Source organism: Nicotiana tomentosiformis, chromosome 5 (genome assembly GCF_000390325.3).
Source record: "Nicotiana tomentosiformis chromosome 5, ASM39032v3, whole genome shotgun sequence".
NCBI lineage: Eukaryota > Viridiplantae > Streptophyta > Magnoliopsida > Solanales > Solanaceae > Nicotiana > Nicotiana tomentosiformis.
Window position 1 is genome coordinate 66,067,720 of NC_090816.1, and position 72,089 is coordinate 66,139,808.

The 72,089-nt window shown below is 40.2% G+C and overlaps 5 protein-coding genes across 5 annotated transcripts; 2 read left to right on the plus strand and 3 right to left on the minus strand.

Annotated features, from left to right (window-relative positions):
• Positions 1-17,137: 17,137 nt before the first annotated feature.
• Positions 17,138-17,461, plus strand: LOC138892503 (uncharacterized). Its single transcript, XM_070176225.1, has one exon. The coding sequence runs from the start codon at positions 17,138-17,140 to the stop codon at positions 17,459-17,461; it is 324 nt and encodes a 107-aa protein (XP_070032326.1).
• A 14,790-nt stretch (positions 17,462-32,251) lies between these two features.
• On the plus strand, positions 32,252-32,737 carry LOC138892504 (uncharacterized). The gene is made up of 2 exons (XM_070176227.1): positions 32,252-32,495; positions 32,598-32,737. The coding sequence occupies exons 1-2, from the start codon at positions 32,252-32,254 to the stop codon at positions 32,735-32,737; spliced, it is 384 nt and encodes a 127-aa protein (XP_070032328.1).
• Positions 32,738-36,453: 3,716 nt separating this feature from the next.
• LOC138892505 (uncharacterized) lies at positions 36,454-37,029 on the minus strand. Its single transcript, XM_070176228.1, has one exon. It carries the CDS (start codon positions 37,027-37,029, stop codon positions 36,454-36,456), a length of 576 nt encoding a protein of 191 aa, XP_070032329.1.
• A 75-nt stretch (positions 37,030-37,104) lies between these two features.
• LOC138892506 (uncharacterized) lies at positions 37,105-37,803 on the minus strand. Its single transcript, XM_070176229.1, has one exon. It carries the CDS (start codon positions 37,801-37,803, stop codon positions 37,105-37,107), a length of 699 nt encoding a protein of 232 aa, XP_070032330.1.
• A 13,217-nt stretch (positions 37,804-51,020) lies between these two features.
• LOC104100186 (uncharacterized) lies at positions 51,021-53,183 on the minus strand. Its single transcript, XM_070176230.1, has 2 exons — positions 52,932-53,183; positions 51,021-52,571 (listed from the first exon to the last, which is right to left on the minus strand). Exons 1-2 carry the CDS (start codon positions 53,181-53,183, stop codon positions 51,021-51,023), a joined length of 1,803 nt encoding a protein of 600 aa, XP_070032331.1.
• Between the last annotated feature and the right edge of the window lie 18,906 nt (positions 53,184-72,089).

Consider the following 72,089-nt stretch of genomic DNA (forward strand, 5'->3'; position numbering starts at 1 on the left):
AAGCCTACGGGCTACAATTTCTTCGAGTTCGAAATCACCCACTCGACTATTAAGCCTACGGGCTACATTACTTCGTGTTCGAAATCACTCACTTGACTATTAAGCCTACGGGCTACAATTACTTCAAGTTCGAAATCCCTCACTCAACTATTAAGCCTACGGGCTACATTACTTCGAGTGCGAAATCACTCACTCGATTATTAAGCCTACGGGCTACAATTACTTTGAATTCAAAATTACTCACTCGACTATTAAGCCTACGAGCTATAATTTCTTCGAGTTCGAATTCACTCACTCGACTATTAAGCCTACGGGCTACATTACTTTGAGTTCGAAACCACTCACTCGACAATTAAGCCTAAGGGCTACAATTTCTTCGAGTTCGAATTCACTCACTCGACTATTAAGCCTACGGGCTACATTACTTTGAGTTCGAAACCACTCACTCGACGATTAAGCCTAAGGGCTACAATTTCTTCGAGTTCGAAATCACTCACTCGACTATTAAGCCTACGGGATACATTACTTCGAGTTCGAAATCACTCACTCGACTATTAAGCCTACGGGCTACATTACTTCGAGTTCGAAATCACTCACTCGACTATTAAGCCTACGGGCTACAATTACTTCGAGTTCAAAATCACTCACTCGACTATTAAGCCTACGGGCTATGATTTCTTCGAGTTCGAAATCACTCACTCGGCTATTAAGCCTACGGGCTATGATTTCTTCGAGTTCGAAATCACTCACTCGGCTATTAAACCTACGGGCTACATTATTTCGAGTTCGAAATCACTCACTCGACTATTAAGCCTACGGGCTACAATTACTTCGAGTTCGAAATCACTCACTCGAATATTAAGCCTACGGGCTATATTACTTTGAGTTCGAAATTACTCACTCGACTACTAAGCCTACAAGCTACATTACTTCGAGTTCGAAATCACTCACAAGACTACTAAGACTACAGGCTACATTACTTCGAGTTCGAAATCACTCACTTGACTATTAAGCCTACGGGCTACAATTACTTCGAATTCGAAATCACTCACTCGACTATTAAGCCTACGGGCTACATTACTTCGAGTTCGAAATCACTCACTCGACTATTAAGCCTACGGGCTACATTACTTCGAGTTCTAAATCACTTGCTCGACTACTAAGCCTACGGGCTACAAATACTTCAAGTTCGAAATCACTAAGCCTACGGGCTACATCACTTCGAGTTCGAAAATGCTTACTCGGATATAAATGCTACAAAATCCGAATTCGATCAAATTGCCTAAAGCCTTATGAAAACGTTCAAAAGGCATGAATAAAACGAAATCTTCATAAGACAGAAAATAAAATAGAGGCAAGACGGGAAAAGAAAAGATATTTGTATATATTTACAAGATTGTTTACATGATTGTTTGCAACATCCGAAATAGAAACTAAGGGACTAAGTTTCTTAGTTATCCTCGGGGGCGATCTCTTGTCCATCGAGCTCTTCCCCGCTCTCGGACCCGCTCTTGCTCCCATCATCATCATCATCATCATCATCATCATCATCATCATCATCGTCATCATCGGAAACCAAGGCTTCAGCATCGACTTCGAGCTCCTTAGCCCTTTTTATCTCTTTAGTGATGTCGAAACCTCGAGCGTGGATCTCCTCGAGGGTCTCCCTCCGAGATCGGCACTTAGCAAGCTCAGTAACCCAATGTGATCGAGTGTTGGCGGTCTCGGCTGCCTCTCTTGCTTGTACCTGAACAGCTTCAGCATCGACCCGATAAACGACCACGAATGCATCCGCATCAGCATTTGCCTTTTCGGCGTAAGATTTGGCCTTAGCAAGTTCAGAGGCCAACCGAGCCTCGAGCTCCTCTATTCTTCTTACTTGAACTGAGCTTTTATCCTTTATACTTTGAAGCTGGTTTTCGGCCGATGACAATTGGGCCCGAGCAGCCTCTTTCTCTGCAGCAAAGCGGTCCATACCTCCTTTCCACTTCAAGGACTCCGCTTTTATCACATCAACCTCCTCACGGAGTTTCCGGATCATCTCAATTTTCTGCTGCAGTTGTGAGACCGAAAAATTAGACATCATTCCGGTATCGAGCCCATAGGCTTTTAAAAGTATTATTACCTGCTCAGACAGATCGGTCTGATCTTGATGAGCCTTGACAAACTCAGCTCGGAGGTCTTTGATTTCCTTCCCCTTTTGCCCTAAGAGGAGTTTAAGGGAGTTCCTCTCCTCCGTGACCCGTTGAAGATCGGCCTCGAACCGATGCAGCTCAGCTCGAGACCGAGAACATGCTTCTCGGTGAACCGCCATGGCCTACAAAGAAGGAAGAAAAGAAGTTAGGAAAGAATAGCAATACATGAAAAATAATATCAACAAGGGGAGTTAAGAGCTTACCCAATTCAGAACTAGCTGCACTTCACAGAGAAGGCCCGATACATCACTAGGGCCGGCAGCATCCTTGACCCCGGTAAACAGATCATGGAAAGGGTCCTCCCCTTCATGAGACCGGCTCATCTCGAGGGCCCCAAAAGCTTGGGCTTCCCGAATAGCCCCTTCGGAAAAAGCAGGAAGAGTGGGCAAATCTCTGATTACTATTGCCCCGGGCGACTCGCTTGGGGCGTTCTCAGTTCAGAGAACTTCAGGACTGGTCCCTTCCGATGTACCCACCATTTGTTGACTTCGGTAGGAAGCATCCTCGATCTCTAATGACTCGGGGACTTTGCCTGAACCTTCCTCTGATATCTTCTCAGTTCGAGGCAGAGCCTTATGAATCACCGTCGATTCAACCGCCTTTGGACATCAGTGCTTTTTCTCATTCGGGCCGCCAGCGCAGACCCGCCGTTTTCTTCTTCTTCTTCTTCTTCTTCTTCTTCTTCTTCTTCTTCTTCTTCTTCTTGTTCTTCTTGTTCTTCTTCTTCTTCTTCGTCTTCATCCCTTAGACGCAGAATGGTTTCTACAGTCAAGGGAATGGTATTCTTCTTCGGCTTACGAGCCGTCCTCTTCTTCGGTTTTGGATCTTTGAGAATGGAGGCCCTCTTCCTATTATTATCCTTCACCGGTTCTGGAACGGATGCTGAAGCCTCTTCCTCGACGGACGAGGGCCTCAAAACTGCATCTTTGCCCACACCTAAATACGGGAAAATTTATTAAAAGTATATGAAAAGGATCTCGTTCGAACTACCAAAAAATACGAGAAAGGGGCTTGCCATAATTTTTGGCCTCCCATCGGCCCTTTGACAAGTCACGCCATGAGCGCTCGGCGTATGTGGAGGTCGAAACTAGATCCCGTACCCAGTTTTTGAGATCGGGAACTGCACCGGGCATCCAGGGAACCGCTGCATCACAAAAGGGGATATCGGTGAGAAAAGAAATGAAAAGGAAAAATAGTAGGAGATAACAACAGAATTACACTTACGCTTCATGTTCCACTCCTCGGGAAAAGGCATCTTTTCAGTCGGAATCAGGTCCGAAGTCCTTACTCGGATGAACCTGCCCATCCATCCTCGATCCCTGTCCTCGTCTATGCTCGAGAATAGAGCCTTGGTAGCTCGACGCTGAAGTTTTATTAACCCTCCTTGAAAAAGGCGAGGATGGTACAATCAGATGCGATGATCGAAGGTGAAAGGCATCCCCTTGATTTTGTTCATGAAGTATCAGATCAAAATAATGATCCGCAAAAAAGAAGGATGAATCTGGCCTAGGGTTATTAGGTATTTACCACAAAAATCTATGATAACAGGGTCGAGGGGACCTAACGTGAAAAGGTAAGTGTATACACTTAAAAACCCTTTCACATGAGTAGTAATATCCTCTTCGGGAGACGGTACTACCACTTCTTTATTCCCCCAGTTATAATTTTTTTAATCTGCTCGATATACCCCCAGGTTATCAAACAAATATATCTCGATACGGGCTCACATCGGCCGGGAACCGACGAACCTTTATCGAGTTTGAAATCGGAGGTAAGCACACACTCTGCCGGAATGCACTCCTCAGGCCGTGGATCCACCGGTGTTTTGTCGGCGGCGGATTGTTAAGAAGAAGCTTTTTCTCTTTGGAGGAGTATTTTTGATGTCTTCATCATTTTTGGATTTAAAAGAAGGTGATAAAGATTTAGTGGTTTTTAAGAAGAATTTTCCAGAAAAGAATCACAGATCTACGAATGAACTCAGAAGAGACGAAAAGGAACTTAGAAGATTTGGAAGATTGAAGACGTAAAAGTGATAAATGGTGAAAGGAAGGGCTATTTATAGATTAAAGCAATGGCGGTTCAATATCAGCGGTGGCCGACCACCTTATGACACGCATTAAATGTCTTGGGAAGCTAAACCAACGGATAGCTATCACGCACGTCATGGTCGAACTCGATGCAAATGTCAGCTTATATCTAATCGAGCCGTTGTGAAATCATGTCGTTTCTCGCTACATCCTTCCCGAAAAATGAGGGGACTATCTGTATACGGTAAAAACCGGTTAGTTCTTCGTACGAACTGGTTTAAATGATAATACATTGGATCGGAGAAGCGTCTTCATAGTATCGGGTTGAGGTCCGAAATCAGGTCACCAAGCTTCGAGCCCGAAGGACCGAATCAATGTCGAGCTCGATGTTATTATCAAGCTCGAATCCAAGTCAAACTATGATGCAAAGTAAAGTTATCGAGCTTATGATTCAGAGACCAACCAACACTGATCCCGTATCAATACAGGGATCCGAGTCAGAATCGAGCTCGAGTCAAGACCGAAAACTCGAGTCGATATCGAGCTCATAGACAAGAGCCGTTGCAATCCCACTAGAGGAGAGAATCTTGGCAGGAATTATGAAAAAGCTGATTTATCATGGGTCTCCCACTATGTATTTTTAATTATATCTAAAAGTATGATCCTCCACTATAAAGAGGATGGCTATATTTCTGTAAAAGATAGTTCTTTGCTTACATTGTAATTCAAGCACCATATTCTCCTGTATTCAAAAGTTATTCTTTTAAGCTTCATAAATTGATTCATCTTGCTTAGTGTTAAAAATCATCTTCTTTCCAACCTTGTTTATTTTGCATTCTTTGCAATTCATATTTGATATTTCTATTTATTCTTATGATTTGTATTAAGCTATATCACATATCCTTAGAACTACGTCCAAATTCAACTCTATCCATTTTTCGGGTAAACAATCTGCTAAATATTATAGGCTGAGAGATCATTGAAACAAATATCTATCAATTATTGAGCCAAGTACATGTTTTATGTTATACACGTCATCTATCCACATTTTAGAATCTAAACATAACTTGTACCCGAATCAAACAAACCCAAAATATATTTTTGACTACTGCTAAAACACCAGCCTCAATACAGCGTGTCGTATAACTTGTATTCATGATCCAGGCATATTGGGAGCTTGATATTGATACAAAATTTTCTCAATTCACAGCAACCTTTGACAAATCAGCATGGTTGCTTTTAGCCTCAACTATGCTGCCTTATTGAAGAGTGGTTTGCATAACTGCCCAAACTCTGTAGTACAATCACAAGATGTGAATTAAGTAAACTATATATTGAGCCAAGAAATCAAATGCTCTCAACAATATAGGAAGAACCTACCTTTCACATCTTCACTTTCTAATAGCTTAATGACAAGATGGCCCCCAGGTCGTCGTAGTAAACTGTAAAGAGTGTAAACCATCATTCTTTGGGGTTGAATTTGAGCAATGTGATCGTCCCTCCCCTTGTACAATATCACCTGAATGCAATAGGGAAACCCCGCCAACAGCCAAATCAAACAGATAAAGCTGCATCTCTTGTGCTGATTCCAGAAACTAAGGGGCACATATCAGACAGTATGACAACAAATCCTTTTTGCTGCATAAGGTTTAAATATTAACATCTTCCACATAAGGGGAATACGCCATCAATATTGTTCTTGATCCATAAGGTTATAAATATTAACATCTTCCAGGTTTTAAAAAGCACCTTCTCTCTATAATCTCATCCATCATAGCAGACCAGATATAATGTAATAGATAACAAGGATGCACAACTTCTTCTAGCCGAAGTCAAACTTAATTACTCTATAAATTATAATCAGTTAGCATAGATAGGACTTTAAGCCTAAGTTGACAAACATGACTGTGATATGTGTGAGCATGTGTTTTTTTGCTCAACGAGTAATTCGAGTATTTTTATGATGTTTGTAGATTTTTATGTGATGTGTTTGCATTTTTAATTGCATTTTGTTGCATTTAGTGGCACTTTAAAATACAAAAATCACAAAAAATGCATTTATTTTTCTTTTTCTTTCATCTTTGCATTTTAGGATTTATTAATTGCATAATTAGCTTGTGGATTGAATTAAGTGGTAGTTTAATAGTTAATTACTTGTAAATTAGGTGAGTGGGCTATTGTGCAAAAGGGGTTTAATTGAAAATTGGTTCAACATATGTTTAAACAAAGTGTGGCTAAGTATGCAAAGGAAAACGGGTAGAGAGATAGGTCTTTGTTTTGTTAAAACCAACTGGACCCGTTTTACTTTGGCCCAGTCTTGCAAATCAGCTCAGCCCAATATCTCCGACCCGGTCCAGATCAGACCCGTCATTTAATGCATTGAACAACGCCGTTTTGATCAAAACGACGTCGTTTCCTCCTTTGACCTGCTTTAAACAAAACTTTCCCTTTAGACCCTCATAATTCGACCCTAACCGCCCCCCAATTCTGTCTCTCATTATCACCTACCCCCACTACCAACATCGTATATTGACGACCAATTTTGACCCCTCCCCCCTTAAAATTAACTTATTTATACTTAATAATTGGCAATGAATGCTTTAGAAATATTTTTTATATATATAATACCTATTTTTTACAAAATTAATTTAGTATTAGTAATTCTGAAATTGATAATTTAATATTATAATTATAAATACATAATTCTTACTATCTTAAGATTATTAAAATAATTTCTATACACATAGGTTTTATAATTATTTTAATGAATTACTCCTTAATTTCTAATTAATTATATTACTGTGCTAATAATTCGAACTTGTGTTATAATTTAAAAAATAAAGTATTTTATAAATAATTAATTACAATAATTAGTAGTATATTTGATGATTATGATTTCTACTACATTTTATTGAAAATAATTAAGTTTATATAAATTAATTTCAAAAGGGTTAAAGGGCTAAAAGGCTACAATTGCAAATTTTCAATCAAATACAATGTGGCTATTTGTTAAATTAATTCCAGCCCAAAGGCACTGGCCCAAAGCATTTAACCCGGTCCAGGTCCACCCCTCCCATTCCAACGTGGCAAACCATGCCACCTTCATTGAGCCAATAAGCCTGCATCATGTCACCTCTTCACATCACTCACAAAAGAAACACAATCAATCTAAGCCGTCCATCCTTCAGATCAACGACCTACATTTTATCCCAATTTACCCTTTAATTTCAACACCCCATGAGATTTAATCTCATCCATCCAAATATAAAGATCTGACGGCCCTCATATTTCCTCATAAAAAATATTTTAATCCCAAAATATTAGGACCGTTGATCTTTAGATCAACGGCCCAGATCCTATTCCCCTATCTTAAACCTAGAGACGACCACTCCTATCTCCCAAACCCTAATCATTCTAACACGATCTCGACCGCCTCCCTTTATCTTTTCTCTCCATTTTCTCTCAACCTTACATGCTCAAATCAATCAAAGACCTTGCACAAATTTGTGCAAGGTGATGAATTCATCTGGAAATCATCCCTCATGTCTCCTTTGTCCGCAATTCTCGCTGAACCTTTCCCTTTTCACCAATGAAATTTGAAATCCCCCAAATCCGAACCCTAAGACTCAAAGATGCAACTTTGAATCTCCAGATTTCCTTTGTGCTATGTTAAATCGGAGCATGCATGAGCACATTTTAGATCCTCATCATGATTATTCGAGGTCCAGATGTCAAATGCAGTGACCTCTAGATATTGGAGTTTTACCCGATGGGTTTTTCCATCAACTGTCACATTCTCTCTTCTCAAGTATACTCCCATTGATTTTCCCTCTATTTCTCTGATTTTTACTCGCCTCTACTTGCATCACCTTGTAATCGCCACTCTCCACTATCTAATTTGAATCTGCTGAAACCCTAAAAGCTTCAATGGCTACTATAAATAGTAGCCTTAATTGCACTCACCTAATAAAACCAACAACACCTAACATCTAAAGAAAATTGATATACCATATAGTATCGTTTAGAAATTTTCAATTGTAGTCTCAGTTCTTACTCAATTTCTGCTTTCCCCTCTCTCTTTCTGGTTCTGAGCTTGCCTGTTGATTTAAAAGTTTGAGTTTTTGGCTTTCTGAATGGCTATATTAAGCATTTGGTTGGTTTGTTTCCCTAAAAGAGGTCAATAAAACCTTAACTCTACTCTTCTTTTTAATCGTCTGAATTTGCAAGCATGATTTGTCCTGTTATCTTTCACTAAATGATATTATTAACAATGTGCTATTATTGACTATTTTATGTATTTGTTAAAGACATATGGCTGATAAATGAATTCTAGAATCATGAGTTCCTTAAGTTATTAAAATTAGGACTATGTATTGATCCTAATGAATATCTGATAACGTATGCCTACTGTTAAGCTTTGAAAACAACATAAAAAACTCTCAAGCTATTCTGATATTTAGTGTTTTTGGTGTTCTGTTAGTACTATCATGGTTATTCTACAAACTTGACTTAGGCATTACTAATATCTGTAGTGGCTCACTTGACAAATTAGACTCGAACAAACATGAACCTGTGTAGTTGTAAGACAAGATTGTCATACACTAGTCTAAGACCTTTAAAACAGTCTTCTCTTCCTGAAATGCCTCTGTGATTCTACTGATTCTTAGAAGTTCATCAAACTCATGATTGTTTGATCACATTACATAAATGTGTCTTAAGCTAATTCCTGCATTATCTTGGTATGTGTTTTGATGATCACCATGCCATTAACTGAAGTCGTGAGGTTTAGTTTAGATGTGTACATTCCATTTGTTGTACTAAAGTACTGACATTAAGTCTCACTATGTCTGAAATCCGACACTTGCTTTGCATGAAAAGATCCCTAATGTAATCATTCCCCTTTTCTGAAATTCATGAAGAGATGTTGTTCATTTGATTATGTTAACATCCCTATAATACTATAATCCCTGCTAAATGTATCTTGTGGGTGTTCCCTTGGGCATTCTGCACTTATTTGTTCTTCAAATGCCCCTGCTTGCCCTTCATAATCATGTACATGCCTACATTATCCTTAGAACTTCACCAATCTCTCTTAAGTGAACTAGACCTAGGTTGTGAACTTTAAGCGAACCTTCTATTGCTACTATTTGAGTATAACAACATGCTTTATTATCTAAAGAGATAAGTATGAAGTTGAAAGCTCTTAGAAAGAAGTAATCATGCCATGGTCTTTAGAGTAAAACAAGACTGTTAGCTTGAGATTCTGTGAATACCCTTTTGAAGTTTTAATTATAGTTGTTAATCTGCACCCCTTCTAATACTCCTTAGAAGTTAAACTGAAGCTGTTCACTTATATCTATGTTAACATTCGCTAGGAGTTCCTATTGAAACTGTTAACCTGTGTGTGCTAGAAGATAAGACTTAAGTTAGAACCAATCTTTGACTAATCTAATTGGAGGATGTTAAGAAAAAATAAATCCGTGTCCATGAACTTTACAAATTTGAACTATGCATTTACTCTACTCCTGAGGCATATGATCCAAGAGTTTAGGTTTCAGAAGTAATCTGCCAAATGCTATTGTTCCCGTGTGCACCTGAAGTTAATCTCTTTGAGCATGCCTAATTTGTCATGTTATTCACAGTGAATCATATACCTTTGTTAGATTGTGATTACACTAGGGTGATTGGCTATCTTATGATCCTATGGTTTTATGTATTAGTTGATGCATACTCCTATGGTCTGGTATCACTGTGGTATGAGGATTTACAGTGAGTGACTTATTGGCACTTAAACCTGTAGGGAAGAATGGGTGTGAGAGATTAGGGGTATTTGGGAATAGAGTTTAGTTCTTGGTTGGGTTTCTCTCCCTAACACAAGCACTGCCCTGGGCCTTGAGACCCTTGGGAACTTTGAAGTGTCAGGGATCCAAAGAGTGTCTTGTCCTTGAATGGAATTCTACCCTTAGCCTCTAACCTATTGACATTTATTACTTCTTTTAGGTTTAGTGTTTAATAACAACAAAAAGCTTCATTGTGAATCCCTTGGCCATTTGTGACTCTACACTAATTTTCATATTCTAGATTGCTTATTAACTGTGTAATTCGATTTAGGCCCATGATAGTTTGTTTCATGCATAACCATGTACATTGAAATAGTATATCTAATGACTTTCTTTCTTTTTTTGAACATGTATTACAATTGGGCTTGCCGAGTTCTCAAAGAACTCGGGCCCAAGTCCTGCACCTGCGCATTTGTAAACCTGAAGTCTACTGTTGTCCGTACTACTATTTTTTGGGCCTACCTCTCTTCAAGCCCAAACCAGAGTCCATCCTTTCCCTTTACTATTTTATTACATTCTACTATCCTTCTTTCTCATGTGTATATAAGACTTACCATATTTGATTGAATGTTTTATTCTATATCTTTGAATCATGTGGATAATCTAGGCAAGCCTTAAAAAGCATAGGATTAAAGAAACATTGGAAAGACAAACAAACCTGATGAGACACCTAAAGATCCAAAGCAGACACTTACCAAAACCTTTCTTTACCCATTTCAGAAATGGAAATCAACTAAAATATACCCGAGATTAATATGGTGATGGGAGCACCCCACAAGCTGAAGCAGTGGTGGAAGAATATCCGCCGAGAGCACGAAGATGCGATTTGGACACACCTGGGGGCACTGTCCACTTTGTTAAATATCCGAGTAGACCATGTGCTTACTTCCTGCTGATAGAGATTTGGGATCCGACTAAGGTGGTGTTCAAGTTTGCTGATTGTGAGTTAGTGACGACATTGAAAGAAGTTATTAGTTTCACGGAGCTACCATTTACAGTGATGAGACCAATATTGCCAGTCACCATGCTCGGTTACAGGTTCCTAGATACTCTGGGCCTGGCAAATAGTCGAAGTTTGAGAAACATCAAGAACAGATGGTGAGCCTAGATAAACTGTTCGGTAGGTTCGGACATCGTGAAAGCTATGAATAGTACTCGGGAGAATTTCAATGTGATCAAGCAACATGGGAGAGTCTCAGGCCCATCACATTCTCATTGGCGCTATTAGGATTGTTGGTCTTCCCGCAAAGAATAGGTCAGATCAACATCAACCCGTTACCTATGGTTCTAACAACATTCCACGATAATCTCCAAGCTACTCTGGAACCGATGGTGTTACTTGAGATTCTAAGGGCTTTGTCTGCATGTGCACGAGGGTATGATTTCTCTAAGGGCTTTGTTGCTTCAGATCTGGGACACAGAATATTTTTTCCAGCGAGAGGCCATAATTCACTACTTTGTGGGCATCAACAATATGATCCGCAGCCATAACGAAAGGATGAGACATTAGATCTGCTCACATGGACAAGAAGAGTGGAGAGAAATACCGACTAACCTAAGTGGAGAATTGGTCAATTGGAAGTTGTCATGGTTAGGGGGGAGGGAAATCCTAAGGACTCCTTAGAAATATTTCATTGAGCTGATAAGGCTTGAGGGCATCCATCCATACTCACCCTTGCACGTTCTCAGAAAGTCCTGGTTAATCTAGGATGTGACTCTATGGACGAGGACAACACTATATGAGGATGAGTATAACAGACATATTCCAATACCAAAGATAAGAAGGCTCCAAGAAGAGTAGAATGATCTGGTCACAACCCGCCAGGGAACAACCTCCATTGGATGACAGTGAATTGACTAAGTATTTCATCAGGGTCCAGTAAGGGATATACTTTGAAACAATGATGGGTATGATGGGACAGAAATTCCCCGAAATGGTCAAAATGGGAGATTTCTTAGAAAAAGGTATAAAATCTGACAAAGTACAACCCATGGCTGCCCTATAAGTAGCCAACAAGGCAATCCAATCATGGTCAATCTGTAGCAGAAAGAAGAAAAAAGAAGAAGTTTCAACAGTCATCCCTTACTATCAACCCAACCCACATCATGGAAACACTTCTTATTCCCCAAACAACCATTCATCACCACCCGCCTACGCTGTAGTCTACAACACAGGCAATATTCCCATCCCCAACCTCAATATAACCCTCCTCGATCCCATAATAAACTGAATCCACAACGACCATATGCTCCTGTCCAAACCACCACTCATCAAAACCGACCCACTTATGCACCACGCACTCGTCCAAATTTTGAAGAGAGGGGTCCTAGAAATTATACCCCGATTGCTGAGCCTCTAGCTCAATTGTTTGAAAGGTTGAGAAGAGCAGGATTGATACACCTAGTGGAAAGAAGGGTTCTTGAGTATCCCTCAAAGTATTTTGATGCAACCATAGGTACATGTGCCATTCAAATGTGCCCAGGCATGATACTGAAAATTATTTTTAGCTGAAAATTGAAATTGAAACACTGATCAAAAGCGGAGCCATTCAGTGCACTCCGGCTCCGCCAAATGTGAAGCACAATCTGCTGCCGAATCACTGGAATTAGGGGGTCAACATGATCACCTTAGATGAAGAATATGAATTGAAAGGAATTATTGTCATGATAGGGAATGTAGAGGCCGCAAGGATCCCGCTTCAAAGGACTCCGATGATCACAGTACAAGTGAGATGAATGGTAACGATTCAGACTTATCAGCGAAAACCTGCCGTTGCTATAGGGGGTGAAGATGGTCAGGAATACAAAACCATCCCATGGACATATCAACAAAAGGGGAAAACCAAGATGACAGACTCCGCAGCAGCCCATGGTATGACTAGGTCACAGAGATGCTACGCTCCTGAAGATGAAAATTGAGGGAATTTGGGAAGAGAGCAGATTCAAAGAAGAAATATAACAGTCCCCGAGACCGCAAAATTATGGAAGAGAATGTCGACTAAGGAATACTCCGTGGAGAAGCAATTGAAGAAAACTACAGTGCAAATATCAATCATAGACTTACTGATGAGCTTCGACAGTCATAAAGATGCCCTGATGAGAGTACTAAGTGGGGTAAGTGTGTCAAGTAACACCACCAGTGAAGCACTGGCTACAACTATTAGGAAAATGATCAAAGTAAATATGGTCACTTTTCGAAGGGATGAGCTTCCTGTCGAAGGCGTGAGTCACAACAAAGCTCTACATATCACTGTAAAATGTGGGGACAAGGTGGTGTCCCGAGTACTGGTTGGTGGAGGGTCAGGAGTAAACATCTGCCCGCTCTCCACTTTGCAAGAGTTGGGAATCCACCTGAGAGAAGTCAAGGAAAGCCATGGGAGAGTAAGGGCTTTTGATAGTTCGCAGAAGGATGTTATTGGAGAAATTTATTTGGCTTTGTACATCAGACAAGTTGAATATCCTATACTATTTCATGTAATGGATATTTCCTCTTCATACAACTTACTATTGGGAAGACCCTAGATACACATGGCAGGGGCCATCCCATCCACCCTACACCAATGTATGAAATTTGAGTGGGGTTGTTAAGAGATCGTGGTCCATGGCGAATGGGGCCAATCAGCTTATTTGAAGCACACAGTCCCGTTCGTTGAAGATCTAAATTGAGTTGCTTTTCATGCAGTAGAAATCATACAGACCACCAAAATAGAAGAGACTGAGCAAAATTGGGAATGCAGTTGTCGTATAGATCAAATATGGCCATGAGAGAGATGATGAAATATGGATACAAACCAGGAACCGGGTTGGGAGCCAAATCAGACGGGATTACAGAACTAATAAAGCCAAATGGGTAGAAAGGAAGGGCCAACATAGGATATCAGCCTCCGATGGGGAAAACTTGTACCGGTAGATCCGGGAAAAAGGTTTTTGTGCCAGAGCATGTTTTGGGTACGTGCCAGAGTTCAGCGCCATAAGATGATATCATCGATTGAATGGGAAGGTTGTTCGTGACTATGATCGAAGAATGTTGTGAAGGAACTGACATCAAGACATCAACCATTCGGAAAGCCAAACCAAGAAAGGAACTGTGGAATTGGAGTGACAGCCCGTCTTTAGTTAGCCGGGAGTCTTGGTAGTATGGAATTGTAAAAGTTGTCTTTTGAAAAGCGCACGGTCAATTGAGGGTTGCACCGTGTGTGTAGCTTTTTGTCATATGCCTCTTTTTGAACGGTTAGACGTTCCTCTTTTGATGAAATAAAAAGAATCGTTTTCTTAAAATATTGCAAATTTATTTACCGCTTCATTTATACTTAGTTTTTGTTTTCAGTAATCAAAACGATAAAAACCCGCATTCCGCGATTGTGACATGTAACGAAATCGTCCAGTGAGACGACCCAGATTACAAGGAGTATGATTCCAGACAGTCTCCCATAAGAGATCGAACAACTATACAGTCAGAAAAAGCGCAACCTTGAAGAAACGAAAATGATCAATCTCGGAAGCCAGGAAGACGTGAAAGAAACCCGAATCAACATCCATCTAGAAGCAGAGTAGAAAGAAGAACTGATTGAGCTCCTCCGACAATACATTGATGTGTTCACATGGTCATATGATGACATGCCTGGATTAAGTACTGACATCGTCTCGCATCGACTGCCTACCGATCCCGCCAGACCGCCAATCAAGCAAAAACCCAGAAATATTCAAGCCCGACTTGAGTTTGAGGATAAAGGAAAAAGTAACAAAACAAATAGAGGCAAATGTAGTAAGGGTCACCAATTATCCTAGCTGGTTAGCAAATATCATCCCAGTACCCAAGAAAGACGAGAAGATAAGGATATGCGTGGATTACCGAGATCTCAACAAAGCTAGTCATTCCCTTTACCAAATATCCACCTCCTCATCGATAATTGCATGAAGCATGAACTGCAGTCGTTCATGGATCATTTTGCTGGATACCACCCGATATTGATGCACGAGGAAGATGCAGAAAAGTCAGCCTTTACCATACCTTGGGGAGTTTACTACTATAGAGCCATGCCGTTCAGCCTCAAAAATGCTGGTGCCACTTTTATGAGGGCCATAACGACCCTCTTTCACGACATGATTCGCTAGGAGATCGAGGTATATGCGGATGACATCATCATCATGTCTCGAAAAAGTTCAGAACATTTGGACAATTTGAAGAAATGTTTCGAGCACCTACGGAGGTACAACTTGAAATTGAATCCGGCAAAATGTGCATTCAGAGTCCCTACTGGAAAATTGTTAGGCTTCATCGTAAGCAGAAAAGGGATAGAATTGGATCCATCAAAGATCAAGACCATCCAGGATTTGCCACCACCCAAGAGTAAGAAGGATGTGATGAGTTTCCTAGGTAGGCTGAATTACATCAGTCGTTTCATAGCCCAGTCCACAGTAATTTGTGAACCTATTTTCAAGGTGCTGAAAAAGAACGTTGCCACAAAGTGTATAGAAGAGTGTCAGACATCCATCAACCAGATTAAGGAGGACTTGTCAAATCCACCAGTGTTGGTATATCTGTCAGTTTTGGATAACGCCTTCGGATGTATGTTGGGATAGCACGATAAAACTGGGAGAAAAAAGCAAGCCATCTACTACTTAAGTAAGAAGTTCACACCATGCGAGGCAAAATACACTTTGATAGAGCACACTTGCTATGCTCTAACTTGGATTACCCAGAAATTGAGGCATTACATATCAGCATATACTACACATTTGATATCTCAGCTCGAGCCGCTCAAGTATATATTTCAGACGCCGATGCCTACCGTAAAGCTAGCTAAATGGCAGATTCACCTCAGAGAATTTGACATCGTGTGCATAACCCAAAAGGCTATCAAGGGACAAGGTATAGCCGACCACCTCGCAGAGAATCCAGTTGATATAGATTACAAGCCGCTCACTACGTACTTTCCGGATGAAGAGGTATTGTTCGCCGGAGAAGATATTGCAGAGTCATACCCTGGGTGGAAAATATTTTTCGATGGAGCAGCGAATTTCAAAGGAGTAGGAACTGGGGCAGTCCTAATTTTGGAATCCGGGTAGCACTATCCCGCATCAACAAAAGATTTCCTTGTACCAATAATATGGCTGAATACGAAGTATGCATCCTTCGGATCAGAATGGCAGTAGACATGAACATCAAAGAACTTTTGGTCATAGGGGATTCCGATCTATTGCTAGACCAAGTCCAAGGGGAGTGGTCCACCAAAGACGTCAAGATTCTTTTGTATCTGTGCTGTGTAAAAGAGTTATGCAAAAAGTTCACGAAGATTGGGTTTAAGCACGTTCCCAGGGTCCAGAATGAGTTCACCAATGCCCTTGCAACTCTATCGTCCATGATTCAACATCCAGATAAGAACTATATTGACCCTATCAAGGTAGAGATCAGGGATTAACATGCATATTGCTTCAATGTAGATGAAGAGTCAGATGATAAACCATGGTACCATGGCATCAAGAGATTCCTCGAAATAAGAGAGTCCCCAAAAAAATGCTATTACTAGTTAGAAGCGAGCTCTCAGGAGGCTGGAGAATCACTTTTTCCCTAACGGGGAAGTCCTACATAGGAGGACCCCAGACTTGGGTTTGTTGAGATATGTAGATGTCACCGAGGCAACGAGATTATTGGAAGAAATACATGTAGGAACGTGCAGATCCCACATGAATGGGTTCACATTAGCCAAGAAGATCTTGAGAGCTGGATTCATGGGATTTATTCGGGTTTTGCTTAATAAGTTGAGTGTGATGGGTTCGCCTTGGCCGTTTGCCACTTGGGTCATGAAAATTGGATCTATAGAGCCCGCTGCATCAAATGGGCACTTCATCTTGGTAGCCATCAATAACTTCACCAAATGGGTCAAGCATCTACCTACAAGGCCATCACAAAAAGGTAGTGGCGAATTTCGTCCGAAACAATATCGTCTGCCAATTTGGAATACCTGAGTCGATCATCACTAACAATGCCGCTAACCGCAATAGCGATCTCATGAGGGAAATCTGCAAGAAGTTCAGAATCGTCCATCGCAACTCCACAGCCTACATACCACAAATGAATGGAGCAGTTGAGGCAGCCAATAATAATATCAAGAAAATTCTACGAAAGATAGTGGATAATCACATGAAATGGCACGAGAAACTATCCTTTGCCTTACTAGGTTATCGGACCACCATGAGAACATCCATTGGGGCAACGCCGTACACGTTAGTATATGACATCAAAGCTGTGATACCCGCGGAGGTCGAGATACCATCCTTAAGGGTCATCCAAGAGGCCAAGTTGGATGATGCAGAGTGGATACGGGTCAGACAGGAGAAACTCATGCTCATTGAGGAGAAGAGAATGGATGCAGTATGCCATGGTCAACTGTATTAGAATAGGATGGCCACTGCATTTAACAAAAGGGTGAAGCCTCGCCAGTTCACACTGGGGCAATTGGTTCTGAAGAAACTTTCCCCCCACCAGGAAGAAGCCAAAGGAAAGTTCGGACCAAATTGGCAAGGACCTTACGTGGTTCACTGAGTGTTGTCAGGTGGATCTTTAATTTTGGAAGAAATGGATAGAAGAGTCAACACGAACCCCATCAACTCATATGTAATCAAGAGATATTATGTTTGAAGGCAAATAGAGTTAGGTTTTGCTATAACAGAACTACATTCAACCTGACTTCCCACAAAGGCATATGTAGGCAGCCCACGTAGGGTTCGATTTTTCTCCCTCCTTTATTTTGTAATAGAAAATCCAAATACCATTTTGTATGACTTGATTTCCTCGAGAAGGAATACGTAGGCAATCCTCATTGAAATTAGTTGTCTTTTGTAATTGAACTACGTCCTAGCCTGATTTCATTTGGATACATAGACAGTCTGAGTCAGACTTTACCATTTCATTCTTAATCTCATCATTTTGCATCTATTGTAATCGAACTACGTCTCGACCTGATTCTATTTGGATACGTAGGCTGCCTGAATCAGGCTCGATCATCTTCATCATATTTTTATCATCATTCACGAACTACGCTTAGATCTAATTCCGTTTTGGATACGTAGGCAACCCGAAAGGGTTCGTTCATGACCTTAAGGAGACCTTTGTAGTGCATTAGTTTGAATTAGGACATAGCCGCTACGACAAGCAACCGCATTGTCAGAAGCATTGTGGAAGATCGACACCAACGGGGTAGATTTTTCAAGAAGCAACACTCATGTTTGGAGAACCATTCGTAGGATGTCATAATCCGGAATGACAACATTTTCAATAAAAACAAAGATTTTCAAAAAATGTTTTCTAAAATATAGTAATTCATTCCACCTACCGAACTTCGTGGCGTAACCATATCAACGGCTGGGGAAAAACCAACACTGTGGTTGACACAAACCAACTCCTCCCTCCCTCCAAGAATTTTTCTTTGAGTACAGTGTCAACAGGACGCAAGGAAATATTGGGATTACACTGGGGAAAATGACGGATTCACCACTTTCCCAGGATTATCACCCCTTCTCCTTTATTTAAATTTTCGGGTACAACTGAAACTAATTCTTGAATCCTTTGCAGGTACCTTGGAGTCAGATCGCTATTGCGGAAAGGGCACATTGTACATAGAAAACTATCTGCTCAACCAATCAAAGCACCTGGTACAAAATAAACTACTGGCTTGACCAATTGAAGCCCTGTATATAGCAAACTGCCTACTAAACCAATCGGAGCACCTTGTACAAAACGAGCTACCATCTTTACCAATTAGAGCCCTATATATAGCAAATCGTCAGCTCAATCGATCGGAGCACCCTGTACAAAGTGAATATCGGTTTCGCCAATTGAAGCCCTGTATATAGCAAATTGTTCGCTCCGTCATAGCAGAGATCAAAATATATAATCTCAAACCTCGTCACCGTCGTTATGTCAATCGATGGCCGCAACTTAGCTTCGTAGTCAAGAGTATCTCTTGGGCATGCTTTTCTTTTCCTTTGTTATTATCTTGAATGTTTTGACGTTTTGCTCGTGCAATTTCAGGCATGATTATGTTTTTAGTCAAATCGCTCCCGAGCGGAGATTACTTTACATTTTTCAAGTGCAAAGCTCTCCCAACAAGCGGAGACGCACTCTACAAGTCAAGCTCTCCCAACAAGCGGAGACACGTTTTTAATGCAAAACTCTCCCAACAAGCGGAGATACTTTTTCAATGCAAAGCTCTCCCAATAAGCGGAGATGCATTCTACAACTACTTCCGACACGAGGAGACTCCATGCTCCTATAACTACGGAACAGTACACAACCTGGCCAACAAATCGAGTCAAGTTCAAGTACCCCATCATCCCGATCCAACATAATGTCTCACCGGCAGCCAAGCATTATCATTCCTGCATCATTTATATCACATTTTAACATATTCTGCATTGCAATATATGGGTATGTGTGTATTTCTTTTTTACAGGAACAAACATCTCAATGTGGAACTTTTTCTAAGCAGCAAACCAAGCTACAATGCTATGAGAGACAACAAACTCATTAGCGGGCCAAGGATCTGAGCTTAAACTCAAAACGATAAGTAGAACTCTAATTCTTCAAATCTTTCAAATCAAGCCGCAACTCAAAGTTATCATTGTTGCACCCTATTTTGCACTAGTCAAAATAAGATTCAACTTGTGGTTTCTATGTTGTTGATAAAAGAGAGTGGCCACCTAATAATTGAAGGTATAATAGGGTACCTATTTAATTACTAAGTAATATTCTTTATCGGTCTGTTAACAACAACAGAGAAAAGAGAGTCGCCACCTAATATTTGAAGGTATACTAGGGTACCTATTTAATTACTAAGTCACATTTATTATTGGTCTGTTAACCGGTAAGATTACGGGTAAGGGTTCTTGTTCTTCTAAGGGGAAGGTGTTAGGCACCCCTTAAAATCTACCTAAGGTAGCTCCATAGGACTTAGACTAATCTTAAGGGATCAGTTATTTATACTATGCTTAATTACTTTTAAAGAGTATGGCTTACTGTATATCTAAGGGAGAGCATGATTTTAATAAAAGGAACATGAGACCTTTAAAAGGATGTGAATTTATAAAGGAGTCTAGAGATATGTTGAAAGAGTTTTGAAACTTGTATGTAAGTGGTCTATATTTTTATAAAGCTTGTGAAAAGAGGTTAAGTTATGAAAACACTTGATTTAGGGAATGAGTGTTCATATAACTCTAAAAGGTGTTTGTGAGAAAATGAAACTACATATACCTTAGATTCTGAAATCTTAAATTTTGACTTGAGAAAAATGGTTTTGAAATTCTTGCTGGGCAGCAACACTTTGATCTTTGGAAAGAGTCGGTTTTCTAGCCTTACGATTTGGATCTGATTTCCTTTTGAAAATGGGCTGTTATTTTTACTAAATTCTGGGCTTCAAAATCTTTTAAGAAAAGGAAAGTGAGCGAGAACATAGTATGATATAAACAAATATAATTAACGAAATGGGGATTAATTACTAACTAATTCTTTTTTTTTAAATCCTATATTATTTAAGGCTTGCCTATGTTTTATATGACATTAAAGCATGAAATAAAGTATGTGATCTAATATATGAGTATTATATACATGACAACAAAGATGTGATAAAGAAACAAAGTAGTAGATAAAAGGTAATGAAGCAGTAAACTAGATTAATGAAGCAATAGACAATAATAAAGGGAATTGAGGGAAAGAGGATTGGACTCTGGTAATTAGGCCTCAAGAAAGCAGGCCCAACAGTAAAGAGATGCGGCTACAGGTGCATTAGCTTTCTACTAGTACATGCATGAATTAGTCACACTACTTGGAATTTAAAAGGTGTTAACAAAGGTTCAGGCAAATAGTTACAACTAACACTTTTTAAAACGTTATCAGAGATATCAGAAACATGATAAAAACTCTCAATATGACTATAGGTTCACAGATTTGAACATGGAATCTCTACGGGCTCAACATGATCATATTCCTAATAGTATTAACCTTAAACAAGCCATCATGTTCAGACAGTATCAACAAAGAACTTCTCATAAGATTTAGAAACCAGGTTCAGTTCAAATTTGCAATGAGGAAAGGACTGAGTACAGTTTTAAACAAAAACATAGAATCATAGAGTCAGACAGAAATACATGCAATATTCAGTCAGTTATACATAGACACTTCAAGTGGGATTGTAATCTTATACAGACAGGGGAGCTTTACATGTTATAGAATCAAGTTAGCCATGTCATGAAGAGAGGGAGTTATAGACAAAGGAAGTATTATACCAAAACAGGTTTAACTCAGGTGTATAGCTTAAATTAGTATCTAGATATGAAGTAATCACACTCAGCTTAAAATTATCATTTTTGACTATAACAAGAATGACTAGGTCCTGCTTTATGAGAGATACCTCAGTGACAACTGAATGTAAGATTCACAAAGTCAGCAATAGCATAGAAGAGGCTAGACAAGAAAATGCGATATCAAACAGGTTTCGACTTAAACGTGTAACTGAAGGCTTTAGCTAAACATGAGGCACTGTGTTTAGCTTAGCAGAAATTACCAGTCAACATGATTATGACTTGCTTTTTATGAGGAGTGACTTAATTTTAGCAGAATATATATAGCAAAGTTATTGATATTCATAAAAGTACACCTCAACAAGACTGTTTCAATAGATGCAACCAATAACTAGATAAAGTCATGAGAATGTCATAGTGTTAACCCAGAAGTTGCCTACAGAGTTAGCAAATACAGTTATAGAGAAGGAAAGTATCTAAACACTTAGATTTTTTCATGTTATAATTAAATGGTGGATGATATGAACTTATGAACATTTTAGGTTTATCTCAGTTAGGAGTATTAAATAATAAACTCGATCACAAGATAGACAGAATGTTGGGAAACACTATGTAGAGGTATAGATCACATCAGAATCATGGGTGAAAGACTATGAAGTTTAGGTAAACATGAGCAGTCATTCAAGGTACATTACAGCTTAATCATACAGACTGTTTAAACTCGAAAATGAAAGTCATCAGCAGTCACATAATAACTTGATCACCATTAATTAAAAACTTAAGAGGCATGAAAATTGATCGTAAGCAGACAACATCTTATCATGAACAAAGAATAATATTTCTATACTGGTTATAAGCATCATAAACGACTATAGTTCACAAAAGATAACAAGCATATTCATAATATCCAGATAAGATGAATAGTAGAGAAAAGTTAGAAGTATACTGACCTTTTCGAGGGCATCAGACCTAACATGGATCCTTCTTTATCGCCTAATACCCAAGATTTCAAGCTCGAAGCAGTGAAAGCACTTAGGAAACAAAAGAAAAGGAAATCAATAAGAAACCCAAGGTTCTGGATTCTCATAATTGCTCTTAGATGATTGTTCTAGTTGGTGATTCTAGGTTGTGGTAGGTGATTGTCTAGATGTTGTTAGGTGAGAACATTAAAAGCCCTTTTTAAAGTGCCATTAAGGCTCTAGGGTTTCGATCAGATTCAAAATTGTGAGTGAAAAGTGACGAAATATTGATGATGATAGCAAAATCAAGTGAAGATCTTAGAGACAGAGGGGGAAAATGAATGAAAATTTTACCTGAGTGGAGAGCAATTGACCGTTGAAGAAAACCCATCGGACAAAGCCCAAAAACCTAGAGGTCACTACGTTTGACCTCTGGGTACAGAATATTCATGATGAAGTTCTAAAGAGGCTCCTCATGTGCTTTGATTTGAAAGAACAAATAAGGTCTGAGACAATTTGAGATTTCATTCTTTGGTCTGTGATTTCGATACTACGTCTTTTGAAACTAAACGGTGAAAACGGAAAAAAAAATAACAAGATTCCTAGTACAGGGACAAGATAGATACACATGCATGTCATGGATTTAAAAGACCATAGATGATTCAAAGTTTCATTTCTGGATTAGGGTTTTTGGATTTGGGGATTTTGAATCTTAATGTTGAAAAAAGGAAGAAGACATCAGGATTCGCAGGTTTAGCTGACAATAGGAATGATTTTGTGGTTGATTTGAGACTTTGCAGGGATTTGTGCAAGCTTTTGGTTGATTTAGGTTTATGAGAGTTTGAGAGAATAGAGAGAGGAAGGGGAAAGGGGACGGCCGAGTCAAGGAGTGAATGATTAGGGTTTGGGAGGAGTAGGGGCCTGTCTCTAGGGTTAAAGTCAAGAGATAGAATCTGGGCCATTGATCTTTGAGATCAACGGTCCTTATAATTTGGTCATTAGCAATTTTTAAGGGAGATTTTTGGTGTCCGTTAGATGATGAGATTTTGGACTGTCGGGATGAGATCTCTGGGGTAGGTATTTAAAATTAAGAGAAAATCGGAGATTAAATGTGAATCGTTGATAAGATAGACCAACGGTTTAGATGTGAGTGTGTTTGTTCTGTGAGTGGTGTGGGAGGGTGATATGGTACACGGTGATTGGTTTGAAAGAGATGGCACGGATCGCCACAGTGGAAAGAGAGGAGTGTTTGGAGTGGGTATACTTCGGACTGGGCTTGATAATTGGGCTAAAATAAATTTAAGAAATGGCCATTTTACATTTGATTGAGAATTGCAACTGTAGACCTTTTGTCTTTTAATCCCCTTTTGAATTTAATTTAAATAGAAGTGGTAAAATTATAATTATTATATATATTACTAGTTATTTTAATTGATTCTTTACAAAATACTTTGTTTTTTTCTTCTAAATTGTAACACTAATTTCGAAATTTTAACATAGTAGTCTAATTAACTAGAAATTAAAGAGCAATTCATCAAATTAATTATAGAACCTATGTAATGTATATATAAAAGTTATCTTAAAATTTTTAAAATAGTAAATATATTTTTAATTACATAATATTAATACTACGTGATTAATTTTAAAACTAATATTTAATCAATTTGTAAAAATAGATATTTATTGCTAGAAAATAGTTAAAAATATTTATTGTAAATTATTAAGTATAAATAAATTAATTTAAAAGGGGATGGTCAAAATTGGTCGTCAACAGCTACCCCTCTTTGACCGGAGACGATGAAAGAGTTTTCGGGCAAAGAAATTGAACCAAAGCCTAATTTTTCCCGACTTTAGGCATGTATTGCAGGAGTGGCATGAAGATTATGAGTTGCAGGATTGAGTTAAGGAAGATTCTGGGAGGATTTTAGAAAGAATTTTGGAAATATTGGGGCCGAATTCTGGCTTTGAATTACTTACATACCTCAGGCTTAATGAGGATCAGGCATCATATAGTTCTGGAGTGAAGATTTTGAGGAAGCGACACTCGCAAGAATTGCCCCAATATCGCATTATGATGATACAGTGAGACGGAGGATTGGGCACTCGTGATAGCTTGAGTTGTGCGGCTTGATTTGAAGGATTTGAAAACTTTAAGTTTCACGGTCGTCTTGAACTTGGGTCCTTGGCCCGCTAATAGGCTTGCTGTCCCTATAGTGTTATAGTTTGATCTGCTTCTTAGAAAAGTTCCACGATGTGGTGTTTGTTCCTGCAAAACAAATAAAATATACGCATACCAATATATTAAGATGCGATTTAAATGTTGCAGGAATGATGATGCATGGTTGTCGGCGAGCCGTTATTTGGGATCGGGATGATGGAAAACTTGATCTTGACTCGATTTGTTAGCCAGGCTGTGTACCATTTCACAGCTAACAGAGCATTTGAAAATTGTCTTTGCTTGCTGGGAGAGCTTGATTGGTATAGTGCGTCTCCGCTTATTGGTAGAGCTTGATTTGTAGAGTGCGTCTCCACTTGTTAGGAGAGCTTTGCACTGAAATGTAAAGTAATATCCGCTTGGGAATGATTGACTAAAATCATAATCATGCCTAAAGCTGCATGAGCAAAATGTTAAAACATTCAAAGTAATAGCAAATTGAATAAAAGAATGCCTAAGAGATACTCTTGACTGCCAAGCTAAGTTGCGGCCATCGATTGGCAGAACATCGATGACGAGGTTTGCGACTGTCTATTCTGGCATCCATTGTGACGGAGCGACGATGCGAGTTGCTTGGTTGGCGAAGTTTGTAGTTTGCTATATACAAGGCTTCGATTGGCGAAGCCGACGTTCGATTTGTATAAGGCGCTCCGATTGATTGAGCTAACAGTTTGCTATATACAGGACATCAATTGATGAAGCCGACGTCTCGTTTGTACAGGGTGCTCCGATTAGTTGAGCAGACAATTTTCTACATACAGGGCTTCAATTGGTGAAGCTGACGACTCGTTTGTACAGGATGCTCCGATTAGTTGAGCAGGCGGTTTGCTATGTACAGGTTTTTTTGTATCAGCTATCTAATTCTGAGATGCCTACAAAGGATTCAAAGTTTAGCTTTAGCTGTACCAGAAAAATCTAAGTAAAGGAGGAAGAGAGATAATCTTAGGCAGGTGGCGGGTCTGTCATTTGCCCTAGTGCGGTCTTAGTGCTTCCTTGCTTTCTATTGACCCTGCGCTCAAAGAAATATTCTTAGTGGGGGCAAGGAAGTTGGTTTGTGTCGACCACAGTGTTGGTTTGCCCCGACCTTTGACATGATTGCGCCGCGAAGTTTGGTAGATGGAATAAATTACTGTATATATATATTTTTAGAAAACATTTTGAAAATACTTTGTTTTTAAGGCAAATGTCGTCGTTCTGGATTATGACATGTTATGAAAGATTCTCCACGCATGAGCATATCCTCTTGAAAACTTTTTCCCGTTGATATCGATCTTCCGTGATGCTTCTGACAACACGACTACTTGCTATCATGACTGCATCCTAATTTGAACTAATGCATTACAATGATTTTCCTAAGGTTATGACCGAACCCTTTCAGTTTGCCTAAGTATCCAAATGGAATCAGGTCAAAGCATAGTTCAATTATAACAGATGTAAAATGATGACATTAAGAATGAAAATGGATGAGTCTGACTCAGACATCCTACGTATCCAAATGAAATCAGGCCAGAACGTACTTCAATTACAAAAGACGATTGAATCCAATGAGGATTGCCTACGTATTCCTTTATGAGGAAATCAAGTCGGCATAGTTCCTCGGCAACATACCAAAGTGATATTTGGTTTTTCTATTACAAGAGAAAGGGAGGAAAGAAACCGAACCCTACATGGGTTGCCTACGTATCCCTCCGTGGGAAGTCAGGTTGAACGTAGTTCTGTTACAGCAAAAACCTAACTCTATTTGTCCTTAAACATAGTATCTCTTGATTGCGTCTGAGTTGATAAGCTTCGTGTTGACTCTTTCATCCATTTCTGCCATGATTAGAGCTCTACCCGATATTGCTCAGTGAACCACGTGAGGACCTTGCCAGTTTGGTGTAGGGCCCTATAAAATATTCCCCAAAAAACCGAAGTTCGGACTTTTTGGATTGAACAATGCACTGGGGAGTTGCAGAAAAATATTTTTGCAGAGTTAGGCATTTTCGCAGCCCATTATGCGGCCGCATAATCACTCTGCGGGCCGAAGAATGGCCGCAGAGTGAAGCAGCTACTTGGGCCATTTTTTATGACAATTTCGCGGCCAGTTATGCGACCGCACAACCATTTCAAGGGCCGCACTTTTGTCGCACAATCAGCCTAAGAATTTTTGTTGAGGGAGGTTCTACGGCACATTATGCGACCTAAGAAGAGGTCCGCGGGGCCGCATAACGGCCGCAAAGTGAAGCAGGACAACCCAGTTTAGAAGGCCATTTTTTGCGGACCGCAAAAAATTATGCGGTCGCATATGCGACTGCAGATCTTGTCCCAGGGCTTCATTTTTGGGTTTTTATAACCCGACCTTACTTCGATAAAACATATGCCATAGTCAAATTTGAGCAATTTTCCGATACTTTTAGAGTGAGAAAGAGTGCTTAGTGTGGGGGGAATAACCTTCAACCTATTATCCATCAATTCTTGCTCAATCATTGAGGATTAACAAAGAAAGTCTTCATCCTAAAGGTAAGAATCTATGTCATAGCTCTCAATTTCAAAAATTTACAAAAAATGGGATAATTAGAAAATAATTCTTGGGTGTGGGGGTTTCTTATCTTTCATGCATGTGTTATCAAAGAATGTGGGAAGTTTGTGAGCTAAAACTAGTAGAGAATGGATTGAGGAATGATGGAATCTTTCACAAAAGGGCCTTAAAAACATTAATGCGCACCTAGTGTTTGATAATGTGCTCAAATGAGCTAGAATCATGACCATCTTCCTAATTTTGGTCCAACTTGTTATATTTCTAAAATAGATCGAAGTTGCTAAGATTTCCGGAACGCTTTATAGTTTAAAGGAAGCTCAATTGAGGTATGTTGGCTAAACCCCCCTCTTCTTAGAATCGAATCCCATAGTGTTCATGTAATTGGTGTAAGTCCCAAATTGATCATAATAGAATTGGCTATTCCGAATGTGCTTGTGTTGAAGGATATATATGCTCAATATGTATTGTAAATTCTTCATCATATCACCTTATCATTGAGGATGTGTTCAAAATATGGAATACGTGTTAAAAATGTTAAGACTTCAAGTCAAAATCAAAATAAAGGTTGTTATGACAAATTGTATGAAAAGCTTCTATGTGCCTAAGATTCCCAAATTGCTCATATGTGAATTTAATATTAATGGGAAGCCTTATTATTGTTGATAATGATAATGATGTTTGAATGTGAAAAGGGGAATTGGAATTATGAAATACGGCCAAGTGCCAAGAATGACTTTATAATTCTAGCTAATAGTGCCAATGAATCGAAATGATATGAAAGCAGTATGATGTGATATGATTTACTAAAAAAGGTAATGTCTCGGGTGAGACAGGCTAGTCGATCGGGCCGTAATCGGATGCCATGCCGCACACATGGTGGTGACTGTGATGGAAATTATAATAAAATTGTGGTTATGGTTGATGTCTCAAATGAGACGACCTAGTTGATCGGGTTGTGATCGGACTCCGTGTAAGAATACGGTGGTATTGTGAATTATGGTATATCGGCACTAAAGATCACCCAACCTAATAACATGGAAATTGTCTTGAAAACTTATGTGATCCTTAACTTGATGTTTTAGTATTGTTTGAAGCTCTTATTGAATTCTTGATTGTTCCCCCTTGTATTATTATTTCATTCTATTGAAATGGTGTTTAGTTTTACATACTAGTACTATTCGACAGTACTAACGTCCCTTTTGCCGGGGGCGCTACATCTTTAAATGGATGCAGGTGGTTCTATAGTAGGTAGTGTTGATCAGCAATAGTGGTACATCCTCTTCCCAGCAGACTTGGTGAGACCCACTTCATCCCAGGGTCACGTATAGTATCTTTTGTTCATATTATTATCACGTCTCGAGGTATAGCCGGGGCCTTATTACCGGCACTATCATAACACTCTTTTGTATCTTTTAGAGACTTCGTAGACACTATGTGGGTTGTACATGGGTGCTAGAAAAGTCAAACAAGTTAAGTTGTGTTTTGATCACTTGTTCCACTCAAACTATAAGAATATGTATATTTTGAGAGTTAAAAGTGAAGTAACTAATGAAATGATTTAGTATTGTGCACATGATCTCCCTACTATCTAATTAATGAAATTATGTCTTCTCTTGATCATGGGTGCATTGCGTAGAAAGCATCTAATAGGCTTGCTTGATCGGGTTCACTCGATTGGGCACCGGTCGCGCTTTCCGAGTTTGGGGCGTGACAAACTTGGTATCATAGCCTAAGATTTTAAAGTGTCCTAGGATGTCTCGGAGCCGTATCTAGTAGAGTCCTCCTTATCTGTGTGTTGTCGATCACATCTATAAGTTGGAGGCTACTTGGACATTTAGGAATAATACACTTCTTTGATATTCTGGATCGTGCGATGAAACTGATTGTGAAACTGTTCGTCCTCTAACTCGTGCATTCCTTTAACTTTCAGTACATGGCACATAAGAAGAGAGCAAGAACTGGCCAAAGAGCCAATGCCGCCTCAGGAGTGGCAATTAACCCTTTATTTGGTGATGTGAGTGAATACCCGAGGGGTAGGGATAATCCCCCGACTACTACACTGCCTGATTCCACTACACCTGACCAGGCCACACCAGTTCCTGCACCTACTGAGGGTGCAGCAGTTCCTCCAACTGATATTTTGGTTCCACCTCCAGCCCCAGCTTCCGGTTCTGGTATTTCTGACGGGGATCTTAGGGGAGCTATCTAGATGCTGACACAGATAGTGGCTTTTCAAGCCCAGAGATCAAATGTTGCACCCACTTCTTCTAGCCAACAAGGGGATTCTAGTGGTTCCAGGATGAACAGGTTTCTTTAGTTGGATCCTCCAGTGTTCACAGGTGCTAATTCCGAAGAGGACCCACAGGACTTCATTGATGAGATGCATAAGACTCTCCGGGTTATGCGCACTACTGAGACGGAGGGAGTGGAGTTGGCCGCCTAACACTTGAAAGGGGTGGCCTATTCTTGGTTTGAGCTGTGGGAGGACTCTTGGGAGGATGGGAGCCATCTAACAAGGTGGAGTGAGTTTGCTAACGTTTTCATAGACCATTTCTTGCCGGCTGAGACTAGGAAAGCTCCTGTCGTAGAGTTTGAGAACCTTAAGCAAGGAAGTAAGAGTGTGTGGGGGTATCACATGGAGTTCGTGCGTCTGTCTAAATATGCCATTCTCATATTGCCCACTTTGGAGGCTAGAGTGCGTCGGTTTGTACAGGGCCTTAGCCCCTTAGTTATCAATGAGGCCGCTACAACTGCCTTGAATTCAGATATGAAATATGGGAAGATGGTAGCATTTGCTCAAGCTACAGAGAACCGTAAGTTGAAGAACAGAATGGAGCGAGAGGGTACAAGCAAGGCCCGGTCCGCGGACAACTTTGGGGAGTCATTTGGTGGGGGAAGATCAACATTTAGGGGAAGGTCATCAGGGCCATCCCAGTCTTTCGCTCAGTCTTCAGCCAGTGCACCGCCAGTAGGGGAGTCATTTCAGGCCCAATCAGGGCAGCAGAGGACCCCAGAAGCAGGGCCAATCAGGAGGGAGATTCCAGCAACAGCGGAGGCCCCCATGCCCGAGGTGTGTGAAGATGCACTTGGGGATCTTCTACATGGACCTACCTATATGTTACGGGTGCGGATTGAGGGGTCTTATTCAAAGAGAGTGTCGTTCATCCCGCTAGGGTTCGGGCAGGGGCACAACACAATACAGCTAACCAGTTCTGCAGCTGCTACATCTTCGGTACCCCCTCCAGCTCGAGGTACTCCAGCACCAGTAGGGTGTGGTGTAGATAGGGGTGGTGTGCAGAGTTCAGGAGGACCTATCCATTTCTATGTTATGAGTAGTCGCCAGAGTGCATAGGCTTCTCCAGATGTTGTCACAGGTGTATTGACTGTCCAATCTCATGATATATATGCTCTTATTGATCCCAGTTCCACCTTATCGTACGTTACCCTTTATGTTGCTATGGAATTTGGGATAGAACCAGAACAGCTTCTTGAGCCATTCTCTATATCTACTCCGGTTGGCGAGTCTATTGTGGATGCACGGGTTTATAGGGGTTGTGTTGTCATGGTGCGAGGTCGAGACACCGTGGCCTATCTTATTGAATTGGAGATGGTCGATTTTGATGTAATTATGGGAATGGATTGGCTTTATTCATGTTTTGCCAAGCTCGATTGCCGAACTAGGACTGTGAGGTTTGAATTTCCAAATGAGCTAGCTTTTGAGTGGAAGGGGGATAATGTAATGCCTAAAGGTAGGTTTATTTCTTATCTTAAGCCACGAAGATGATTAATAAGGGGTGTATCTATCATTTGGTCCGGGTTACGGACACTGATGCTGAGGCACCTACACTCGAGTGTGTGCCAGTTGTGAATGAATTTCTAGAGGTCTTTCTTGATGAGCTCCTTGGGATTCCGCTAGAAAGGGAGATTGATTTTGGGGTTGATGTGATGCCAGGCATGCAGCCTCTATCTATTCTACCCTACAGGATAGCACCAGCAGAATTGAAGGAGCTAAAGGAACAATTGAAGGATTTGTTAGAGAAGGGTTTCATCCGACCGAGTGTGCCACCATGGGGCACACCGGTTCTCTTTGTGAGGAAGAAAGATGGATCACTAAGGATGTGTATTGACTTCCGGCAGCTCAACAAAGTCACAATAAAAAACAAATACCCATTACCAAGAATAGATGATTTGTTTGATCGGTTACAGGGTGCTAGGTACTTCTCCAAAATTTATTTATGGTCCGGGTACCACCAATTGAAGATTAGGGAGCAGGATATTCTGAAAAAACCTTTCAGGACTCGGTATGGGCACTTTGAATTTCTGGTAATGTCTTTTGGGCTAACAAATGCCCCGGTGACTTTCATGGATCTTATGAATCGGGTTTTCAAGCCTTTTCTCGATTCCTTTGTGATAGTATTCATTGACGATATCCTTGTGTATTCACGAGGTCGAGAGGACCATGCCGATCATCTCAAGGCAGTTTTGCAGACTCTTCATCAGCACCAATTGTACGCGAAATTTTCAAAATGTGAATTTTGGCTCGAGTCTGTCACATTCTTGGGTCATGTTGTCTCTGGAGAAGGAATTAAGGTTGACCCTCAAAAGATTACAGCGGTGAAGAATTGGCCTAGACCCATAACGCTAACTGTGATTCACAGTTTCTTGGGCTTAGCAGGGTATTACAAGAAGTTTGTGAAGGGGTTCTCTACTTTTGCCTCTCCGTTGACTAAATTGACTCAAAAAGCGGTTAAGTTCCAATGGTCCGATGCTTGTGAAATGAGCTTCCAGGAGTTGAAATCAAGGTTGACTACAGCGCCGGTGTTGACCCTGCCAGAGGGTATAGATGGGTTTGTGGTATATTGCGATGATTCAAGGATCAGGATTGGGTTTGAGTTAATGAAACACAGCAACGTTATAGCTTATGCTTCTAGGCAACTCAAGAATCATGAGAAGAACTATCCAACACATGACTTAGAACTTGCGGCGGTGGTTTTTGCATTGACAATTTGGCGTTATAATTTGTATGGGGTCCATGTGGATGTATTCACGGACCACAAGAGTCTTCAATATATTTTCAAACAAAAGGAGTTGAATCTGAGGCAGAGAAGATGGCTTGAGTTACTCAAGGATTACAACATCGATATTCTATATCACCCGGGGAAAGCCAATGTTGTGGCGGATGCTCTTAGCCGAAAATCTATGGGTAGTTTGGCTCACTTGGAGGCAAGCCGAAGGCCGTTGGCCAGGGAGGTTCATCAGCTAGCTAGCTTGGGAGTTCGTCTTGCAGACTCTAGTGAAGGAGGGGTAATTGTGAAAAATAGGGCTGAATCATTGCTTGATGTGGATGTCAAAGAGAAGCAGTACGGCGATCCATTGTTGGTACAACTGAAGGAGGGGATTCAAAAACACAAAACTAAGGCTTGTACTCTTGGTATGGATGATGGTACACTAAGGTACCAAGGGCGACTATGTGTTCCAAATGTAGATGGTCTCCGGGAAAGAATCATGATCGAGGCTCACACTTATAGGTATTCCGTGCACCCAGGTTCTACGAAGACGTATCATGATCTCAAGGAAGTTTATTGGTGGAGTGACATGAAAATAAATATGGCGGACTTTGTGGAAAGATGTCCGAATTGTCAGCAAGTGAAGGCCGAACACCAATGGCCTGGTGGGTTGGCATAGAACATAGAAATTCCAGTGTGGAAGTGGGAAATGATTAATATGGATTTTGTGGTAGGATTACCACACTCTCCGCACAAGTTTGAATCAATTTGGGTGATTGTGGATCGGCTCACGAAATCAGCACACTTCTTTCCAATTAAATCTATCGACACAGCGGAACAGTATGCTCAGTTGTATATCAAGAAAATAGTCAGGCTACATGGCACTCTAGTTTCTATCATTTCTGATCGAGGGGCTCATTTCACGGCAAATTTTTGGAAGCAATTTCAGCAAGGTTTGGGTACTCAGGTGAATCTTAGTACAACCTTCCATCCACAGACCGACGGGCAGGCAGAGCGGACTATTCAGACACTTGAGGACATGTTGCGTGCTTGTGTTCTTGACTTTAAGGGTAGCTGGGATGATCATTTGCTACTCCTAGAGTTTGCTTATAACAACAGCTTTCATGCTAGTATTCAGATGGCACCATTTGAGGCATTATATGGTAGGAGATGTAGATCTCCCATTGGGTGGTTCGAGATTGGGGAAGCTGAGTTAATAGGACCAAACCTCGTGCATCAGGCTATAGAAAAGTTTAAAATCATTAAAGTGCGGTTGAAAAGTGCTCAGAGTCGTCAAAAATCCTATTCGGATGTTTGTCGCAGAGACTTAGAGTTCAAGGAAGATGATTGGGTATTCTTGAAGGTTTCCCCCATGAAGGGTATAATGCGGTTTGGAAGGAAAGGGAAATTGAGTGCGAGGTATGTCGGGCCGTACAAAATCATTCAGAGGATTGGTTAGGTGGTGTACAAGCTTGAGCTACTACCCGAGATGTCATTAGTGCACCCGGTATTCCATGTGTCTATGTTGAAGAAGGTAGTTGGAGATCCGTCAGCTATTGTGCCGGTTGAGACCATTGAGGTTAATGAAGAACTGTCATATGAATAAATTCTAGTTGCCATTCTTGATAGGCAAGTCTGAAAGTTGAGGATTAAAGAAATTACTTCCGTGAAGGTGTTGTGGCGAAACCAGCAGGTTGAAGAGGCTACTTGGGAGGCCGAGGAAGAGATGAAAAAGAAGTATCCTTACTTGTTTGTATAAGCTATGTAACCTTTCTATAAGAACTATTGCCTATGGATTCTTGTATCACTTGTTCAGTTAATGTAAAGGTGCTTCTTTCTAAATATATTGTATGTGAGGCCACGGTTGGTGTTGTTATGAGTTATGTTACGTCATTGGATTATACATATATATATATTGAGGATATGTTTCTGGGGCTCTCTGACATGTGGATAGGCCTAGTTACAGGGGAAACTCTGGCGAAATATTTGAAAATTTAGGGAGTTAGTCGAATTTCGGGCTGCTGGTGTGTGGTATGAAAACTGAGTTGCATAGGATGCTAATAGTGAGCCTTAATCCTCATTCGATGACGAATGATCTTAAGTGGGGGAGGATGTAAGGCCTTGTAAAATATTTCCTAAAAATTGGGGTTCATACTTTTTGGATTGAACAATGCGCTGGAGAGTTGAAGGAAAATATTTTGCAGAGTTAGGCATTTTCGCGGCCCATTATGCGGCCGCATAATAACTCTACGGGCCACAGAATGGCCGCAGAGTGAAGCAGCTACTTGGGCCATTTTTTATGACAATTTTGCGGCCAGTTATGCGACCGCACAACTATTTCGCAAGCTGCACTTTTGTCGCACAATCAGCCTTAGAAGTTTTACGGAGGGAGATTCTGCGGTGCGTTATATGACCGCAGAACAGGTCTGCGGGTTGCATAACGGCCGCAGAGTGAAGCAGGCCAGCTCAATTCTAAAGGCCATTTTTCGGGGTCATTTCGCAGACCGCAGAATCATTATGTGGTCGCATATGCGACCGCTGATTGTGTCCCGTGGATTCATTTTTGGGTTCTTATAACCCGAACCTGCTTCGATAAAACATATGCCATAGTCAAATTTGAGCAAATATTTGATACTTTTAGAGTGAGAAAGAGTGCTTAGTGTGGGGGAGTAACCTTCAACCTATTATCCATCAATTCTTGCTCAATCATTAAGGATTAACAAAGAAAGTCTTCATCCTAAAGGTAAAAATCTATGTCCTAGCTCCCAATTTCGAAAATTTACAAAAAATGGGTTAATTAGAAAGACAATTCTTGGGTGTGGGGGTTGTTATCTTGCATGCATGTGTTATCAAAGAATGTGGAAAGGTTGTGAGCAAAATATGATAGAGAATGGGTTGGGAAATGATGGAATCTTTCACAAAAGGGCCTTAAAAACATTAAAGCACACCTAGTGTTTGATAATGAGCTCGAATCATGACCATCTTCCTAATTTTGGTCCAACTTTTTATATTTCTAAAATAGATCGAAGTTGCTAAGAATTTCAGAATGTTTTATAGTTTAAAGGAAGCTCAATTGAGGTATGTTGGCTAAACCTCCTTCTTCTTAGAATCGAATCCCATGGTGTTTATGTAATTGGTGTAAGTCCCAAATTGATCATAATAAAATTGGCTATTCCGAATGTGCTTGTGTTGAAAGATATATGCTCAATATGTATTGTAAATGCTTCATCATATCACATTATCATTGAGGATGTGTTCAAAATATGGAATATGTGTTAAAAATGTTAAGACTTCAAGTCAAGATCGAAATAAAGGTTGTCATGCCAAATTGTATGAAAAGCCTTTATGTGCCTAAGATTCCCAAATTGCACATATGTGAATATAATGTCTTGAGTGGGAAGATTTATTGTTGTTGATAATGATAATGATGTTTGAATGTGGAAAGGGGAATTGGAATTATGAAATACGGCCAAGTGCCAAGAATGACTTTATAATTGTGGCCACTAGTGCCAATGAATCGAAAGGATATGAAAGAAGTATAATGTGAGATGATTAATTGAAAAAGGTAATGTCTCGGGTGAGACGGCCTAGCCGATCGGGCCGTGATCGGACGCCATGCCGCACACATGGCGATGACTGTGCTAGAAATTATAATGAAATTGTGGTTATGATTGATGTCTCAAATGAGATGACCTAGCCGATCGGGTCGTGATCGGACTCCGTTTAAGAATACGATGGTATTGTGAATTATGATATATCGGCATTAAAGATCACCCAACCTAATAACATGGAAATTGACTTGAAACCTTATGTGATCCTTAACTTGATGTTTTAGTATTATTTGAAGCTCGTATTGAATTCTTGATTGTTCCCTCTTGTATTATTATTCATTCTATTGAGATGGTGTTTAGTTTTACATACTAGTACTATTCGACAGTACTAACGTCCCTTTTGTCGGGGGCGCTACATCTTTAAATGGATGTAGGTGGTTCCACAGCAGGCAATATTGATCAGCGATAGTGGTACATCCTCTTCCCAGCAGACTTGGTGAGCCCCACTTCATCCCGGGGTCACGTATTGTATCTTTTGTTCATATTTTTATCACGTCTCGAGGTATAGCCGGGGCCTTATTACCGGCACTATCATAATACTCTTTTGTATCTTTTAGAGGGTCCGTAAACACTATGTGAGTTGTACATGGGTGCTAGAAAATTCAAACAAGTTAGGTTGTGTTTTGATCACTTGTTCCACTCAAACTATAAGAATATGTGTATTTTGAAACTTAAAAGTGAAGTAACTAATGAAATGATTTAGTATTGTGTACATGATCTCCCTACTGTCTAATTAACGAAATCATGTCTTCTCTTGATCATGGGTGTGTTGGGTAGAAAGCGTCTAACAGGCTTGCTTGACCGGGTTCACTCGGTTGGGCACCGGTCGCGCTTTCCGAGTTTGGGGCATGACATTTGGTGTGAACTTTCCTTTGGCTTCCTCTTGGCGGGGAAAGAGTTTCTTCAAGACCAACTGCCCCAGTGCAAACTGGCGAGGCTTCACTCTCTTGTTAAATGCATTGTCCATCCTGTTCTGATATAACTGACCAAGACATACTGCATCCATTCTTTTCTCGTCAATGAGCATGAGTTGCTCTTTTCTGACCCGTATCCATTCTACGTCGTCCAATTTTGCTTCTTGAATGAACCTTAAAGATGGTATTTTGACCTCCGCAGGTATCACAGCTTTAGTGTTGTATACTAACATGTACGGCATTTCCCTAGTGGATGTCCTCATGGTAGTCCGATAAATAAGTAAAGCAAAAGGTAGTTTCTTGTGCCATTGTCTGTGATTGTCCACTATCTTCCGTAGAATTCTCTTGATATTCTTGCTGGATGCCTTGACTGCTCTATTTATTTGTGGTCTGTAGGCTGTGGAATTGTAGTGGACGATTCTGAACTTCTCGTATATTTCTCTCATGTGGTCGCTGTTGTGGTTAGCGGCATTGTCAGTGATGATAGACTCCGGTATCCCAAATCTGCAGACGTTGTTGTTTCAGACAAAATCTGCCACTACCTTCTTTGTGACGGCCTTGTAAGTAGATGCCTCGACCCATTTAGTGAAATAGTCAATAGCTACCAAGATGAAATGATGTCCATTTGATGCGGTGGGCTCTAAAGGTCCAATCACGTCCATGCCCCAAGTGGTGAACGGCCAGGGTGAACCCATTACGTTCAACTCATTCGGCGGAAGCTGGATGAAATCCCTGTGAATATGGCACTGGTGACACTTCTGCATGTAGTGGATACTGTTGCTTTCCATCATCATCCAAAAATATCCGGCTCTCAAGATCTTCTTGGCTAATGTGAACCCATTCATGTGGGGTCTACACGTTCCTGCATGTATCTCCTCCAAAAGTCTGGTTGCCTCAGCGGCGTCCACACATATCAACAAACCTAAGTCTGGGGTCCTCATGTACAGGACTTCCCCTTTGAGGAAAACGTGGTTGGCCAGCCTCCTAAGGGCTCGCTTTTGACTATTAGTAGCATTCTCCGGATGTTCTCTAATCGCAGGGAATTTATTGATGTCGTGATGCCATGGCTTACCATCTGGTTCTTCATCTACATGGAGGCAATAGGCATGTTGATCCCTGATCTCTACCTCGATAGGGTCGATGTAGTTCTTGTCTAAATGTTGAATCATAGATGATAGGGTTTCGAGAGCCAGCAAACTCGTCCTAAATCCCGGGGACATGCTTGAACTCAATCTTTGTGAACTTCTTGCACAAGTCCTTCATGCAGTGCAGGTACGGAAGTATCTTGACATTCTTGGTGGACTATTCCCCTTGGACTTAGTGTATCAACAGATCGGAATCTCCTATGACCAAAAGTTTTTTGATGTCCATGTCGACTGCCATTCTGATTCCAAGGGTGCATGCTTCGTATTCAGCCATATTATTGGTACAAGGGAATCTTATCTTTGCTGATGCTGGATAGTGCTATCCAGATTCCAAAATCAGGACTACCCCAATTCTGACTCCTTTGAAGTTTTCTGCTCCATCGAAAAACATCCTCCATCCAGGGTGCGATTCTGCAATATCTTCTCCAGCAAATAACAATTCTTCATCGGGAAAATATGTGGTAAGCGATTCGTAATCCCCATCCACCGGATTCTCTGCGAGGTGGTCAGCTAAAGCTTGTCCTTTGATAGCCTTTTGAGTTATGTACACAATGTCAAATTCGCTGAGGAGACTTTTCCATTTAGCTAGCTTTCTGGTAGGCATTGGCTTCTAGAAGATGTACTTGAGCGGGTCAAGCAAGATATTAGATGTGTAGTGTTTGCTGACATGTTATGCCTTAGTTGTTTGGGCAATCCAAGTCAGATCACAACAAGTTCGTTCTTTCAAAGTATATTTGGCCTCGCATGGCGTGAACTTCTTACTTAAGTAGTAGATGATCTGCTCCTTTCTCCCAGTTTCGTCATGTTGTCCCAACACACAGCCAAAAGCATTATCCACGACTGACAAGTAGAGCAACAATGGCTTCCCGGGTTCAGGGGAACCAGTACTGGCGGATTTGATAGATACTCCTTGATTCTATCGAAGGCTTTCTGGCACTCTTCTGTCCATTTTGTGGCAGCATCCTTCTTCAGCAACTTGAAAATGGGTTCATAGATTACTGTGGACAAGGCTATGAAGCGGCTGAAGTAATTCAATCTACCCAGGAAACTCATGACATCTTTCTTGTTCTTTGGTGGTGGCAATTCCTGAATAGCCTTGATTTTTGATGGGTCCAGTTCTATTCCCTTCCTTCTTACAATGAAGCCTAACAGCTTTCCGGCGGGGACTCCGAACGCCCACTTTGTTGAGTTCAATTTCAAACTGTACCTTCGCAGGCGTTCAAAAAATTTCCTCAAATCGTCCAAGTGCTCCGAACTCTTTTGAGACTTTATGATGACATCATCCATATACACTTCAATCTTCTTATGAATCATGTCATGAAAGAGGGTCATCATGGCCTTCATGTAGGTGGCGCCGGCGTTCTTGAGACCGAACAACATGACTCTATAACAATAAGCTCCCCAAGGTATGGTGAAGGATGTCTTCTCTGCATCTTCCGCATGCATCAAGATTTGGTGGTACTCAGAGAAACAATCCATAAACGACTACAGCTCATGCTTCACACAGTTGTGTGTGAGGATGTGGATATTTGGTAGAGGGAAATAGTCTTTTGGACTAGCTTTATTGAGATCTCAGTAATCCATGCATATTCTGATTCTTCTGTCTTTCTTGGGTACTGGGACGATGTTTGCCAACTAGCTTGGGTAGTTGGTGGCCCTTACTATATTTGCTTCTATCTGCTTGGTCACTTCTTCATTTATCCTCAGACTTAAATCGGGTTTGAATTTTCTAGGTTTCTGCTTGACCGGTGGCCTGGTAGGATCGATGGGCAATCGATGCGAGACAATGTCAGTACTTAATCCTGGCATGTCATCATACGACCATGCTAACACATCGATATACTATCAGAGGAGCTCTACCAGTTTTTCCTCCTGCTCGGCTTCTAGGTGAATATTGATTGTGGTTTCTTTTACATCTTCTTCACTTCCAAGATTGACCACTTCCGTTTGTTCGAGGTTGGGATTTTTCTGACTCTACAACTGCTTGATCTCCTGCGGGAGATTGTCGGGCAGCATGCTCTCGTCATACTCCTCATAATCTGGGTCATTACGCTCAACGGTTTCGTTACATGTCATAATCACGGAATGCGAGTTTTTAGCAGTTTGATTACTGAAAAGAAAAGCTAAGTATAAATAAAGTGGTGAATAAAATTGCAATATTTGAGAAAATAATTCTTTTTATTTCATCAAACGAGGAACATCTTAAGCATTCAAAAGAGGCAAATGATAAAAAGGTACAGACACAGTGCAAGCCTTAATTGACCGTGAGCTTTTCAAAAGAAAACTTTTACATTTCCATTCTACCAAGACTCCCAGCGAACAAAAGATGGACTGGCGGTCCAATTCCGTAGTTTTTTCTCTGGTTTGGCATCCCTGATAGTCGGTGTCTTGATGTCAGTCCTTTCGCAGCATTCTTCAATCATATTCGTGAACAGCTTTCCCATCCCATCGATGATATCTTCTTCTGACACTGAACTATGACCCGGACTTGAAACATGCTCTAGCACAAAAATAATTTTACCGGAGCTAACGGTTCAAGCTTTCCCTTCCGGAGGCTGATATCTTATGTCGGCCCTTCCTTTCTGCCCATTATGTTTAATTGTCTCTGTGATTTCGTCCGACCTGGCTCCTAGCCTTGTTCCTGGCCTGTATCCATATTTCATCATCTCCCTTATAGCCATCTTAGATCTATACGGCAACTGCATTCCTAAGTTTGTTCAGTCTCTTCCATCTCGGTAGTCTGCAAGATTTTCACTGCATGGAAAGCAACTCCATCTAGCCCTACAATGAACGAAACAACATACTCCAAATAGGCGGAATGACCCCACTCGCCATGAACCATGATCTCCTGACATCCCCACTCAAGTTTAATGCATTGGTACAAAGTAGATGGCACGACCCCTGCCATATGTATCCAGGGCCTTCCCAGAAGCAAGTTGTAGGAAGAGGATATGTCCATTACTTGAAACAATATGGGGGATTCGACCGGCCCGATCTGCAAGGCCAAATAAATTTCTCCAATAACATCCTTTTGCGAACCATTAAAGGCTCTCACCCTCACGTGGCTTTCCTTGACTTCCTTAAAATGAATCCCTAACTCCCATAGGGTGGAGAGAAGACAAATTGACTCTTGACCCTCCATCGACTAACACCCTGGACACCACTTTGTCCCCCCATTTGACAGTGATGTGAAGAGCCCTGTTCTGACTTGCACCTTCGACAGGAAGTTCATCTATTCTAAAAGTGATCATGTTTTCTTCAACCATTTTACCAATTGTCGCGGCCAGCGCTTCACTAGTGGTGTTACTTGGTATACTTACCCCACCTAGTACTTTCAACAGTGAATCCTTATAATTGTTGAAACTCATTAATAGATCCATGATTGATATCTGTGCTGGAGTTTTCTTCAGCTGCTCCTCCAAAGAATACTCTTTGTTTGACATTCTCTTCCAAAACTCGGCAGCTTCTAGGTATGTTATGTTCCTTCTTTGAATTTGCTCTCATCCCGATTTCCCTCAATTGACATCTTCAGGAGCGTAGCATCTCCCAGACCTAGTCATACCATGGGCTACGACCGAGTCTATCATTTTGGCCTTTCCCTTTTGCTGGTACGTCCATGGGACGGTTTTGTACTCCCGACCTTCCTCGTTTTTTGTAGCAACGGCAGATTGTCGCTGATTAGTCTGAACAGTCACTTTAGGTCTCACTTTTACTGTAATCATTGGAGCCCTTTGAGGAGGGATCCTGGCGGCTTTTGCATTTCTTATAGTGACAATCGTTCCCTTTAGGTCATACTCTTCGTTCAATGTGATCATGTTAACTCCCTGGTTTCAGTGATTTGGCAGCAGATTGCAATTCACATTGGGTGGCGCCGGAGTGCATTGGATGGATCCGCTCTTGACCAGCATTTTAATCTTACTTTTCAGCTTAAAACAATCTTCAGTATCATGTCCTCGTACATTGGAATGGTTATCACACCTCCTTTTTACCAAGGGATGGTGCCAAAGGAGTTTTTCCAATTTAAGTGACATTATTTAAAATGGGATTATTTATTTATTCCAGAGTCGCCACTTGGAATATTTATGGTGTCCCAAGTCACCGGCTTATTTTAGAATCCCAAATCGAGAAAATTGACTCTATTTGTTGGTCCGAGAATACAGAAGACCGGGTAAGAAATTCTGTTAACCTGAGAGAAGGTATTAGGCACTCCCGAGTTTCGTGGTTTTAGCACGGTCACTTTACAATCATATATCTGGCTTAATTAACGGATTATTACGTGTTTTAGAACCTATGTGTGTTTTAACTTTTACCGCTTTTAATTGCTTGATTATTCGTGATTATGGAAGTATCTTGAAACGAGTCACGCGTACGTGTACTCTTTTTATTTGGTGTGTCCAGAATCATGTCACGCATACGCGTACACAATTAATAACACTTTATTATTATTAATATTGCTCGGTCAAAGTCGCGCGAATGCATACCTTGGTTTTAATTTTGGAAATCGTAATTATGTCACGCAAACGTATACATAACTACGATGATTTGATCAACTAAGAACATGCCTAAAGCATCATAGTGCATTCAAGAATTAGAATATTAATCACAGATGGATTCGTTTGACTCGTATCTTACTATCATTAAACTCAAATCACTATCACGTCTTATTAGTGTAACAAGCTGTAATTTTTAAGGCAACTTCTCTATCACAGTATGGTTTTAATAAATTAATCTAATCTCTTATTTCAAACTATAATCTCCAAACATGTATCCTTATGTTACTACTCATTATCTTTACATTTCATCTAATAGACAAAAGAAAAGCAAAATACGCTAAGCTGGAAATTAATTACACCTATTCAAGATAAACCCATTCACGTTAAGAACAAAATGTATTTGAATACAAAATCTACCTCAATGACCAACCAGGAAAATTCAAATAGGCCATTTAAGTACTCAATGTCAATAATCTCAATAACACCATAAGAGAAGTAAACAAACCAATTCACATGTAAAAACAAAAGGGGGGAAAAATATTGGCAAAGAGGCAATGAATCAGTCAAAAGTATTCATCAAACTGGCAACTTTGTCGAAACAGAATAAAATCTAAAACAAGAAATGGAACCTTTAAGAGATTGTTTAGCCGGAGTCTCCTCCAATACTTGATTCAAAACAAAACCTCAAAAGTTAACTGTGTAACAATAGAGAATAGGGCCGATATTGAACCAATGACAGGAAACGAACAAATCCTCGAACCCGACCTCGACTTTTAACCAACAGAAAACTCGACTTCAACCAAAATTTTAGCTATGGGGCTATTTTGTGGTGGTTTGGTGCTGATTTTGTGGTTGCCCAATGGTGGTTTGGTGCTGAGTTTTTGGCTGCGCAGTGGTGGTTTTGGGTGAGATTTTAATTTGCTTTCTTTATCCCTTTCGTTCTCACTTTCACGTTCTTTTTCTTCTTTCTTAATTTTTTGTCCTTTTTCCAAATCTTCCTCCATCAGTTCTCTTCCTCCTCTTTCTTTTTTTCTTTTGGGATAGTGTTTTGTCCATTATTTATGCATTACCCCCTGTATTTTTAACCGTGTGATGGATTATTGAATAGGAATTATGGAGATTGTGCATTGTGTGTGCATATGACGTGAGGGAGTGGGAGTGTGGGGGTGAGAAAGACGTGAGGGAGAGGGGAAAATGGGGTTATGGTTTTTTTTTAAAAATAAAATGAGATTTTTAAATAAATTTTGATAACAAACTTCATAACTTTAACGTGATTTTAGTTCATTTTGAATCTTTTTTTTTGTCTTTTATTTTAAAAGATAATTAAATTATGAAGATAAGAAGAATAACCAATATTTCTTACAATATAGGAAAACTAAATATTTACATGTTACTTTAAATGATACTAGAAACTATATATATATATATATATATATATATATATATATATATATATATATATATATATATATATATATATATATATATATATATATGCAAATATTTTTGTAGTTTTTATTTTTTTATATTTTTTTAATTAAGATTAGGCCCTAAAGAGATATTTACACTAAAATAGTATAGAATTTGGGTGGGGTCAAAAATTAGTTGTTCACAGCATGCCCCTCTTTTCTTGAAAACATGAAGAGTTTTCAGGCAAAGAAAATGAACAAAGTGATTGATTTTTGACCTCATTATTATTTAAAAAGGAAAAGAAGATAAAAGAAAAAGTTGTGACCGAGCCTTGATTTTAGGCAGCCTACATATCCCGGGTTATAAGGTAATCATGTCACGTGTAGTTCAAGTGGAAGAAGAGTGATGGAGTATACTTAGATGGAGAGTCCATTAGGTTCCGTCGAGGTTCCGATCCACGGTTCCTACTATTACATCAAAATGAAAAGAAAATTACATACTCTTGAAATCTAAGAGTTACAAAATTCCTATCTAAATACCCTCTGGAATCTCGTCTTGATTCTTGATCTACTTCCCCATTGACTTTAGACTGAAATTTGATGCTCTTGATCACACTATGAAATATTCTCACAGGCCTGCTTCTTGATCAGGTGATAAGAAGATGGATCTTGAAATCATATGTCTCTGCATGCATTATGTCAAAGCTGGTTCGGCTGGTATTGAGATCAAATGTTCCACTTTCTCTGGCGAGAGCCGGAATATTATTTTTTTTACACATCCAATCCGTACTTTGCAGAAAAACCTACAAACCATCACAAAAAAAAAACGAACAAAAATTTTCTGCTCTGTTTGCACTAGAAATTTTTTGTGAGTTATTAAAAACACAAAATTATCTTTGCTATAGCAGAATGAAGAATTGAAAGAGAAATGGGCTTTTTTCTGATAATAGGGGATGTCATACCCTATGTTAACAAGATGGAAGGCAACCAGGGGATGTAGTACCCCGTGTTGGTAATAAGATGAGGCTCGTGGCACTCTGGGATGCTACTAGGGAATGTCGTACCCTATGTTGGCAATAAAATGCAACCAGGGGATGTAGTACCCTGCGTTGGCAATAAGATAAGGCTCGTGGCACTCTGAGATGCTACTAGGGAGTGTCGTACTCTATGTTGGCAATAAAATGAGGCTAGGGGCACTCTGAGATGCTACTAGGGAATGTCGTACCCTATGTTGGCAATAATAATGTAACCAGGGGATGTAATACCCTATGTTTGGCAATAAGATGAGGCTCTTGGCTCTCTCAGATGCTACTAGGGAATGATGTACCCTATGTTGGCACTAAAATGCAACCAGGGGATGTAGTACCCTGTGTTTGGAAATAAGATGAGGCTCGTGGCTCTCTGAGATGCAACTAGGGAATGTCGTACCCTATATTGGCAAAAAGTAATGCAACTAGGGGATGTAGTACCCTGTGTTGGCAATAAGATGAGGCTCGTGACACTCTAAGATGCTACTAGAGAATGTCGTACCCTATGTTGGCACTAAAATATAACCAGTGGATGTAGTACCCTATGTTTGGCAATAAGATGAGGCTCGTGGCTCTCTGAGATGCTACTAGGGAATGTCGTACCCTATGTTGGCACTAAAATGCAACCAGGGGATGTAGTACCCTGTGTTTGGCAATAAGATGAGGCTCGTGGCACTCTGAGATGCTATTAGGTAATGTCGTGCCCTATGTTGGCAAAAAATAATGCAGCCAGGGGATGTAGTACCCTGTGTTAGAAATAAGATGAGGCTCTTGGCTCTCTAATAGTCTACTAAGGAATGTCGTACCCTATGTAGGAAGAAAATAATGCGACCAGGGGATGTGGTACCCTATGTTAAAGATAGGATATTGATTCCCTATAATGAAACTAAGAATAACATGATTACATGTATATTGGAAGAAAACTAAGGATTTGAGAACTTCACTTAGTGGTGTTCGTCTTTTCACGAACCATTTTCTATAATTGTTCTGTTCTTGTTCTGAACAAAGAAAAAAAATTTAGTTTTAAAATGGTGGTCAGTTTGTGGCCTTGATTTCTGGGGCGACTTGACCTTGTGTCCATTACACTTGTTAGAAAAACTAACTCTGTCAATGGTCGAACAAATTGCCGGTAGGTTTTGTCTTTAATTTCTGAAGATCTTCTTTCTCAACATCAACACTTGACTATTTTGCGCCTATCACCATGTGTGTTTATGGTGCAAACAACCTTGCTCCCAAAATAACTTTTAATTGAGTAACTTTTGTTGACCCTTGAAACATTGTTCAGTCCTTCAAGCCTTTTGCTCGTCAGGGAAAATCAAAGATGTCTTTATGCCTTTGCCCATACTGTTTATGCCCAGAAAGTTTTGCTTTATATAACAGGGAAATTGTAACCAATTTTGCGGCCTTTTCTTTGCTTTGCTTTGACAAAATTAGACTGAAATGGACTAAAAAACAATAATACGAAAGAAAACAAGAAAGTGAACTAATAGGTATTACAACTTAATTAAGAAGCATCCCTTTCAGGGGAGAAAAGAAAATGGAAGGACTTATCTAGAGGTATATGCTAACTTCAATGAACATGACATGCACTTTGGACTGGATGCCCGATCCATGAGCTGTCTAATTCTCGAAATATGGTGTATGCTTCATTTGAAACTGAGCTCTTTGTCTTAACTGTGCTTGTGATGGGAAGTACGAAGCTTTAAATCGATCAACGATGCTCTTTGTGGGTTTTCACCAATTGACCTCTCTCATTTGCCTTTCTCTCAACTCATCATTGCCTTATAGTGCCCGTGAGGGTTTTTACCAATAAGACTCTCTCATTTATTTTTTTCTCTTTATAATGGCTGAGGCATCACCTGTAGTATACTTACTTAGCATTCTCGAAAGTTGATCAGAAGGTCTTAGTAGGGAAAGGTAAAAAAGAACCATTCAACTGAATTACAACTTTTGGAACCATTTTGACGAAACAACCGTCGAAAAATAAAATAAAATCATGCCCCAGTTTCTTTGAATACTGGGGAAATGTGAATTTTTGTTTTGGTATGACCGAACCCCAGAGTGAGGCTGCCTACGTATTGTTTTGAAATTAGGTCGGACGTAGTTCAATTAACATGAACTTGTTTTGGTGATGATTATTTTTTTGAATTTTTCATTTTTTTTAATATATATGTATATATTTATTATTATTATTTTGATTAAGTGCATTGGTTCCAAATGAGGGAAAACAAGGAAATATAAACAAGGCTTCAAAGGGCTAACTAGGGTTGACCAGTGTTTGGGTAGCGAGAATAATAACCTTTCGTCATCCCAACCTGAGAATGAGGTAAGGACCTTGCCAATTCGGGGCAAACTTTCCTTTTGCTTCTTCCTGGTGCGGAAAGACACATTTCAAAACAAGTTGTCCGACCTCGAATTGTCTTGGGCGCACTTTCTTATTGTAAGCGCGTGCCATTCTTTGTTGGTATAACTAACCAAAACAAACTGCCGCCAAATGCTTTACATCAATCAAACTCAACTGTTCCAATCGGGACTTGACCCAGTCAGTGTCCTCGATCCCTGCTTCAACAATGATTCGGAGAGAGGGAATCTCAACTTCAGCAAGTATAACTGCTTCAGTGCCATAAACCAATAAGTAGGGCGTTGCGCCAACTGATGTACAAATAGTTGTCCGGTATCCCAAAAAAGCAAAAGGCAGTTTCTCGTGCCATTGTCTAGACCCTTGGACCATCTTCCGAAGAATCTTCTTGATGTTCTTATTCGTAGCTTCAACAACTGTACTATCTTTGGGCCGATAAGGAGTAGAATTGCGATGCTCAATTTTAAATTGTTCACATACCTCCTTCATCAGATGACTATTCAAATTAGCAGCATTATCTGTGATAATGATTTTTGGAATACCGAAACGACATATGATGTTGGAGTGAACAAAGTCTACTACTGCTTTCTTGGTAACTGCTTTCAATGTAATAGCTTCCACCCATTTGGTGAAGTAATCAATTGCAACTAAGATGAATCTGTGCCCATTTGAAGCTTTTGGCTCGATTGGGCCAAAGACGTCCATTACCCAAGAAACAAAAGGCCAAGGAGCCGACATAGGATACAACTCTGAAGGAGTTGAGTGAATTAAATCACTGTGAATCTGACACTGGTGGCACTTGCGAACAAAACGAAAGCAATCTCATTCTATAGTAAGCCAATAATATCCTGCCCGAAGGATTTTCTTTGCTAGAACATATCCATTCATGTGCAGACCACAAACTCCCTAATGCACCTCATTCATAATCATTTCAGCTTCTTTAGCATCCACACATCTCAACAAATTCAAATCCGGAGTTCTTTTGTATAGGATTTCCCCACTCAATAAGAAACTATTAGAAAGTCGCATAATAGTTCTCTTTTGATCCCTATTAGCATGTTCCGGCTATTCTCTTGTTTTCAGAAACTATTTAATATCATGATACCATGGTTCACCATCTGGTTCTGCTTCAATTGTATTGCAATAACCATGTTGATCCCAAATTTGAATTTCTAATGGGTCAATGTGAGTATTACCCAGATATGGAAGCATTGAGGCCAGGGTGGCCAAGGCATCAGCTAATTCATTGTGAAACCTGGGAATGTACCTGAACTCGATGGACTTGAACCTTTTTCTAAGATCCTCCACACATTGTCTATATGGAATGAGCTTGATGTCTCGAGTCTCCCAATCACCTTGAGCCTGCCGAATAAGCAAATCTGAATCTCCCATCACCAATAGTTCATACACATTTAGGTTTATTGACATGTTCAGACCCATGATACAAGCTTCATATTCTGCTGTGTTGTTTGTACAGAAGAAACGAAGTCGCGCCATGGCAGGGTAATGTTGCCCAGTAGGTGATACCAGAATTGTCCCAATCCTTACGCCTTTGATGTTGACAGCCCCATCAAAGTATAGTTTCCAAATTTTACTAGCATCTTGGACTACTTCTTCAACTAAATTAACCTCTTCATCTAGGAAATATGTGTTCAAAGATTCATACTCATCATCAACCGGGTTTTCTGCCAGATGATCAGCCAAAGCTTGTACCTTCATGGCAGTGCGAGTGACATAAACAATATCAAACTCTGTGAGCAAGATTTGCCATTTTGCCAATTTACCAGTTGGCATCGGCTTCTGAAAGATGTACTTCAGGGGATCCATTCGGGATATGAGGTAAGTTGTATAGGCCAAAAGATAATGCCTAAGCTTCTGGGAGACCCAGGTTAAGGCGCAACATGTCCTTTCCAAAAGAGTGTATTTGGCCTCATAAGTGGTGAACTTCTTGCTCAAATAATATATTGCTTGTTCCCTTTTGCCTGTGGCATCATGTTGACCCAGAACACAACCAAAGGAACTATCCATTACTGACAGATATAAAAACAGAGGCCTACCAGGTTCCGACAGGACCAAAACAGGGGGATTTGACAAATATTCCTTGACCTTATCAAAAGCTTCTTGGCACTCATCTATCCACTTGATAGCTGCATTCTTTTTCAACAACTTGAAAATAGGCTCACATGTGGTTGTAAGCTGCGCGATGAACCTGCTGATGTAATTCAACCTCCCGAGTAAACTCATGACTTCTGTTTTGTTCTTTGGGGGAGGCATCTCTCGAATGGTCTTTATCTTGGAGGGATCTAACTCAATGCCTCTTCGACTAACTATAAAACCCAAAAGCTTCCCAGAAGGAACTCCAAATGCACATTTGGCTAGATTGAGTTTGAGTTTGTACCTTCGTAGCCTTTCAAAGAACTTTTTCAAGTCTTGCACATGGTCAGCTTGTGTTCTCGACTTAATGATCACATCATCAACGCACACTTCAATTTCTTTATGCATCATGTCATGGAATATGGTAGTCATGGCTCTCATGTAAGTTGCCACTGCATTCTTCAAACCGAATAGCATGACCCTATAATAATAACTTCTCCATGAAGTTGTGAAGGCGGTCTTTTCTGCATCTTCTTCATCCATCAGAATTTGGTGATATCCGGCATAACAATCCACAAAAGATTGGATATTATGTTTAGCACAATTGTAAACAAGGATATGAATGTTGGGTAAGGGAAAGTAGTCCTTTGGACTTGCTTTGTTTAAATACCTATAGTCAACATAAACTCTTATTTTCCCATCCTTCTTTGGCACTGGCACAACATTTGCTAACCATGTAGTGTATCGGACGACCCTGATCACATTTGCACTTAGTTGCTTCATGATTTCTTCTTTAATCTAACCACTCATGTCTGTCTTAAACTTCCTTTGTTTTTGCTGGATTGGTGGAAAATTAGGATATGTGGGAAGCTTACGGACCACTAAATCGGCACTCAAACCCGGCATGTCATCATACGACCAAGCAAATACATCTCTGTACTCGAACAAAACTTGAATTATGGCATCTCTCGTGTTTTGTTCAGTATGAATGCTTATTTTTGTTTCTCTGGTTTCTTCAGGACTTCCCAGGTTAATTGCCTCAGTTTCATTTAAGTTAGGCTTAGGCTTATTCTCAAATTGATCCAATTCCCTTTTTTATTTCCTTAAGAGCCTCATCTTCGTCATACTCAACTTCTTGATTCATTATTTCGAGATTTCTGGGCATGAATTCTGCGTGCATGTCATGTTTATAAAGCCAGCATTAACGAAACTGAAAATGATAAGAAATTAACAAAAATTAGGGAAATGAAAAGATAGAATTTTACTACGAAACTGGAACTTCATTTTATTGAATTTGAAAGGATAGAAGGGTTAACATCAAAGCAAAGCAATGAAACTAAAATATCTGGATTACAAACCCTTAAAATAATCCAAATACAGAAAAAATTACAAACCGGGCTACCAAGACTCCTTCCTGATGGGAAGAGGAGTTGCTTCCTAGTTGCTGAGCGAGGTATGTGGACCAATCAACTGAACACTTGCACGGCTAGGGGCCTCTCCAACTTGAACCATATTGATCTCATAGAACATCTCCTTGAGACCCTGGCAAACTTCATCAATGTCATCCTGAGTAGAAGGATTTTGGACTTCTTCAAATTGTGGCTTGACAAAAAAATAGGCAATGTGAGGGATTGGTTTGGACAGATTCCAACCATTCTTTTTGCGGGCCTTGGCTATGTCTATGTCAACTGGTGTTGGTTTAAAACCCAAGCCAAAGGTATCTTTCTTCGAAAATGGAGCAATGGGTTCATAATTCCTTGCAGAGAGGATCCTAATCATTTTCCTGGTTCATAGTCGTTCCTCAACATCAGCGAAGCTACCATCATAGATGTGGCTGAAAGACGGGGATGCAAAATTAGTTTTCCTTCTTCCACTTGGTCCACCTCAATCACCTCAAATGCTTGATATATTATGGATTCATATCCTTCCTTGGCCTCGATACGGATGAGTCATCCTCCCCATGAACAATAATTTCTTGCCTGTCATACTCTAATTTGACCATTTGATGTAGGGTGGATGGTACAACTCTGGCCATATGGATCCACGGCCTTCCCAGAAGAAAATTATAGGAAGTTTCCATATCCAACACTTGAAAGACAATGTTAAAATCAACTGGGCCGATTGTCATGGTGAGTTCAATTTCCCCAATAGTGTATCTTCTTGAACCATCAAAAGCTTTGATGCTGACATTACTAGTTCGAATTCTTTTAGTGTCAATGTTCATCTGTTGTAGAGTAGAAAGAGGACATACATTTACACTTGAGCCTCCGTCAATCATGACTCCTTTTACGTAGTGCCCTTCACATTTGACCATAAGATGCAAAGCTCTATTATGCCCAGCCCCTTCCTCAGGCAAATTATCATTGCTGAAAGTAATTTTATTTACTTCAAAGAATCTTTCAGCCATTTTTTCTAGCTGATTCACCGTTGTCTTTTCTGAGACATATGCCTCATTCAGAGTTTTGATCAATACACGGTGATGCTCTTCTGGGTGCAAAAGCAGAGATAAGAAAGATATCTGAGCAGGAGTTTTCCTTAGTTGGTCAATGATTGAGTAGTCTTGCATTTTCATCTTCTTAAGGAATTCCTCCGATTCTTTTTCTGCAATGGGTTCTTTCACTAGCAAGTGACTTTCCCTGGCTTGCTTAGCTTTTCTCAATTTCTCTGGTGAATAGCACCTTCCAGATAGGGTCAAGCCCCCCATTTCATCTATTTCTTCAACTATCTCTTTTCCTTTGTATGTCATGATGGTCTTGTTATAATTCCAGGGAATAGCTTTTGTGTTTGTCACTGGGAGTTGTGCAATAGGTCGGATCACAACTGCCTCTGTTATATTTCTCAAACCATTATTCTGAACGATCTTTTGAATGCGCCCAGATATGTAAAGTTTAGGCCCACCCAATTGAACCTCAACCTTTTTTGTGCTTCCAGGGACATAGAGAATCGTTTTTTCAGAACCTGCCAAGTTCAAACTAGAACTCGCACCTTTCACAATCAACAGTGCCAATTGCGGCGGGCTCACTATCACTTTTAGTTCTTGCTCTATGGTTCCAACAGCCATCTCTGTCTTGCCAGACTGCTTATAATCCCGATCATCACAAATCATCCCAATAAAATGTGTATTATAATGATCTAAGAGTGGATGGTTTATGATATTAGGAGTATCCTCATTGTTTGTTACCACAGTTGCCTTTGCTTCAATCAAATTTTTAATGGCTTTATTTAATGTCCAATAATTTTCGGTATTATGACCTTGGGTGTTAGAGTGATACTCACATCTTGCATTTGAGTCAAAACCTTTTGAATTTGGATTCACATAACATGGCATAATAGGTTCAATCAACTTCAACTGTATCAACTTTTGAAATAGGCTTGTATAAGATTCTCTAAATGGGGTGAACTCTTTCTTTGGCTCCTGTTCTCTCACATATTCTCGTCGGGGACGAGGATTATATGGTGCCTGAAAATTCAGCTAGAGTTGACAGGAGCCTTGTGGAATATGCCCGCCTTTGTTGGTGATTGGGAGGCCTAGCATAAGCCTAAGCATTAAACACTGTGTATTGTTGCGGGGGAACTAAGTATCAGGGACCCTGAGGCGGATAATAATGTTGAGGAGAATTGGATTGTCTTTGTTGGAATTGCACGTAAGAAGGAACTATTCCTCTTTGAAATCCCCCGAACCCATATGCCATCATGGATCCTTCCTTCTTTTTTCGATTTCTGAAACTGCCCGACCCACTTTGAATTGCTTGCGTGGTCGCCTTAAGGGCTGCCTGACTCACAATTTTGCCCGACTTCATGCCATTCTCAACTATTTCACCAATATTAATCGCCTTAGCGAGGGTTTACCAATGGCGGCCAACATGTAATGGAGGTAATCAGGATCCTGAGCTTGGAGAAAATAGTCAATCATTTCTGCCTGTTTCATTGGTGGTTTGACCCTAGCAGCCTGCTCTCTCCACTTGATTGCATATTCTCTGAAGCTTTCTGTTGGTTTTATGTTGATGAGAGAGGAGCGGTCTGGCACTATATCAATATTGTACTGAAACTGTTGGACAAAATCTTGAGCCATGTCATTCCAAACGTGCCAGTGAGAGATGTCTTGATCTATGAACTACTCTGAAGCAATTCCTGTCAAACTTTCCCCAAAATAAGCCAAGAGTAATTTTTCTTTGCCTCCCGCTCCCCTTAATTGGTTACAATACCTCTTCAAATGGGCAACGGGATCACCATGCCCATCATACTTGTCAAACTTGGGGGTCTTAAAGACGGATGGCAAATGAACAAGGGGAAACATGCATAGATCGTTAAACAAAACACTCTTGTGGCCTCCCAAACCCTGTATGTTTCTCATGGTTTGTTCCAAGCTCTTCATTTTTCTGGTCATTTCCTCTTGTTCCATATTCTTGTCGGGCTTTTCGATCACAATTGGGAACACGTTATGAGGAGTATGCTTGTATGAATCTGGAACCTTGAAAGTCAGTTCTAGAGAGTAATGTTGGGCATCATGAGCATCCAGCTGTGGATCATTATTAGACTTTTGAGCAAGAGCCGATTGAGGGACAGTGAAAGTATGGACAATGGGTATAGTAGGTGGGTCATTTCTGAGGGGTGCGATTGGAGATGGGCACTTGAATCCAGGTTGGTACAATGGGTTACTTGTTATGGAGATGGGCACTTGAGTTGCAACTGACACATTATGAAGATTATCCGAAGGCCCTATGGGTGGTGAGGGCGGTGCCTGTCCATTCACCCAGGCTTGGTACATCTCTGCCAATTATTGCTTCAATACTCTTACTTCTTCAACCAGTCCCGAACCTTGTTCGGCCAATTGTCCATGGACATCCTCATTATCTGACTCATTCTCACTGTTGTTTGCCATTCTACTTTTTCCTTTTGATCTCGTGTTGTAAGGGTGAGTCGCCAGTTTAAATCACAAACCAACCACCTCTGTTTAACTTTATCTTTAAAATGACAAACAACAAACGTGTTAGAGTTAAGCATTTTGCAGATATTAATCACACATTGTATGTCATGCACCTAATGCCATTTTCATTTCTAAAATGATCTTGGAAGGATTCATGCTTCATCCCGGCTTATTAGTTTATTGGTTTATTTTCATCTTGAATTTAACGCTCTTTTTTTTTCTTTTTTTTTTTCTCTTTTTTTCTTTTTTTCAGATTAATTATGGCTATGACCGCATCCGATGAGGATTGCCGATGTATTATGACGCCGCATGAATCAGACCATTACGTAGTTCAGGGGAAAACAATAATAGTTTTTGTTTTTTAACAAAACGAAACAATACAATAACAGAAAGGACAACACATTGAAAATGACTTACCAGACTCTGACAAGACTAAAAGACAATGATTTTAAAGACTCAACAATGACTCAAACTAAAACATAACTACTACATGAAAAGTTCTAACAACTACGACTATATTTCAACTCCATAATCTTCTTGCTTTCAACCACTGGAACATCTGCTCATGGTGGGGCTTACCCTGGTTGACCCCCAATGTACGGTACATCCTTTCTAACTTTGTTGCAAGATGACGAGCAAAAGTAGGTGCATGCTCCAAAAACTTCTCATAATCCATCCCTTGGTAGTTCACATAAATTTGAGCGGTATAAATAGCCAAATCATGGACTTGCTCTCTGAAGTACTGAAAATTCTGGTCTCGATTTTGTAACTGCTGCTGGCAAGTGGTGGCTATCTCCCTTATGTGGCCCTCACGATCTAAGGCTGACTCCAACTGAGCCCGAAGTCTAGCCTGCTCGAGTATCGCCTGAGCCCTCTCCCTGTCAAAATTTGCATACTGGTATTCTCTATTGTACCTTCTCATTTCTTCCAATTGTGCATGGAGCTAAGCTTCTGAACGTACCCAATGGGCCTTCTCTCTCGAATTGAGCCCTCTCTTCTTCAAATATTGTTACTTGGCGATCCTTACTTGATTCGGCCTTCTCATTTAACTGTATGATTTTTTTCTTGGCTTTGTCCAACGCCTTTTCAGTCTTTTCCAAGAGGGAATTATAATCTTGCACCTTTTCCAATCAGATTGGCAATGGTTCTCTGGTCTTTTCAACTTCTCACTGGCACTTCAGAGGCTTTCTTCATCTATTGAAGTTGGGCACGAAGGGCTTCATTTTTGCGGATCAGACTCTTCTTTTCCCCTTCGGCTTCTTATTCTTGCAAGTATTTCTCAAAATTGAGGTTTCTCAGCCTTTTTTCTAAGGCATGAATAGTTTCTTTGTATCCTTTTTCCCTTTCACCCCAGACCAACCGTTCTTGGATTTTATCATTAAAGGCTTGAACATGCGGCCTTTTTGTTGGTCTTTTGGGATCGGGCTCTGGCTCATCATCCACGCGAGACCTCTTTCCAAATCATATAGCATAACCCGGATCTAACTCACCTCTCACAGGATCTGGCACCTAAGTATCATCTTTCAAGTAGCGACAACCATTCCAAATTTGCTGGATTAAAGCATCGGGGAGTGGGGCTTCGGGGTGTAGCTCAATCACCTGCGCACTCAAATCTTCATCCTCAGGTACTACTTGGTACCTTCCTAGCTATCTTAGAATTCTGTGTGGCGCATACGGCTGGATACTTCTCAAACCCAATAGCAGCAAATAACTTTTTAGGGCCGACATGTGTATTTGACTTGAATTTAAAGATCTTAGGTGGGATATCCAGGCTTCCACCCCTTCTGGAGAATTGTAATCTTTTACTCTTTCTTCGTAACTCTCAATGAAATTGTCCTTTCTCAGACCATAGCTCATGAACTTGGGGTGATGTCGGAGATGCTCAATCAACCACATTTGTAACAAAATATTGCACCCTTCAAGAGTGTGATGTTCCTTGGTAGTGAGGACCTGTACAACCCTGGCTATGCGGGTATCAATTGTCCACTCCTCATTTGGGAAGACCATAATTCCCAGAAACGCCACGATGAAGGTGAAGCGACGATGAATCTGTCATGTGTTTTTGTTCTGCTTGTTGTTAAGGCCCTTTTCATGCATTTCAAACCCATTTGGCTGCCCGAACCTAGAGTACAAGAAGTAGAAAGAACAACACCCTTCGACTACGTTGGTCTTTCTAATTTACTTTCTGATATTCAGAAGATCGAAGAATCGGTGTACAGAAAGAGCCCTCGGGAATATGAGCTCTTGGTTTCTCAAATCCTTGCCAAACCCGAAATATCCGGCTATCTCTTCTAAAGTAGGAGTAAGCTCAAAATCGAAGAAGTGAAAGACATTGTGAATGGGGTACCAAAAAGTCACTAGTGCCCCAATCAAATCGTCTTGTGGTTTAATTTTCATAATATCTGTGAGGGCTCCCAGGTGCTTGGTGACCCATTTCTGGCCATCTTATATGCAACTAGTATGTGGACCACAACCGCGAATTGTATTAGGGAAGCTGTGAGAGAGGTCTTAGGGGTCACAAAGAGCTACTCTGGGGGTCACAAAGTGGGCTGGTGGTAGAATGGAGAGGTCCAAGGTAAAGTGAAAGCCAAGAAAATGGCTTATTTAAAGCTAGTGGAGAGTACAAACGAGGAGGAAAGAAGGATATATTGGGAGTGTTATAAGAAAGCAAAGAAATATGCGATATTAGCGGTTACGACGGCTAAGACTGCAGTGTTTGGACGTCTATACGAGGAACTCGGGGGCAAAGGAAGTGACAAGAAGTTGTATCGGTTAGCCAAGGTGAGGGAGGGGAAGAGTTGGACCAAGTGAAGTGCATCAAAGACGAGGTCAGGAAAGTATTGATGGACGAGGCACATATTAGACGAAGATGGTAGGCATCCTTCCATAAACTGTTGAACGAGGAGGGGACAGAAGTATTTTGTTAGGTGAGTTGGGGCACTCCGAGAGTAGGTAGGATTTTGGGTATTGTAGGCTTATTAAGGTATATGAGGTGGAAAGGGCGATTTATAAGATGAGCAAGGACAGATTGATGGGGTCAGATGAAATCCAAGTGGAATTTTGGAAGAACGCGGGTTGAGCAAGCTTGGAGTGGCTTACTGGGTTGTTTAATGTTATTTTAAGACGAAAAGGATGCCCGAAGAATGGAGGTGGAGTATGATAGTTCCGTTGTACAAGAACAAGGGCAATTTCCAAAATTGCAACAACTGTAGGGGGTATAAAACTGTTGAGTCACACTATGAAGATTTGGGAGAGGGTGGTAGAAGCCAGGGTGAGGATGAGCATGTCTATTTTCGATAACAAGTTCAAATTCATATAGGGGTGTTCGACTACGAAAGATATTCATCTGGTGAGGACATTAGTGGAGTAGTATATGGAAAGAAAAAAAGACTTGCATATGGTGTTTATCGACCTTGAAAAAACGTACGATAAAGTTTTGAGGGAAGTTTTGTGGAGGCGTTTGGAGGTTAGCGGTGTTCCGGTAGCGTACACTAGGGTGATTAAAGATATGTATGATGGTGCTAAGACTCGGGTGAGGACTATGGGAGGGGACTCGGAGCACTTTCCAGTTGTGATGGGACTGCACCAGGGATCAACTCTTAGCCCTTTTTATTTACATTGGCGATGGACACACTGACGTGGCACATCCAGGGGGAGGTGCCATAGTGCATGCTATTCGCCGATGATATAATATTGATCGACGAGATGCGGTGTGGGGTTAATGCAAGGTTGGAGGACTGGAAACATACCTTAGAGTATAAATATTTCAAGTTGAGCAAGACCAAAACATAACACTTAGAGTGCAAATCAGTGACGGGACTCATGAAACCGACGTTGATGTGAAGCTTGATACTCAAGTTATCCCCAAGAGAGGTAGTTTCAACTATCTCGAGTCTATTATCCAGGGTAACGGGAATTGACGAGGATGTCGCACATCGTATTGGAGCGGGAAGAATAAAATGGAGGCTCGCATTCGGCGCTTTATGTGATAAGAATGTGCCACCAAGACTTAAAGGTAAATTTTACAAAGTGGTGGTTCGACCAACTATGCTATATGGGGCAGAGTGTTGACCACCTATCCTCCTCCTCTTGCTCCTCCTTCTGATTCTTCTTTTGAGCCGAGGGTCTATTGGAAACAGTCTCTCTACATTCACTAGGTAGGGGTAAAGTGTGCGTACACACTACTCTTTCCAGATCCTACTTGTGGCAATATACTAGGTTTGTTGTTGTTACTATTTGTGGAAAGAAGAGGAAAACGGGGCTAAAGCCTGTTTTGTATCTTGGTTGGGTTTCATCTTGTGGGTTTCACAAGATATCTTGTATGGTCTTCTTCTCTTTGTAAACTTCAGAATGTTTTTGCAATGTGAAATTGCAGTAACTTGGTTATTTTCAAATCTGGAGTGTGTTCTCTTGCTTGTTGCTTATGCTCTAATTGATTGGGTGTTGTATCATCATGAGTTGATTGAGCATAAATTTGGTTAAAAGTAGTTTGCATTTTGTTCCTCCCGAAGAGTCAAAATTCCTGTTGATTCTATGATATTAAAGGTTGCTCCAATTAGTGTGGTGGTATCAGGGGTTAGAACTTGCATATTTGGTTACTTGTTGATCAAATCCGCAGGTTAAAACCAAAAGTTAGCCAGGCTGTTCAAGTAGTTTTATTATTTCATCACCATGAAGCATCAGGAGCCTTTTGATCTGAAGATGAGATGTAAAGAGATAGGTGTTTGGAGCCAATAAAATTCAGAAATGGCTATTGATGTAATGAATTTGTGCTCGAATTGGGTTAAGATATCAATTCCATGGATTGATTTGTAAATTGATTTAAATGACTACGAGTGTAATGATATGTGTCTGAATTAGTAGCAATCTATTATTGTAACTAAAAACGCTGGGCCTCTGAAGATAGTTTGGACCAGATCCATTACACAGATCCAATGATTCTCTCTCCAATTTGAGGTGTAAGGTCAATCAGGCTCAATGCTTGGCCCAGCCGACTTCAAAATTGCTTTCCGTCAACTTAATTAATCCGCTTTATCTGTAATTAATCATTGCCATTATCCCTTTTATTTGCATTAAATATTGCAGATTAAGAACTCCAAAAGTAGGGGGAAAAACATAACTAGGCAATATTTTGAAAAGATATACAAAATTCTAGCAGGATTACTTAATTGACATATCTTGACAACTATAAATTTGGATTCCAATTCCATAATAGAAACCATCCATCAGAGAAAACCGCTTGGAAGAGAAACCCGTCATTAATAAACCATTCCTATTTTTATGCTCAAAAAGTTATATTCCATAAAAGTTGACGTCTAATTTACTGGACTACAACTTGTTCATACCGATTATATGAATAAAATAAATAATACAAAGCATTATTATCTATATCTATATCTATATCTATATCTATCTATCTATATCTATTTATATCTATATCTATATCTATCTATCTATCTATCTATATCTATATTATTATAAAAGTACGAATATTCCACGCTAAATGTTGGATGCCAAAAATATTCTTAAAATATTGACTGACTTTTATGCCCTTAAATGGTTAAATAATTTATTAGAAGATATGGAACAAAATAGTAATATATAGACTTTGCCTAAATAGACGTTGAATTGAACTAAAATTCAGACTAACATGAAATTGTATGGACTTATAATATCAATCCACTTTGGCTTTCTATACGTAAAACAAATAACTACAAAATTAGCTTCTTTCTCAAAGAGCACTAAGTTCATCATTCCAAAGAGTTAGGAATATTGAGCTTTGGCACTAAATTTCCGCAAACCAGTTGTACTCTATTCATCAGTCCGCCTAAAATATGCTAAGAGATCTTTTGCCGTTGTGTCACGATCCCAAATTCCCTCCGTAGGAGGTCGTGATGGCACTTAGTCTCTAAGACTAGGTAAGCCTATCAATGCAAAATAATCATAAATATCTGAAATAAATAAACTACAATTCAAATAATTACAACTCCCAAAATCCGGTAGAAATCAGTCACAAGCTTCTAAAATTTATTCTCAATATTTCTATGCATCAAGGTCTAAAGAAAAAAATAAGGAAGCAACATAAATGATAGAAGGGGACTCCGGAGTCTGCGGACGCTGGCAGATATACCTCGAAGTCTCCATGTGCAGGTAGCTTCACTGACGTCTAAACTGGTAAGATGTACCTGGATCTGCACAAAAAGATGTGCATAAGTATAGTATGAGTATACCACAGCGGTACCCAGTAAGTGCCAAGCCTAACCTCAATAGAGTAGTGACAAGGTCAGGTCAGGCCCTACTGGAGAATAGATAATGACATGAAAAAATGTTTAAACAATTTAATAAGATAAAAATGACTGCGAAAATGAATCAAATAGTATGTCACATTTAATGACACCAATTAATTGCAAATAATATCTCTTGAAATCAAAACAGAATTTTCTTTCAACTTTATGAAAATCACAACAATTAATCGAAGGCAATTATGACCATAAATCAATATCAACAAGGGCACTCCTCGTAGTCCCAAATCATAAATAAATTCACAATATCTCATTTCCTTATATCACCGCGGGAGCCTTCACAATTTATTTAAAAAAAATATTTTTTTCGAAATAGCATCCCACGTTTTAGCCTCCCTTATCACACCGCATGACTTCTAGTAGTCACGCGTATCAAGCCACCCTTATCTCACCGCATGCGTTTCAATCCTCATACCTTATATCACCGCACGCGTATCAATATCACAATATATCACAATTTGCACCTCAAGTGCCCAATATTTTAATTTTCCAAAAATAAATCAACAACAATATTTTTCAATAATAAAGAGCTCACGGCTCATGCCAAAATAATCCAAAAATAATATTTTTTCACAATAAAGAACTCACGGCTCCATCACAATGAGTACATAAAATCTTGCGAAAATAATCAGGAATAAAATAATTCAGAAAAATAATTCAGAAATAAAATAATCAGGAATAAAATAATTCAGAAAAATAATATTTCATATTAATAATACTTAATTTAAAAAAAATCAACCTTCAAATAATACACAGTATAAAAGAAACCAAGTTTCAATCAAATAGGTAAAACAATTAGCAGGAAAATGTCAAGCAAATTTAAGGTATACAAATCAAATCATTAATGGAGAATATAACAAGATTTAATAATTTAATTAATATGTAACAATGATCTTCATAATTTGAACACATAATCCTTCACATTTAGTCCGTGTACATAATCGTAACCTCGTGTACATGACTTTCATCACATTACAATTAATACCAATCCTAGAAAAAAAATTTCCACACAAGCTTAGACAAGTCACTTACATCGACTTGCTCCAATTTAACCAAGTATTACACTTTTTCCTCGATTTTTTGACTCCGATCGACTCGTATCTAATCATAAGTAATTCGATAGAGTCAACAAAAATTATAGGAATCAATTTCATAAGAAAATACTATATTTTTTAATAAAATCCGAAATTAGCTTAAAATTTGTCCGTGGGACCCACATCTCGGAATCTGACAAAACTTATAAAATCCGACAACTCATTCAATTACGAGTCCAACCATACCAGTTTCACTCCAATCGGACTCCGGATCGACACCGAAATCTCAAAAATTCATTTCTATAAGATTTCTAAAATTTTCCAAATTTCAATCTCAAAACACTAATTAAATGGTGAAAATAATGATATATTTATTATATAGACCAAATCCGAGTTGAAATTACTTACCCCAAATGTCTTTCCTTGAAAATCTTTCAAAAGTCGCCTCTGTTCAAGCTCAAATTTGTCAAAAATGACAAATGTTGAATGCCACTGTTTTTATAACTTACAGATCTATCCAGTTCGATCTTGGGAGCTCGATCTGTCCAGTTCGATCTTGGGAGCTCGATCTGTCCAGTTCGATCAGCGACCTCGATTTGTCAAGGACCTCGATTTTGTCAGGGACCTCGATTTGTCAGGGACCTCGATTTTGTCAGGGACCTCGATTTGTCAGGGACCTCGATTTTGTCAAGGACCTCGATTGTCAGGGACCTCGATTTTATCAGGGACCTTGATTTTATCAGGGAGCTCGATTTTTTCAAGGAGCTCGATTTTGTCAGGGAGCTCGATTTGTCAGGGAGCTCGATTTTGTCAGGGAGCTCGATTTGTCAGGGAGCTTAATTTTATCAGGGAGCTCGATTTTGACATGGAGCTCGATTTTGACAGGGAGCTCGATTTTGTCAGGGAGCTCGATTTTGTCAGGGAGCTCGATTTTGACAGGGAGCTCGATTTTGTCAGGCAGCCCGATTTTGACAGCATTTCCAGCAGAAAAATTGTAGCAACTAAGTCTCACTTTTGATCCATTAACTATTTGAAACTCACCCGAGGCCTTCGGGACCTCAACCAAAACACCAAGAAGTCCTAAAACATCATACAAACTTATTTGAAACCTCAAATCACATCAAACAACGCTAAAATCACGAAGCATGCTCCAATTCAAGCTTAATGAAACTTAGAATTTCCAACTTCTACATTCGATATCGAAACCTATCAAATCAAGTCCGATTGACCTCAAATTTTGCACCCAAGTCATAAATGACATAACGGAGCTATGAAAATTTTCAGAACTGGATTCCGACCCCGATATCAAAAAGTCAACTCCCCGGTCAAACTTTCAAACTTTAAATTCCTATTTTAGCCATTTCAAGCCTAATTTCACTACGGACTTCTAAATAAAATTCTGATCACGCTCCTAAGTCCAAAATCACCATATAGAGCTGTTGGAATCATCAAAATTCTATTCCGGGGTCATTTGCACATAATTCAACATCAGGTCACTATTTGAACTCAAACTTTAAATTTTTCATCAAAATTTCATATCTCGGGCTAGGGACCTCAGAATTTGGTTCCGGACATACGCCCAAGTCCCAATTCATGATACGGACCTGCCGGAACTATCAAAACACTGATCCGAGTCCGTTTGCTCAAAAGGTTGAACAAAGTCAACTCAGTTGTGTTTTAAACATCTAATTCACATTTCAATCCATTTTTCACCTAAAAACTTTCCGGATTTTTTTCATCGGACTGCACACGTAAGTCGAGTAATGGTAAATAGTGCTTAGATCACATAATTAATCATTAAATTTAAAGATGATATTTTGGGTCATCACATTCTCCACCTCTAAAACAAACGTTCATCCTCGAACGGAGTTAGAAAAAGTACCTGAGTTGGTGAATAAGTGTGGATAATAGCTGTGTAAATCATTCTCGACCTCCCAAGTCGCCTCCTCGACCGGATGACCCCTCCACTGAACCTTTACGGAAGCAATAATCTTTGACCTCAGCTTTCGAACCTGCCTATCTAAAATTGCCACTGGTTCCTCAACATAAGATAGATCCTTGTCCAACTGAACCGAACTGAAGTCTAACACATGAGACGGATCGCCGTGGTATTTTCGAAGCATAGAAACATGGAATACCGGATGAACCGCAGAAAGACTAGGTGGTAGTACAAGTCTGTAAGCCACCTCTCCAACTCTCTCAAGAATCTCAAAAGGCCCAATATACCTAGGGCTCAACTTGCCCTTCTTCCCGAACCTCATCACACCCTTCATAGGCAAAACCCGGAGCAATACCAGCTCACCAACCATGAATGCAACATCACAAACCTTTCGATCCGCATAACTCTTCTGTCTAGATTGGGCTGTACGAAGTCGATCCTGAATCAACTTAACCTTTTCCAGGGCATCCTGAACCAAGTCTGTACCCAAAAGTCTAGCCTCGCCTGGTTCGAACCAACCCACTGGAGACCGACACCGCCTACCATACAAGGCCACATACGGAGCCATCTGAATGCTTGCCTGGTAACTGTTGTTGTAAGCAAACTCTGCAAGTGGTAAGAAATGTTCCCAAGCACCCCTAAAATCTATCACACACGCACGGAGCATATCCTCCAGTATCTGAATAGTGCATTCGGATTGCCCGTCCGTCTGAGGATGAAATGCTGTACTCAACTCTACCCGGGTACCCAACTCACGCTGTACTGCCCTCCAAAATCATGAGGTAAACTGTGTACCCTGGTCAGAGATGATAAATACTGGTACACCATGAAGTCTGGCAATCTCGCGAATATATACCTGAGCCAGCTGCTCTAAAGAGTAATTAGTAATCACAGGAATGAAATGAGCTAATTTGGTCAGCCTATCCACAATCACCCAAACTGCGTCCAACTTCCGCTGAGTCTGTGGGAGCCCAATAACAAAATTCATAGTGATCCGCTCCCATTTCCATTCTGGAATCTCTAACTTCTGAAGTAATCCACCCGGTCGTTGATGCTCATATTTTACCTATTGACAATTTAGACACTGAGATACATACCCCACTATGTCCTTCTTCATCCGCCTCCACCAATAGTGTTGTCTCAAGTCCTGATACATCTTCGCAACACCTAGATGAATAGAGTACCGCAAACTGTGAGCCTCCTGGAGAATCAACTCATGCAAGCTGTCCACATTAGGCACACATAGCCTGCCCTGCATCCGTAGTACATTGTCTTCTCCAATAGTGACTTCCTTGGTACCACCATGCTGAACTGTATCCTTAAGGACAAGCAGATGGGGGTCATCATACTGACGTTCCCTGATACGATCATAAAGTGAAGACTGAGAAACCACGCAAGCCAATATCCGACTCGGCTCGAAAACATCCAATCTAACAAACTGGTTGGCCGAGGCCTGAATATCCATGGCTAAAGGCCTCTCTGCTACCGGTAAATATGCTAAGCTGCCCAAACTCTCCGCCTTACGACTTAAGGCATCGGCCACCACATTGGCCTTTCCCGGATGATAGAGAATGATGATATCATAATCCTTAAGCAACTCCAACCATCTCCGCTGCCGCAAATTAAGATCCTTCTGTTTAAACAGATGCTGGAGACTCCGGTGATTGGTGTAGATTTCACAATGGACACCGTACAAATAATGCTGCCAAATTTTCATGGCATGAACAATAGCTGCTAACTCCAGGTCATGTACAGGATAATTCTTCTCATGCACCTTTAACTGTCTGGACGCGTAAGCAATCACCCTACCGTCTTGCATCAACACTGCACCGAGACCAATATGCGACGTGTCACAATACACAGTATAAGATCCTGTACCTGTAGGTAATACCAATACTGGGGTTGTAGTCAAAGCTGTCTTGAGCTTTTGGAAGCTTTCCTCACATTCCTCGGTCCACCTGAACGGAGCACCCTTCTGGGTCAATTTGGTCATAGATGCAGCAATAGAAGAGAAACCCTTTACAAATCGGCGATAATACCCAGCCAAACCAAGGAAACTCCGGATTTCTGTAACTGAGGACGGTCTGGACCAACTCTGCACTGCTTCAATCTTCTTTGGATCTACCTTGATCCCCTCGCACGAAACTATATGACCCAAAAATCCCACTGAATCAAGCCAAAATTCACACTTTGAAAATTTTGCATATAACTTCTTTTCTCTCAAAATTTGAAGCACAGTCCTCAGGTGCTGTTCATGATCTTCCTGACTCCGGGAATACACCAGAATGTCGTCAATAAACACAATGAAGAAGGAATCAAGATAGGGCTGAAATACACTTTTCATTAAGTGCATAAATACTGCTGGGGCATTGGTCAGCCCAAAAGACATCACAAGGAACTCGTAATGACCGTACCGAGTCCTGAAAGCAATCTTCGGGATATCAGGATCTCGAATCTTCAACTGATGATAACCTGAACGCAAGTCAATTTTTGAGAATACCCTGGCACCCTGAAGCTGATCAAATAGGTCATCAATACATGGCAATGGATACCTGTTCTTCACTGTAATCTTGTTCAACTGGCGGTAATCAATACACATTCGCATAGAACCATCCTTCTTCTTTACAAATAAGACAGGAGAAAGGCGATACACTGGGCCGAATGAAACCCTTATCAAGCAACTCCTGTAACTATTCTTTTAATTCTTTCAACTCTGTTGGGGCCATACGATATGGCGGAATAGAAATGGGCTGAGTGCCCAGTAACAAATCAATGCCAAAGTCAACATCCCTGTCGGGCGGCATACCCGGAAGATTCGCTGGAAATACATCAGGAAAATCCATTACTACAGGAACTGATTCCACATTAGGAGTATCGATACTAACATCTCTCACATAGGTCAGATACGCATCACACCCCTTCTCAACCATTCATTGAGCTTTAAGAAATGAAACAACCCTGCTAGGAACATGATCTGAGGTACCTCTCCACTCTAGCCGCGGTAGACCTGGCATAGCCAACATCACTGTCTTGGCGTAACAATCAAGAATAGCGTGATAGGGCGACAACCAGTCCATGCCCAAAATAATATCGAAATCCACCATACTGAGCAATAATAAATCAGTTCTGGTCTCAAAACCACTGATAATAATTAAACACGACCGATACACACGATCTATAATAATAGATTCACCCACGGGTGTAGATACATAAACAGAAGAACTCAAGGAATCACGTGATACGCCCAAATACGGGGCAAAATAAGATGACACATAAGAATAAGTGGAGCCTGGATCAAATAAGACTGACGCATCTCTATGACAGACCGAAATAATACCTGTGATAACAGAATCGGATGCAACAACATCTGTCATAGCAGGAAGGGCATAATATCTGGCCTGGCCTCCCCCTCTAGGGCGACCTCTACCTGCCCGACCTCCACCTCTAGCTGGCTGTGCAGGTGGAGTGGCAACTGGTGCAGAAATCATGGCCTGAGAAGCCGGAGGACCTTGTGGAATAGGTGGGGCCTGAGAAATCTATGGAGGTGCACCCCTCCTAAATCTGGGGCAATCTCTCATAATATGGCGAGTGTCACCACACTCAAAATAAGCCCTCGGAGAATGTGGCTGCTGGGATTGGCTCGGGCCTGATCGACTAGATTGTCCGCTGAAAGCACCCCGTACAGGAGGTACAGAAGACACTGGTGGTGCATAATATGGAACCTGAGGTCTGGGAGTAGTCGGAATACCACTGGAAGCTGTAAGTGCTGAATGAATAGGATGGCCCACATAACCTCTACCATGTCGGGCTGCAACTGGGGCACGAGAATTATTATATGTGCCAGAATCTCGGGGTCTCTTAGCTTCCCTCTCTTCCCTCTCCCGAGTCCGCATACCTTCCAATCTTCAAGCAACTGACACCACTTGTTGGTATGTGATGTCCATCTCTAGCTCTCGGGCCATACTGTATCTGATACTAGGGTGAAGACCCTCAATAAACCTACGAACCCGCTCTGGAACAGTAGCAACTAAGGCTGGTGCATGCCTAGCCAAATCACTAAATCGGACTGCATATTCTGACACGGTCATAGAACCTTGGCGCAGCTGCTCAAAATCTGCGCGCCAAGCATCCCTAAGACTCTGAGGAACATACTCCCTCAAGAACATATCTGAAAATTGAGTCCAAGTAAGTGAAGCTGCCTCAGCCGGACTATCCAACTCATATGCCCGCCACCACTGGTAGGCTGCTCCTCTAAACTGGATTGCCGTGAAAGAAACTCCACTGGAATCCACAATACCCATAGTACGAAGGATACAGTGACACTCCTCCAGAAAACCCTGAGCGTCTTCTAAAGCTAGACCGCTGAAAGTGGGAGGGTGGTACTTTTTATACCTCTCGAGCCTGAGCTGCTCTCTCTCTGAAACTGCTGTCCTAATCTCAGGCCAAACTGGGACAACTGGGCATGGTCAACTTGGGCACGTGGCTCTGGAGTATGGGCGGGGGGAGTCTGCGCTCCTCCCCCAGCCTGAGATGTGGCAGGAGCAAGTGGAATTAATCCTGCCTGAGCTAAAGTGCCAAACATGCTCAAAAACTGGGCAAGAGTCTCCTGAAGTGCAGGAGTAGTAACAAGCGTCTCAGGTGCCTGCTCTCCAACTGGAGCTACTGGTGGCTCTGGTGCAGCAGTTCGTGCAGATGCTCTAGCTGCACCACATGGTCTTCCTCGGCCTTTGTCTCGGCCTCTGCCCCGACCCGGCCTCTTGCGGCTCCAACAGGGGGTGCGGGTGTCTGATCATCAGATCCAGTTGTGCGTGTCCTCACCATCTGTGAGAGAATAGAAAGACAATTGTTAAGAACCTTGAAATCAACAAAGGCGCACGACAAGGAATCAAAGAAGTGAATAATTCCTAACAGTTCCATAGCCTTTCGAAGATAAGTACAGACATCTCCGTACCGATCCGCAAGACTCTACTAAACCTGTTTGTGACTCATAACATCTATGAACCTAGTGCTCTGATACCAACTTGTCACGACCCTAAATTCCCTCCGTAGGAGGTCGTGATAGGTAGAGACTAGGTAAGCCTATCAATGCGGAATAATCATAAATATCTGAAATAAATAAACTACAATTCAAATAATTACAACTCCCAAAACCCGGTAGAAATAAGTCACAAGCTTCTAAAATTTATTCTCAATATTTCTATGTATCAAGGTCTAAAGAAAAAAAATAAGGAAGCAACATAAAATGATAGAAGGGGACTCCGGAGTCTGCGGACGCTGGCAGATATACCTCGAAGTCTCCGTGCGCAGGTAGCTTCACTGACGTCTAAACTGGTAAGATGTACCTGGATTTGCCAAAAAGATGTGCATAAGCGTAGTATGAGTACACCACAACGGTACCCAGTAAGTGCTAAGCCTAACCTCAATAGAGTAGTGACAAGGTCAGGTCAGGCCCTACTGGAGAATAGATAATGACATAGAAAAATATTTAAATAATTTAATAAGATAAAAATGACTGCGAAAATGAATCAAATAGTATGTCACATTTAATGACACCAATTAATTACAAATAATATCTCGTGGAATCAAAACAAAATTTTCTTTCAACTTTATGAAAATCACAACAATTAATCGAAGGCAACTATGACCATAAATCAATATCAACAAGGGCACTACCGAGGTACCACCTCGTATCCCAAATCATAAATAAATTCACAATATCTCATTTCCTTATATCACCGCGGGAGCCTTCACAATTTATTTAAAAAAAATATTTTTTTCGAAATAGCATCCCGCGTTTTAGCCTCTCTTATCACACCGCATGACTTATAGTAGTCACCCCTACTAGTCACGCGTATCAAACCACCCTTATCTCACTGCATGCGTTTCAATCCCCAGACCTTATACCACCACATGCGTATCAATATCACAATATATCACAATCTATACCTCAAGTGCCCAATATTTCAATTTTCCAAAAATAAATCAACAACAATATTTTTCAATAATAAAGAGCTCACGGCTCATGTCAAAATAATCCAAAAATACAATTTTTTCATAATAAAGAGCTCACGGCTCCATCACAATGAGTACCAAAAATCTTGCCAAAATAATCAGGAATAAAATAATTCAGGAAAATAATATTTCATATTAATAATACTTAATTTAAAGAAAATCAACCTTCAAATAATGCACAGTATAAAAGAAATCAAGTTTCAATCAAACAGGTAAAATAATTAGCAGGAAAATATCAAGCAAGTTTAAGGTATACAAATCAAATCATTAATGGAGAATATAACAAGATTTAATAATTTAATTAATATGTAACAGTGATTTTTATAATTTGAACACATAGTCCTTCACATTTAGTCCGTGTACACACTCGTCACCTCGTGTACACGACCTTCATCACATAACAATTAATACTAATCCTAGAGAAATTTTCCTCACACAAGGTTAGACAAGTCACTTACCTCGACTTGCTCCAATTTAACCAAGTATTATGCTTTTTCCTCGATTTTTTGACTCCGATCGACTCGTATCTAGTCATAAGTAATTCGATACAGTCAACAAAAATTATAGGAATCAATTTCATAAGAAAATACTATATTTTTCAATAAAATTCGAAATTAGCTCAAAATTTGCCCGTGGGGCCCACATCTTGGAATCCGGGGAAACTTATAAAATCCGACAACCCATTCAATTACGAGTCCAGCCATTCTAGTTTCACTCCAATCAGACTCCGGATCGACACCGAAATCTCAAAAATTCATTTCTATGAGATTTCTAAAATTTTCCAAATTTCAATCTCAAAACACTAATTAAATGGTGAAAATAATGATATATTTGTGTATATAGATCAAATCCGAGTTGGAATCACTTACTCCAAATGTCTTTCCTTGAAAATCTGTCAAAAGTCACCTCTGTTCAAGCTCAAGTTTGTCAAAAATGGCAAATGTTGAATACCACTATTTTTATAACTTACAGATCTGTCCAGTTCGATCCGGGACCTCGATTTTGTCAGGGACCTCGATTTGTCAGGGACCTCGATTTTGTCAGGGACCTCGATTTTATTAGGGATCTCGATTTATCATGGAACTCGATTTTGTGAGGGAGCTCGATTTTGTGAGGGAGCTCGATTTTGTTAGAGTTCGATTTTGTCAGGGAGCTCGATTTTAACAGGGAGCTCGATTTTGACAGGGAGCTCGATTTTGTCAAGGAGCTCGATTTTGATAGTGAGTTCGATTTTGTGAGGGAGCTCGATTTTGTCAGGCATCCCGATTTTGACAGCATTTCCAGCAAAAAAATTGCAACAGCTTTTGTAGCAGCTAAGTCCCACTTTTGATCCGTTAACCATCCGAAACTCACCCGAGGCCCTCGGGACCTCAACCCAAAACACCAACAAGTCCTAAAATATTATACAAACTTATTTGAAATCTCAAATCACATCAAACAACGCTAAAATTACGAATCATGCTCCAATTCAAGCTTAATGAAACTTAGAATTTCCAACTTCTACATTCGATGTCGAAACCTATCAATTCAAGTCCGATTAACCTCAAATTTTGCACCCAAGTCATAAGTGACATAACAGAGCTGTGAAAATTTCAGAACTGGATTCCGACCCCGATATTAAAAAGTCAACTCCCCGGTCAAACTTTCAAACTTTAAATTCCTATTTTAGCCATTTCAAGCCTAATTTCACTACGGACGTCCAAATAAAATTTCGATCACACTCCTAAGTCCAAAATCACCATACGGAGCTGTTGGAATCTTTAAAATTCTATTCCCGGGTTCATTTGCATATAATTCGACATCCGGTCACTATTTGAACTCAAACTTTAAATTTTTCATCAAAATTCCATATCTCGGGTTAGGGACCTCGGAATTTGGTTCCGGACATACGCCCAAGTCCCAATTTATGATACGGACCTACCGAAACTATCAAAATACTGATTCGAGTCCGTTTGCTCAAAATGTTGACCAAAGTCAACTCAGTTGTGTTTTAAACATCTAATTCACATTTTAATCCATTTTCACCTGAAAACTTTTCGATTTTTTTTTATGGACTGCACACGCAAGTCGAGTAATGATAAATAGTGATTAGATCACATAATTAATCATTAAATTTAAAGATGACATTTTGGGTCATCACACGTTGGTATATGAAAACAAGATCTATTATTTATATTTTGTCGTTCTAGCTTTAATCTTCTATGTCACATTGACAATGTGATCTCACCCTGTTGGTTGTTATGAAGTTTGCTTATCTTAATTTATACAGTTTGCAGTTTAAAATATAACTTGGATGATATGGTGAATTGACTTTATTATTGCAGGTTCTAATTAGACTGATGGTTGGACTGAACATTATAAGTGAAAAAACTGATAAAGATTCTGATCAAAATTTTCTAACGAGCTATTGGCCTCCATATGAAAGTTGACAATTACAAGATTTATCAAGGGAAGGGATCTTTGATCAATAAATAAAAGCCATAATGCAATATTCATGGTGTGAATATATTAGCTAACGTTTGCATCTTTGACATTTTCATAAGTTGCATGAAATCAATTTTTTTTTTTTTTTTTTTTTTTTTGTAATAAGAGTTAGTCGAGTTTATTGCTATATATCTCTAATATCTATTATGTCACGTTGTCTTTTTATTTTCTCATCTTTCTCTTCTTAGTTCTAAGGGTTTACGTGCGATGCACGTACATAGAGACTAATCTATATTATTATAAAAACACGAATATTGAAGCGCTAAATGTTGAAGGACAA

Bases quoted from the DNA above. Each gene is read 5' to 3' on its own strand.
- LOC138892503 (XM_070176225.1), top strand. From the start codon at position 17,138: ATGAATGGAGCAGTTGAGGCAGCCAATAATAATATCAAGAAAATTCTA.
- LOC138892504 (XM_070176227.1), top strand. From the start codon at position 32,252: ATGGGTAGTTTGGCTCACTTGGAGGCAAGCCGAAGGCCGTTGGCCAGG. The intron at 32,496-32,597 runs GTACACTAAGGT...CCGTGCACCCAG, and splicing joins TACTCTTGGTATGGATGATG to GTTCTACGAAGACGTATCAT.
- LOC138892505 (XM_070176228.1), bottom strand. From the start codon at position 37,029: ATGAGAGAAATATACGAGAAGTTCAGAATCGTCCACTACAATTCCACA.
- LOC138892506 (XM_070176229.1), bottom strand. From the start codon at position 37,803: ATGTCCCCGGGATTTAGGACGAGTTTGCTGGCTCTCGAAACCCTATCA.
- LOC104100186 (XM_070176230.1), bottom strand. From the start codon at position 53,183: ATGGCTCAAGATTTTGTCCAACAGTTTCAGTACAATATTGATATAGTG. The intron at 52,572-52,931 runs GTGAAATAGTTG...CTGAATTTTCAG, and splicing joins CGCTAAGGCGATTAATATTG to GCACCATATAATCCTCGTCC.